The sequence below is a fragment of the Pseudochaenichthys georgianus genome, chromosome 17 (assembly GCF_902827115.2).
Source record: "Pseudochaenichthys georgianus chromosome 17, fPseGeo1.2, whole genome shotgun sequence".
NCBI classification, from domain to species: Eukaryota; Metazoa; Chordata; class Actinopteri; order Perciformes; family Channichthyidae; genus Pseudochaenichthys; species Pseudochaenichthys georgianus.
The window spans coordinates 9,188,391-9,256,436 of record NC_047519.1 but is presented as its reverse complement, the minus strand read 5'-3'; the positions used below and the strand labels follow the sequence as shown (position 1 = coordinate 9,256,436).

Here is a 68,046-nt window from a genome sequence, read left to right as displayed (position 1 = left end):
CTCCGCTCTGCATCAACCAAACGGGGGGACTCAAGTTCCCATCAGCAAAAACATGTGGGTTTGCTATCCTGGCTCCAAGATGGTGGAATGAGCTCCCCATTGACATCAGGACAGCAGATAGCTTACACACCTTCCGGCGCAGACTGAAAACTCATCTCTTTCGACTCCACTTCGAGCGATAGAACTATTAACAAAGCACTTATATACTAATAAAGGGCTGGCTTATCTAAAGCCAGTTGAGTAGCACTTGAAATATTTTTGCTCTATGAAGCCTGATGTACTTATATGATTCTGTTTTCTTCAAGTTTGTATTGTGTTGGTTGAACGCACTTATTGTAAGTCGCTTTGGATAAAAGCGTCAGCTAAATACAATGTAATGTAATGTAAAAGATGCCATGAGTCTGGCAGCAGCTGTGACCAAATGTAAACACAGAGAGAGGGATGGACACACCAGGACCTGCTCAGGCTCTCACACACTAAACCAGCTGAGTTTAAACAGAACCACGTGACCACAGCAAATAATCATCCAGCTCCTATTGCAATATCTATAAATAATTTATTCCGATAATAAGTTTAGCTGTTAAATTATCGGCCTATAATATGAGGCCAAATTGCTTTTGTTAGCTTAACAAGTGCTACATCTACACTAGGGATGAGATTTTGGATTTTAAGGCAGATCACTGATCTGATGTATCATGTTAAATCCTTATCAGAATAATCGTGAATATATATTAAAAAAAAGCTATATAGCTTGAAGAATTAAGCTTAAATAAAAAATAGATACAGGAAAGATCATGTAAGAAAGAACAGACTCACAACACTGTTGCCACTGCATCTGCCACAGTTATTCACCCTTTATATGCATTAAAACTAAGGGATCAAGTATGTTTTTGTACCATATTTAAGCAAGTTTGTAAATGATCGCCTTGATAATGAGGTGAATCGCAATGACTTTGGTCAAGATAAAGTGATAGTAATAGTGATGCCAGTTAGATTTGGTTAGGTCAGAGATAGTAATAAACAATAAAAATACAAAAATGTTGTCTCCGTATCGGCCATGATAAGCAGCTGAATATCAGTTATCTATAATGGCTTTAAAAAATGTTTTATATATAGTCTATATTTAACACAGACTATAGATTCCTTCAACTGTCAATTATCTTATAACATAAAGATTACATTACGCTGTGTAAATAGCACATATTTGTTATATAGTATGTCTATTTTATTTATATGTATAGTAAGTCTTTATATTTTAAACGCACACTTTATCTTTAATGTTATCAACACCACGTCACTATTATTTATTTATATGTACAATTTTAGCAAGTTTTTATATTGTCCTGTTCCTGTAAGCCAGTACAACAAAATGTCGTTTTAATAGTACACTCTGTGTCTTGTTGAAATGACAATAAAGTATGTCTATGTCTATGTCATGTCTATCTTGGTCCCTCTGGGAGTTATTAGCTGAAAGACATGCCATCACAATGATGTTTGTTGTATCTGCAGTAGTGACGTCATGCTTTTCCTTCTGATGTTTGTGGCTCAGGTTTTTGCGAGGACAGAGGCAGACACATGTGCTGGCCTACTCTGAAGGCGTTCCTGTTCCCTGCTCCATCTCTGCTGATATGACTATCGCACAAGCAACATTTGAACTGGTTAAGGAAGGGCACTGCATCAAAGAAAAGACATGAGAACAGGTCCTCTAAACCAGTATTTCATTTAGGCGGTATTTACCGACTGGGAAAATCTGCTGAAGTCTGGAAAATTAAAATCTATCCAGTCATTATGTTTGTTAAAAAACAATTTCCTAGTAACACAAGCGATTATGGAGGTTTGCATTTCTCAACTATCTGTCTCATAAGTGATTACAGTGAAATCTTTGCATAATATTTTTTAATTTATTTGCACTATGCACAAGTCTGATGAGGGGACCACTTTTCAATTAAATATACATCTTCATGATGTCATTCTTCATATAGCCTTCCTAAAATGAGCTTTTAAGCTTAATGTTGGGAAAATGCTGAATGAACTCTTTCAATATCACGTACACGTGATAACAAAGGCCCAAATGTAGCTGTGTACATCATGACAGGATGTATGATTACCTAGAAGAGCATCAGGACTGTTTTAGGCATATGATAGCTATTAACATGATGATTCAGCCTCTATGGAGATAGACATGTGACAAGCATGATCATTTCTGACGTTGGTCTTAGCCAATCTAAAACTAAACATTATATACTGCTTTGAACCGGTATTCTGCATCTTGTGACTGTAACACCCTATAAGCATGTGAAGGGCACTGTTCAGGAACTAGTTGTACCAAATGTATGTGATGACTACTTCCATTCTTGCAAGGATAATAAATACATGTATCCTGATATTGAAGCTCAGCCCGGTGACGAGTGATATTTTTCTAACACTTAATAATAAAAACAGATAATAGTTGATCAGAATCTCTCCCATTTGTATGGGACATTGAATTATTCCGAAACACGTTGACCAGAACCGATTTTTTTCAGAAACGCTGTTCAGTATAATTGAGGAATAACGGCATTTTATAACCATCTGTAATTACTAGCTGCATTCTGTCACAAATGATCTTTCAGTCACTCTAGTAGGACACAAGAATAGTTTTATTATTGACTACACTGAACATTCCTTGTTATTGTGGTCTGTTTCTGACCTTTCTGCCTCTCTGTGTGTTGCAGATCCCGGGGGGGAGCACGGACTGCACCCTGCCCATCTCCTGGGCCACAGAGAGCGGGAAAGCTGCAGACGTGTTCATCATCCTGACCAACAACCCTGTGTGGACGTTCACTGCCAGCCCAGTGCCGTCTCTGAAGAAGCACAGACACGTACATGTACTCATTTATATTTGGGGGCAAGCTAGCATTTAATTGAATAAATTCCTCTTTGATAACAATTGTTTTAGAAAACTACAATAACAGCAGGACAATTTATATTCATATTCACTTCATATTGAGGGGCCCAGACTCAATCAGGCTGATGGGATCAGGTTTATTTTGTTATCAATTTCCAGAATAACTTGACATTGAACAGTTTATGTCACTCCTCCCTGCCTGAAACACCTCATTTGGACTACTTTGTTTACTTCCGTAACATAGTGACATCTCATAATGTAACACTTGCGCTTCTATTGGATAGCGCTCCAACACACATTGGGTGTTTCTCAATCGCGAGTATGCTTGCTTGGTAGCACATGTCTTCCGAGTCACTTGCTTCAGAAGCGAGGCAAGAATCCTTCCTGGCATTCGGAAAACAAAGAGTGGAACAGGTTAGCAAGTGTGCAGGTGTGCGTCATATGAGAGGCCCCGCCTTACATTTTCCGCCACAGATTTGCAATATGGTCTAGCTGCGGCCGCGGCCAGTACACGGCGGTACCAGGGCGGTACACGATGGTACACGACACGCCCACCTGACACGACACTACGGTGGCTGAGAGGCACCACCGTTAAAAGCGAATTGACGAGATTTACATCATAGTAGTATAAACATTGATTTTAATTTCTTACAGTAGGAGAGGTTTTGGGGTTTAGGTTTAGGAGGGAGGAAGGAAGATTAGGATTAGGTAAAAAGGTAGGGAGTGGTTAGGGTTAGGATGGGGGGAAGGGGAGGGTTAGATTTAAGGGAGGGAAGAGAACTGCTACCCGGGAACGTTCATACTGGGTAGTTTATTTAGTTTAAAAAAAATTATCCAACGAGTTAGAGACCACAACGGAAGTGTAGTACCGCCGTTTGGCCACAAGACTCCGGCGCACTCCTGGGGGCTTGGTTCAACCTCCACTGTCCTCGGCCGCAGCTAGTGTCGTGTCAGGTGGGCGTGTCGTGTACCATCGTGTACCGCCGTGTACTGGCCGCGGCCGCAGCTAGACCCTTCTCCAGATTTGGGGAAATTGGTCCGTGCGCAAAGCATTGTGGGGATTTTAAGACCGCGGAGCAGCCTCGAAATTTCTCCAAACGAAGTACACCGGGCTCGGTAGAATTCCAAGTATGCTGGACATTGGAACAGTCCTTCGGCGGCACTCGATGACATAGTATGCTTGAAATAGTGGCTCTGGAGCAGCTTTACTCAAGATTGAGAAACACCCATTGTGTGATAGCCCAAGGGGCGGGACATCTCTAATGCCCCTTTCACACCAGCGCCTTTTCAGCTCCGGCTCGGAGCTAGAGCCTGAAAAGCGCCGGGTTTTCCTGTTCACACCGCAGCGGCGCCGGCTCTTAGCTCCGGAATCCGCTTCATTTCCAGCTCCAAAAAATTGTCGGTCCAGAGGCAAGAGCTTTGGAGCTAAGAGGCGACGTCGCTTACGTCTCTCTCGTCGAGGCGTGCAGGAAACTAAACCCACCTCCCCTGAACATGGGTCGACTGTTATGCCTGCCTACAAGCAGTAGTGCCTATAAACACACTTTATAAAGTCAGGCAACACTAACCAGGCTTCGTGTGATTCTGTTTATTTGTGCCTTACTTTGACCATCCGTTCACTGTTATCGATCATTGTGGAGAGGCAGACGTGTTGTTTTGTATTATTGCAGCTATTGGATGCAAGTAGTCAGTTTAGCTTCGGTTGCTATGCCAACATCACCCGTTTTATACCAGAGAAACTTTCATAACAGCGTTGTGATGCCAAACAGTGTCAATTCAGACTGACACACATTCACTTAGGCTAAGGGGAACTGGGGATATGCATCAGCTGCTTGTGTGAGTCGGACAGTGAATACTTTAGAGCGGCCGCTGCAGTGTGAGCTAACCGGGAGCTAACGGGAGAATAAACTCAGTGGACGAGCAGCCAGCACTGCAGCGGTCGGTAAATGCTGCAGAAACACATTAATAAACAATGAACCACGGCACTCTGGAGCAAAGTATAAGGTTGGAGAAGTCGTTATTCAATTTATTCTGGCTTCGTGTGATTAAAAGCAACACGATCATCGACCCGACGCAGTTGTTGTTGTTGTTGTTGTTGTTGTTGTGAGCGCCGTAATGGCTGCCGTTGGGGGGCAAATCAGCGATGTAAACGGTGACGTCATGACGCAGCTCTGGGGCGCCAGTGGGCGGTGTGAACAGAGCGGGAGCTGAAAAGGGAAACCGGAGCTGAACCAGAAAAGCTCCCGCTTGGAGCTAGAAACTGAAAAGCGCTGGTGTGAAAGCCACATAAGCGGTTGAGCAATGGCAACAGAGCCGGCCAGCTAAGCAATCAGAGCAGACTGGGCGCTCTTTTGAGACAGACAGTGAAAAGAGGTGCTGAAGCGAAAATGAGCATGATGGGGCCCCTTTACCTGTATGACAGATACTGCAGCCCCCTTTATAGATATTGATTTTATAACATATAGATTTTACATTTTCAGCCTATATTGGCTTTAAAATAAGGGAAAACATAGCCATGCTTGTTGCAAAAAGGATGACTAAAAAACTCAACAGCAATCAGGAGCCAATTCCAAGATGGTGATGTGTGGGCTGACCTCCATCGGACACGCCATCACAGACACAGAGGACAGAGGTTTAGTGAGCATCTGTGGCTTCGACCTCGGAACTTTCAGCGTTATTCGTAACCTAGCCCAGGACCTGATCTAATAAAAGCAATGCAACAGTCATAAGAGCACTAAAAGAATCTCATGTCATGTCTGTATTTTACGTCAGAATCTTTGCTATGCAAAAACAAACAGATAACTGCTACCTTCCCAGAGTAAAATGAATTGAATGTACTTTTGTTGAACATTTGACTCAAGAACAGATTAAACTGTGTTATATCATTCTTGCAGCACCTGCTAAATGTCCTTTATCTAGGTCAAAGCACCGCCTATTTTATGTTTGACCTAAAAAAAACTCTTTTTGTTGGCAACATTAACTAAACTTGTCAATTGCCACTCGGAAATGTGTCAAATGACTCGTAAGCAATCATAATACAAATAGATACATTGGAATTGTTCAGGTCAATATCTTTTGGATTAGTGCTGATTTAGGGCACTCAACATGCTAAGTGAGCTAACTAGTGCCTTCTTTTAGTGCTCTTATGACTGTTGCATTGCTTTTATTAGATCAGGTCCTGGGCTAGTTACGAAAAACGCTGAAAGCTCCGAGGTCGAGGCCACAGATGCTCACTAAACCTCTGTCCTCTATAATTCAACTTTTTATGAAGAGTACGGAATTCCTGACAATGTTCCTGTGTAGGAATTTCTCCATACATGCTGTTATTTTGAAAACAGTGTACAGTGTCTGACCAAAGGTCAAAATGCTACAGAGCTAAAAAAGTGTATGAGTGTTGTAGTTAAAAGTCTGATAGTTCTTCTTTTTTTTTAAAGTGGACCTATCATGCTATATTTGAAACATATATTGTAGGGCCATACAGTACCTATATAAAACATGTATGTGAAGGTTTTTTTTCAAAATACCAAACAGATCATGCATTTTAGCCATGCCTCATTTCACTCTATTTGCTCTTTTCCAGCCCTGTTTTTGCAGGGGCTGATTCTGTGAAAAGTCTTCTTCGCTGTTTTTGTGGCAAACTACAGCGCCACTTACAGGCCTGGCATATGTACTACAGCGTCTCCAGCGCTTTCGAGTGGCAATGGCCATGGCCGTGGCCCAACCCCCCATTCCTCTGATAGGTGGAGAGTTGCCCATATAGGTGGAGCACCCCTTTTCTGACGTCAAACAAATTCAAATCTGTATCAGCTCCGTTGCAGCCTCGTTTTTAGAGATTTGGGTATGGAGGAAAAGAGAGAGGGTTGTGTTTTCTGCCACTTGGTGGGTTCCCTGACACACTGGAGACACATATTCATGTATAAAAGATCTACAAAAGTGCATTTTGCATGATAGGACCAATAACTGTCTTAACATCCTGGCAATTAACATTACTTTCTTGCAGTGGTACAAGAAGTAAAACTAGCATACTAAATTATAAAAACATTATCTTACAAGTAACAGTCTTGCATTTGACATCTTACTTAAGGAAAATAACAAAAGTAAAAGTAGCCTACTTGTTAAGCGTAATGGCCCATTTCAAAATAACATAGAATTCGGGGGAAATGATAATTGATGCATTCATTTGTTTCACAGCTGGTGATGATGAAGATACATTTAATTACTTTGTATACTGCTGCTAGTTATCTTTAATAACCTTTAATTATTTGTCAATGTTCATTTATTAGTTGTTTTATATTATTGTATTAATAATGTTCATCTGTAAAGTAACTATGACTAAAGCTCTCAGATACATTTTGTTTTAAAGGTACTATATTGGCTTTCAAAATGTAATGAAATCAAAGTAAAACGTAGCATAAAATGAGTACCACCAAATTGTACTTGTACAATACTTGACTAAATATAGCCTACCAAGTATAGCCTACATACTATGGGAGGAGTGTCCTTGGACTCTAAACCGTATTGTGGGAATTACCTTTATCTATATTGGATGTTTAATTAAACCTGGCAAAGGTGACGAAGATGTTTTTAATGGACGTTTATGTCTAAAAAGTTTGGTTCAGGCATCCTGCGAGGCCACATGATGTTGATAACCGGGGTCCTGGCAAACACACTACATCAAGACAAGTGAAGATGGCGGATGTGTTGAGTGTTCTCCGTCAGTATAACATCCAGAAAAAAGTAATCGTCGCTAAAGGAGATGAAGTTATTTTCGGGGAGTTCTCCTGGCCGAAAAATGTCAAGACCAACTACATAATCTGGGGGTATGTCACTGCTAAAACCTCTTTAAATCGCTTCTGTGGGCCCGCAGCTGGAGCTCATCGGTGCCTTGTGCTGCCACTAACGGCGGAGAGGCTCAATAGCTACATGCTAATATGCTAACCTAACTCCTCTCCTCGCTGTAACTTAATACTTTAAGCAGTCTTTTTTAACTTTAGCTTAACACTAAAATACTGTTCATACACTATGAAGCCATTATCCGAATCCTTATGCATTTTTATTTCTATTTTTAAATGTTTTTATGACATTGCTACAGCTAAACTTGCATCTGTGATGTGATGCTAACTAGTTAGCGACGTTAGCTAGCGTTGAGTTATGTTCCCATGGAGTCAGGGATACAGTGGATGAAGTGGAAACTTCATGTGTTTATTAGCCACAGTCATAAGCATATTTGTTTATCTTGTAGAAAAGCTCAATATAAGGCGGATAATTAGTTTGCTGAAGGCTTAGTAGATTAGCTAACCGGATAACTGTTGATAGTTCTGTAAATGTAGTGTAGATATTAGCTTAAACCTGCACTGTACATTTCAGTATTATGCTATGCCTCTCCAATGAACTCTCAGTAATGTTTCTCTTCGCTTGTTTTTCTACCTGCAGTACTGGTAAAGAGGGCCAGCCCAAAGAGTACTATACTTTGGACTCTATCTTGTTTTTGCTCAACAATGTGCATCTCCCGCATCCCTCCTATGTCCGAAGAGCTGCAGTAAGTGATCTAGAATAACTGTCAAAGTACCTGTCAGTGTCAGGTCGATCCTCTAATTCTGTTTCATTTGTTATCCTATATGCATCATATTATTATTCATAGAGTATTTGTGTGTGATTGCTTGTCGTTTATAGACAGAGAACATCCCTGTTGTCAGGCGACCTGATCGAAAAGGCTTGCTGTCATATCTCAATGGAGAGAGTTGTAAGTAACATTTGTGAAATCATGTTGATTGTACATTGATTTTCTCATTCGTACAGGATGTACATTTTTTCTCTCGTGTATATATAAACTCTTTCCTGGTTTAAATTGGATTAAGCATTATAAGTAAAAGACAGTTCTCATTGATAAAGCCCTAAGAAGAGGGGCGTAGCTATACTTGGTCCGATTGGTAACCTATTAACGCAGTTTCTGACTTTGTGTTTTCACAGCTACATCGACAAGTATTGACAGAAGTGCGCCTATAGAAATAGGTTTGCAAAGGCCTACGCAAGGTGAGTTCACACACTATGTACTCAGATGTGGTATTGATTCACTGGGATATGAGATATTTTCTATTGGGGTAGTGTCCATATACCTTATATGTGACCCTATGTGAACTCTATCGAAATCAGTCGGAAGTCGCAACGGCTCATTTCAAAATAAACGTGGATTTGCGTAAAAAAAAATGTTTTTCGGGGTTCGGGTGTTTTGTTTGATTTTAAACAAACAATGTCTTGGCTTTCAGAATATGAAACTGTTATTTCCAAAATCACACGATAAATACATTTTTGAAGCTTGTAAAGGGAAGAAGACAGCTCTCCCTCGCCACTCTGCTATTCCGCAGCGCCGCCCCCCCTCCCTCCGCTGACATTATGAATGTAAGGCGTATAGTAATCATAGATAACACGGCAGGGTCCGTTACAGTTTGTTTTCATCTGATTTCAAATAAACAAAGTCTTGGCTTTCAGAATATGAAACTTATTTCGGCAAATTCAGATGATAAATACAACTTTGAAGCTTGTAACGGCATAATTACAAGCGGAGAACGGAGTAACTTGACGTCACAACAGGCATAACAACAGCCGGTGTTTCTCGTGAGTGTTTTCCCCGGGAAACAAACATACATACACACACACACACACTCGCGAGCTTCCCCCAGACCAGTAATACAAACGAAATGATCTTCCCTCTGGAGTATTTTGATCATTTGCTAATAACCAATCAGATCGATGGATTCCAGAGAAGAGGAAACTTTAAAGGACTTTTTCTCAAAATGAGGACTCGGTGACAGTCATTAAATAATGTGACATATTTTGCTTAATGTTTGGAGAACAACAACAATCCTGATATCATTAGAAAGCTAGGAATCTCCTCTTTCCAGCAGTGTATACAACTCAAAATGGGTCTTCTGGTCAATGCGACTGATTTCGATAGGCCAGGTCACATATATGAGGTAGTGTCTCAGTCCGTTACAAGTTGGTAACTGAATTGACTCTGCAGCAAAATAATACAACTGTTCTACTTTTTTGTTAGTCAAACGAGCAGCTGATGAGGTATCTTCGGAAACCAAAAAACCAAGGATTGAGGTAAGCTGACATGAAATATCCTCCACTAACATTGGCTTTGAGTACTCAAATGATGGAGCTATCCCTCGAGTGGTTGCAGTACATAAATAATGTAATTCTAAAGGGGGTAACAATGTAATTGTTTATTGGTATCAGAAAAAATCTATAAGTTCCTGAATCTAAATAAATGTCAGGGAGCTTTTGTCCTTAAATGAGACCAAAATGTTTGCAACCATATAAAAGAACATGACTATTTTATCTAAAATGTCGGTTACATTTAGGATTTAAGAGAATTAATGAACATGACTCAAAATATTTAGCATTAGATGATTTTGCATATTAAATATTTAGTTCAGTCATTATACATTAAGCCAAAATAAATTGGTCAGTGTTTTTATGTTTTGTAGTGAATAAAATGCATTCTTGTTGAAGTTACAAAATAAATTGGTTCCTGGTAAACCATAGATATAACATTATTCATCCTGTTTTATTCTTTAGTTTGCTAACAGTGTGTACAACACTTTCTCTTCAGGATGAAGAGCGAGTGCGCCTGGATAAGGAGCGCCTGGCCGCCCGTCTGGAGGGCCACAAAGAGGGCATCGTGCAGACTGACCAGATCAGGTATTGTAGCGGATATATCTCCTCACAACAAAATCCAAATCAAACCAAATGCCGAATAAAGTCCATTGGCCGGGCACACGTTTAGTTTGTTCCGTTTATTTTCTTAGCTTTTAACCAAAACAGGAGCATTGGCTTAAACGTTTTCTCTTGCCTTTTGCCAGGAGCAAACTACTCCTCCACCTGTCTACCAATGAATACCTAGGCCTTCAGAACAAAAGCATCTACAACTTAACGACACTAAATGATGATCAAATTACTCTTTACAAAACAGAAATGTGATAGATATTTTTAACTATAAAAAAATACAAAACAATGAATATGTATTTGAAGTGTTTTGTGTTTTTGTTAAACATTGTCAGTGCTAACAGCTCAATTTGAATGTAGTTGGTGGATTTTGGGCTGCACAATGTTTTATTTATTATTTAATCATGGTTGCAAAGTCAACCTATAGAAAGCTACACTTTTAAATGTATGATTCTTTGTTTCGTGTTTGGTTCAGTGAAATAATGTTGGAAATAAGACATTTGGCATCTGAGGCTTAATGGGTGACTACCAATCACAGGGTCAGTTGTTCAATCCCAGCCCCTGTAAAGTGTCTCCCTGGTTAAAATACTTATCCCTAAATTGTTCCTGTAGGCACGTCTAATATATATTGAAGTGTATGTAAGTCGCTTTGGGTAAAGGCCTCAGTTAAATGTAATGTTAAAACAAAAACGAAATGCAGTAGAATGGCAGACCTGTGTACGGTTTAATATCTGTTTACTACCGTTACAGCAGAGATATTAAACAGCGTTATCGTTTATATATTCCTCATATCGTGCAGTCCTACTGATTGTCATGTTTTACAACACAGAGCAGTGATCTTTTATTAAAACAATATCTTAATTTCACACGTTATAATTGATACGTGTGGTTGTGAAATTTATTTATTTTTGGCTTAATGACGGTTGGAAGGAATATCATTTCAGTTCACACGTCCGTACTTGAGTCTTAGTTGCATGAGATGTTTTGTTAATATGACTGTAGTGGGTGGCTATGTCTGACGGTCTGTGTGTGGACCCCAGAAACCAGAGGTGTGGACTCGAGTCACATGACTTGGACTTGAGTCACCAATTTGATGACTTTGGACTCGACTTGACAAAATCACAAAACACTTGCGACTTGACTTGGACTTGAACAGCAATGACTCCGGACTTGACTTGGACTTGAGCCTTCTGACTTGATGATTTCATTCAGAGGTCTCCAACACGCCGATCGCGAGATGCCGCTAGAAGAGCAGACTCCCGTTGGGGAGAGCAGAATCTTCAGCCGCTCCTACTCTTGCTGAGAATCCTTGCAGGCAGGGGCGGGACTTTATTTTGCTGAGCCACCATGCGGCCAATAATATGCGAGGACACACTAGGATCATACCATTATGTGAAAGAAGGGTGGGGGGCAGACGATCCAAAGACAGCAGGTGTCGTGGTACAGGCCAGCGACAGGGAGACGGGGAGCCGGATTTAAATGCAAGCGCGTTGGAAAAAGTCAAGAAATGACTGAAAAAAGAAGCTGCATTTCAATGATACTGGAGAAAGTAAAGCTGAGTGCAGGATTTGTAAAATGAAAATAACCTTCAGAGCGGTTGTTGTTTTTGGTAACCACTCAGGATTTATTGTCAGAGGTGGGAGAAGTTCAGAGCTTGTACTTGAGTAAAAGTACCAGAGTGTAGGAATACTCGGTTACAATCAAAAGTCCTGCATTCAAAATGTTACAAGTAAAAGTAGAAAAGTATTACCATCAAAATATAGTTAAAAGATAGAGATAGATTGTGGGTCCCTTACAACATGTTGTACACAGTGATAAACATTCTGTCACCTCAACATCAGGGATCTTATCCATTAAACTCCTTCTGAATCAAACCGTCACGGTAGCCTTGCCTTACTGATCCCTCTTCAAATAGAAGGCAACATGTTAATTTACCAGCAGAGAGAAAATGGATTATTAAATTATTAATGTGACTAATAAAGAGCAGTTTAATTATTAAGTATTATTCTGTTGAGCGATGTCATTACATTTGGTGAAAAGCACAAAAGGACTCAAAGTTTAGGACTTGGACTTGAACTTGCCCATCCTGACTTGAGACTTGACTCGGACTTGCAAAACAATGACTTGGTCCCACCTCTGCCAGAAACACTAGCTAAAGCTCATGATGGTGCCTATTGGGATCCTAATAAAGATAAATATCCATTTAAATTAGGGATGGTCCGATCGATATCGGCCGATATTCACTCTCTGCCGATCGATCGGTGCTCTCTATAAAAGCATGACGTAAAATACATGACACTTTTCTCTGTGCGCGGCAGAACAAGCTCGCCAAAATCGCTTCACCGGTCTGGCATTATTTTAAGGTGTCCGAAAAAGACAATAAAATAGCGGTATGCAACGTGTGTGTAGCAGAAATCCTGCAGCTCCACCCGCTGTGACGGACCGGTGAGCGGAGCGAAACACTCAAGTGTTAGACCTAACACACTTAGCTATTGTATCTACCTCTGGAACTAACTACACTAGTATGTATTCTTCCCTGTCGGGTCACTCATTACTGGATCAGTGAGCTGCATGAGATACTGACAGACTGTCAGGAGGGGGAGAGAGCGCTTCCGCTCATTGCTCCCGTGTTATTCTCCAAAGTGAATGTAAACTTGAATAATGTACTTCATTTGAATGTAATAATTATGTTGGTTGTTGTTTGTGGAAGCGCCAGTGAATGAGTTTTAAACATCACTTTAAATGGAAGACCCCCATAGGCCCCGCCCACTCGATCGGACCGGCGATCGGCCCCAAAATTGGCGATCGGAGCATCCCTAATTTAAATGACCTTCACTATCATCCTCTTCCTCCAGATCACTGTCTGAGGCCATGTCTGTGGAGAAAATCGCCGCCATCAAAGCCAAGATCATGGCCAAGAAACGTTCCACCATCAAAACGGATCTGGACGATGACATCACCCTGAAGCAGAGGAGCTTCGTGGACGCAGAAGTGGATGTGACCAGAGACATTGTCAGCAGGGAGAGGGTGTGGAGGACCAGGACCACCATCCTGCAGAGCACCGGGAAGGTCAGAGTCCGATCACTGTGACGATTCACCCAACCACTGGAATAATTAACAAAGTATATTCCATAAAACAATTGATAGGAATGCTATATAAAGTAGAGAAATCAACAAATGATGTACATTTTAGGGATCCAACGATACATTGGCCTAACATCAGAATCACCCTGTGTTAACTGTACCATTTAAATATGGTAACATGCTCTCATGGCAGTAACCGATGTGTATCCGTTTCACTCGGCAATGTGACCACGTAGTTATCAAAGGTTACATTGGCTGTAAAAAAATGTTGGAAAATATCTGAAGACTAACACATGCATGCTCTGTTATTTTATTACATACCATTTGATTAAATATAATTGTTTTGCTATTTAAAAAAATGACGGGTTACAGATTGAGGACAGCGAAGAAGTCAAACACTTGGTGCTTCACATCTTCTCATTGAGGTGCTAATTGTAGCAGGAAAGGGGCTGCTGTATACAACACATGTAGAAATGTGTGCTCATTCAAAGTAACTGTGAAAAAGAACTGAGAGAAAGTTTGACCTTCTTTTTTTTATAAAAACAATTAGTTTCCTAGGTGAAATGAGTAATAAGTAACAAAACAAGAAACAGAAAATCTTGGGGGGAAATTTTCAATCTCTGCATATCTTAGTAAATATATAATATTTGTACGCATTACCAGATATTGAATTTGCCATTATTGTGACCATTTAGCAGTGCCTTCAAACGGCGCATGTATGAGAGACTTTGTACTAAAATGTGCATACCTGATCCAAGAATGCCCCGACCCTATTTATCAAACGTGCTGAACTCTCTGTGACATTTGTGTCAGAATAAGACAGCCCAACTGGTTCCACACCCTGAGTGTAGCTAAATAGAAAGCCCAACCACTAGATGGCAGCAGCAGAATGTTTTTCACCCCCAGTGTTAGCTGGGAAATTATGAGTTTTTATCACTGAAGGACATTAGGCGCATTCACACTGCAGTACTTTTCCCAAAAAGGTTCATGAGAACTCTTTAGTTCTCATGAACTAAGTACAGATCGCGTTCACACCGGAAAAAGTTCCTGGGGGAGGATTAGCCAAATGAAGCCGCTGACCTCACTTCTTCTTCTTCTCCTTTGGGTTTACTGGCAGGCCGCAACCCACTTCACGGCGTATACTGCCGCCCAAAGTCCCCGGCCGGAAGTCCCCGGAGTTGGGGAAGGCTTCAGTAGAAGCTGCTGGGAGTCCCAGCAGCTTCTACTGAAGCCTTCCGAGTAAATCGCCAGAACGCCGACACCTCCTCATCTCCACCGCTCCCATGTTTTATTTTGTGTTGCCATAAGTTAGTCTCTCTGCGTGTCTGCGCTGGGCTAATGCTAATAATGCTAATGCGAGGATAATAAAATGGCGACTTCACAAAACTTTTTGGGAGTTTTACGGGGGGTGGTTTGCAATCCGCCCAGCCAATCAGAAATAGGAACCTTTTTCTCCCACGAAAGTCCCTGCTCTCTAGCAGGGACGGAAAAGGGGGTGAAAAGGTTCTCATGAACTCATTTTAGTTCCGGCTCTTTTTGGTGTGAACGCAACAAAAGCGTTCTCATGAACCTTTGTGGGAAAAGTACTGCGGTGTGAATGCGCCTTTTGGCATGCTCATCTCAAATCCATTATATTGTCGAGTGGCCATATGTTTACAGTAATAATTCCGGCAGCCTTTAAACCACTTTCCATATCTAATCTGTACACAGATGGCCAAATCTAGAACGTATCCCTTGCGCCACATCATTTTAAGAAGAGCATTTTGCAGTTTGCTTTTAATACCAGGGCTCTCGACTAACTTTTTTCACCATCCTCCCGGAACCGTCCCGAAATACAATCTAAGCCGTCCCGAAATTAATGTGGACCGTCCCGAAGTTAAAATGTTAGTTTTTCTACATTATCATTAGTTAAAATCATTCAAAGTGACCTTTAAGATAAATAAAACATCATACAAATCATTAGATGATAATCCATCAACCTTTTTATTTGAGTAAATCATTCAATCACATAAACAAAGGTCAAATATATTTAAACAAACGAGAAAATTACTCTAATATTGAATCCAATCAAGTCCCATCCAATAAACAAAACAATCCAACACTGTCCTGAAGACAGAACCCAGAGTGACCACTAACCAGGATGACAGTCTGTAACACAGTCAGGAGGCCCCGCCCCCTCGCACACAGACGGGGGAGAGAGAGATCTCGTCTGGATTGGAAAGCTCGAAAATACATCATAGACGCCTGTTGTAGTCTTATTGCATATTAGAAACGGAGTTGGTGAAACTAAAACTGCGATATAATGTGTATGTAGCAATAATACATATGACATATATTTTTTAAATGTCTCCAGTACCGATAAAAAGTCCACTAACGTCGGAGCTTAACGTTACCACTGTCTTTAATAATTCCGGCCCGGGGCCCGTTTAACACCGGGGCTCGGTACCCATCCCTACATGGGGAGAGGCGCAGCATATTGCTAAGGACTAAATACGGGGGAGGGTTCTCTTCTCAGCCTTATTACCCATAGGGGATGAAGAGGAGTAAGTAAATAAAGAGGCCGGCGCTCCAGGGTCTGGTTCTGCTGTGCGTTTTTGTGATGTAACGGTAAAACATTTCAGAATTCCTCCACGGGATGCCATTGGACATCACTCAGCCCGCGAAATACACACTCAGTACAGCTAGACCATAGAGAGCTAGACCCGCGAATTTGCGGGCCAGGAATTCGCGGGCACAGCTGTAGCTACGTGTGTGTATTTCGCGGGTTGCTAAATGTTTTGTGTGTGTGTTTATGTTGACAATGTTGTCCTTAAGCTCGAGCCCTGTAATACAATTTCATATTTATTTTACACAATTGTGTCTTTGTTGCATTAGGTTCTTTTATTGGTAGAGTTTTGGGGTTATTCATTTAGGGGTCTTTTAATGACTGAATAATTAAATCACAGTGTATTCACAATATTTTCCTTATTTGTAATGGACAACTTGAAAGCACATCCTTCTATCCAGATGTGTTGCAAATGGTTCTAATGAAGGACAGTTTCACGTGTAAGCCTTATGTCTGGTCCCAAAAGCCTTGACGTAACTCACTTACTGTTGTTCACCAGATTATGAAAAAATCATTTATTTTGTGCAAGGTGGTTGAATTCGGCACATCCTTCTCTCTCCTGTTCCTCTGCAGAACTTCTCCAAGAACATCTTCGCCATCCTTCAGTCGGTGAAAGCCAGAGAAGAAGGGCGCGCCCCCGAGCAGAGGCCCGCACCAAACACTACTCAAGTGGTAAGAAGGACATACCGTGTGCAGTAAATATGCGTTGGAGGCGGGGTACCATTCATTCCTATGAAAGTTGCTCAGTGGCGCTTAAAGCCTAAATGGCCAGACATGTGTCCATATATAGCTGAAAGCAGCACTAAGCCACTCCTTAAAGACAGTATAGCCCCGCCCCCTTTTCAGTCAAAATAAAGAATTGGCGCTAAGCGGGAAAGAATGCTTGGACGGCCTCAGAAATTGTATTTACTGCCAGTCAAATGACAGCAGATATTCAGACCCGAAAGGGGTAGACGGAGATGTAAAGTACTCTGATGCATTTCAATAGCAAGTATTCCTTTATTTATTTTAGAAAAAGATGGTGTAATTTATTTCCTAACAAATCTCAAAATGAACTGAAAGGTTGTTATTTAACTTATTAAAGCAGTGGCAAGTCTATGAATTATTGCTTCGGTTGTGACCCTGTAGTGTCCGACTGACGGGCACATACAGTAACACTTTATTTGTGTTTGATACATCCAGGACCCGTCCCTAAGGAACAAGCAGCCTGTGCCTGCCGCCTACAACAGATACGATCAGGAGCGATTCAAAGGAAAAGAGGGTGAGTTTGATTTCTGCTTTTGTAGCTCATTTTAATCTTCTACAAATGTGTGTGTGCAGTACTCGCTACATGCTTTGCCCGTCTTAATTTACACACGAATGACGACGCAAATGGAATGAAAAAAAAAGATTGAACAAAGATTACCAGGTGTAACGGCAATCCTGTTCACAGAAGTCGACTTCCTCTCGTTTCACGTCCTTCACATAAATGAGGTGACATTTGATTTGACAATAAAATATTATCATATTGAAAATCACTAAATTATTTTCTGCAAATTCCATTTTTCCCTCACGTTTTATATTGCATTTTAATCTGATATTTGTCAAATGTTCCTCATGTATGGTTCCTCAGTGTCATCATTGTATGTTATGCTTTAAATGTCCCGTGTTATTCTGTCTGTAATCTACATATTCTGTGTTGTTTTTATAGAAACGGAGGGTTTCAAAATTGATACCATGGGCACCTACCACGGCATGACCCTGAAGTCAGTGACGGTAAGTGCTGACGGTGTTGTGACTCATCCCATAGATACACTGCATGTGAACGCCACTCCATTTATAATCAAGGCTATCTGCTAGAGCATCTGCTAGTGTTATCATATTTTCGATTACTGCCATGTAATGACTTAAAGCATCGGACTTCCCATCCACTTAATCTGTCTTTTGTAGCTACATGAAGTTAAACAAACATGTTTTAAAAGGTAATGAGTTGGTGACTGTAACTCTGTGACATGAGTCAAGTTTACTTTCTCAAATGTTATTTCCAGGAATACATATTATTGCATTACATTTTGGTCGCTAGCTGAAGCTTTAACAAAATAAAGAGTACCTCAGTTACCTCTAATCATTAACCCATGTTTGTATAATTGAGTTAACTCCGTGTGTTGCTGACGTGGAAAAGTTACTCGTGGATGGGGCTACAGAGCTACTAGCAGGCATGAGAATCACTCACCTTTCGGCGAAATTCGCCGTTTTGAATCCAAAATAGGTCGTTTGTGTGATTCATGTAGATCTGCAATAATTACCTACGGGTGCGTTCGTTAATATTAACTGTGCGGTCCGGAGTCACTGTGGTACAGACTGGACCGCAGAAATACTCAGATCTTGTACTTGATTAAAAGTAGAAGTACTCAGGTCTTGTACTTGAGTAAAAGTAGAAGTTACAGAGTGTAGGAATACTCTGTTAGTAAAAGTACTGCATTCAAAATGTTCCTCAAGTAAAAGTAGAAAAGTATTCTCATCAAAATATAGTGAAAGTGGCGGCAGTAAAAGTAGTCATTGTGCAGATTGGTCCATTTCAGAATAATATATATGATATGTTTTATAATGATTGATCATGAAAGTCTTCTCAAAGCTGGTAAAGGTGCAGCTAGTTTGAATGACTTTGTAGACTGCAGGGTAGCTGGTGGATTTACTCCAGGTGGAACTAAAGTCTGATTCAACACTTGATTAGATTTCACATCATTCATCCTGATCTGTGAAGTAACTAAAGGTATTAAATACATGTAGTGGAGGAAAAGTACACCATTTACCTCTGAACTGTAGAGGAGAAGAAGAACAAAGTAGCAAAACAGTATCTCAAAATTGTACCCAAGTATAGTACTTGAGTTTATGAATTTAGTTACTTTACACCAGATGCCATAAAGATAGAAAGACTAAGCCTTGCAAAGAGGCATGACAATAGATTTTCAAAATGCTCAACAGTGCTGCCAAAATTATAAACTGACTGCTACACAATTAAAATAAATGCTTTTATATATTTCTATTAGATGTGACTCTGTAGCGTTTCTGTTATTATTAACACTGCTGCTTTAGTTGTTCTGACTGCTAAAATCCTGTTATTCCTCATTTTAAAGCCGATATTCCGTGGGGTCAGGGGGCTCGGGTCCTTGTCACCTTTTCCATACCTGATGAGTTTGCATCCCTGATAATACTTAGTAAGGAGGTCATAATATTTTTGACTCATGGCTGAAGTTAAGTTTCTCCAGCTCTCCCCAGGTTGGCAAAAAAACCTGCATCTCAAAATGCATCAGATTGATGCTTTAAAATATGGAATATTCAAAATGTTCTTCCGGGGGAGCATGCCCCCGGACCCCCCTAGAGGGATAATATCCTTCTCACCTTTTTCACCCCTGACCCGTTTTCATGCCTGTACTAGAAAGACAGTCGAACCCGGTGCATTTCTCCGTCTGGATGTGGTGCACTTTTGCTAAATGTTTAGACAAATTGCTCGTGTTACCGCCCTTACATGCTAAACACTTATTGCACTATTGGCAGGGCAGGGGTAGACATTAAGGGTAAAATGCCACTGGCCCTCCGGGCCGGTGGAATTGTATTATCACTGGCCCCACCATTGTAACCACTGGCCCGGAGCATTCGTCCAAAAAAAAATCGAATAATAATGAAGAAAATTAACACGCAATAGTAATTGATGCACTAACTACATTACTACTTGTTCTACAACATTTGAATAATCAGTTCTTCCTCATTTTCCTCAATTGTTCATATTTGGTTTATTAAAATAATTATATTGTGGTCATTGTTAAAAAATGCTATTATTATTTGTATAATGCACTTTCTGCCTTCCTGTCATCAGGAGTTAGAAATGTAATGGCTATAGATTAGATTAGAACCTTCATTATCCTAAACTGCTGGGACATTTCCCTAAAGCCAATACCTTTTATATTTTCTACTCTTCACTTACTTGTCAGCATAGGTCGGCATTGATGTACAGAGCCGACAGAAGACCTTGTTTATATTGGCATCATATTGAGTGGTGCAGTGACGCCTCCTGAAACCAGGAAGTAAGCTGCTGGTTCCCTCCACAAAAAGCAATGGGATTTCTCCACAGGGTTTTGGAAAATAGCTGGAAATAAGGTCTGTGGAAAACAAACCTGTTTGATAAATGCACGTTTTGTTCAGCCGGATAATCTCCACATGCCTACCCTACTTTTATAATGTTCGAATCATAAATCTAATCGATAGATTATAAAAGGGTTTTAGGACGCGTCACTGCACCACTAGAAGCCAACTCCATCGATCAAGCTGGCTGAAACATTCTCTCCCTCTTCTTCTCATACTCCCTGTCACTCTCCTTTAACTCTTCCAGTGACTTTCTTTCATTTGAAGATGGTTTTTGCCCAGCGCTTGGCCGGTTACCGCTGGTATTAAAAACATGTTGGGGAATGGTTAGGTGGCGCGATAGTCTGTAGTGAAGGAGCGCGCTCCCGCTCACGGGAGCCTGCTCGCGCTGCGCAGCAAACAGCTGTTTGCTTTTCACCCAACAACGACAAGCGGCTCACGAAACGCTATGTTGTAGCGTTGATAAACGAAACAATTTAACAAAATTGCTAGTCAAAATACCAATACCACAGGAACCATTTTTTTTTTAAAACAATATTTTTAGTGGCCCGAGCGGGCAAGTGGAAAGTACGTTATGCTGGCCCGGGGTGTCTAAATAGTGCTTCCGGGCCAGCGGGCCATTTATAATGTCGAGCCCTGACGAGCATTGTCCACCTAGAGACGGGTAACATTTAACCACACCTTGGAGCGCTTCTCTCCGCCATCCCCGCCGTGTGTTGCAGCCGCGTGTGTGTAAACTGCCCCGCCCCCTCGCACACAGACGGGGGAGAGAGATCTCGTCTGGATTGGAAAGATCGAAAATACACCGACCATAGACGCATTTTTTTGTGTCTTTTTGCATATTAGAAACGAGTTGTCGACACTAAGACTGCGAGATAATGTTTATGTAGCAATAATACATATGTATGTATATGTATTTTTTAAATGTCTCCAGTACCGATAAAAAGACTGATAACGTTGGAGTTTAACGGCGCGTAAAACACAGGTGATGGCGTTACCAATGAATCGACGACTGAATTAGTTGGAAACTCATTTGGTCATCGATTTTAATCGAGTAAGTCGATTAGTTGTTGCACCCAAACACACACATTATTGAAAAACAGTAGCCTTTGCACCACAGTGACGCATCTTATCCCATTGTAAAATATACCGCTGTACATTAACCCTCCAGTGGTTTGACATATAAACATTTCCCATCTTTAGTACAAAATTGGTGATTTTTTTTTTTGTTGAGAATTTGAGTTCTTACACAACATGAATGCAGAATTTGGAGTCACCATATGGTTCATGTGTGGATTCATCCCTTGATCTCAAGGTAAGAAAAGCATAAGCTGAGATGACATTGTATCCAAACAAAGAGTGTTTAATGATATTATCTTAAGTTATTGAGCTGGTCTCTCTCTGTTCAGTCTATTGGAGCGTGTCCTCCCTGCTCTCGATATGTTGATGCAAGCGTTGTGTTTGTTGATCTGCAAGTGATGCCAGTATTTCAGCAATTCATTGGGATGGAACCCATGTGACGTTATAAGATGGCTGTACTTGCAGCTTGAGTAAGAAACACGCCAGTGGTTGAACAGGAACTCATTGGGTGGAGGAGTGGGCTCGATCCGGAGCTTGGCCAGACATACTCCGACATACACATCCTCCAGATGCAGGTGGCGAATTCTTAGCGAAGCGCGATAGATTTTCATGGCCAAGTCTCCGGAAAAGACATAACCAGTACCAGAGCAGAAGGTGGGATACTTGTCGCCCGGGTACAACTCAGGGGGCATGTACCACTTGCTGTCTTTGTTCCGGTTGGGTGCAAAGTTTCTCATGTTATTTCCCGTGAAGTAGTTCTTCCGTAGCTGCTGTTCTGGCCTGAGCAGCTTGTAAACGAGGTTCTCCGTGTTGACGAACATGTCGCTGTCCGTCTTCATGACGTATCCGGCTTCTGGGCAGTGAATAGCAACCCAGTTCATTCCCATCAATGTCTTATAGGTCAGGTTTTTGTAGGAATCCAGAAAGTCCTGCTGAATGATATCATGATACCTCCGGCTTTCTGCCTCCAGCATCTTTTGCTGTAAAAGTCCCAGCTCTCCGTCGTTTTTCCCCAGCAGAAAGAGCCGGATGAAACCCACATCCGGGGCCACGCTCTCGTTCCCCCATGTCTGTCGTATGGCATTTCTTGCCTCCACCTGCCGAGCCTCTGTGGCTATCAGCAAAACCAGAAATGGCGCGGGTCTGCTGTCTGCGCATTTGTCTGGCTCGTTGATGATATAAGTGAACGGTCCTTGGGTTATAGTGGCACTAAGATCTTCTTCTACACTTTGGCTAGTGTTGGCTGCCAGAGTGTTGTGAACACTTGGGTCCCCTTGAGGAGAGTAGACGGCATCCTTCTCAAGGGAGCTCATGTTGGCATTGGGTTTGAAAGTTGGCTGAGGAACAATGACGAACCTCCACGCTGAATGCGGGGCGCTCATGTTCCATTTGGCTTTAGTGGTATGAAGTTCACCACCCCCGAACACCACAGGGTGACCCTTCCACCACTGCATACCCGTGATTTTAGGCAGGTGGACCAGAAACACCAGAAGACCCAACAGTGAGAGGAGATAGAGGAAGTTAGTGACGTGCGTACAGCAGTGCCGCCGTCTCCACTGCATGGTTTCAACAGGACCGATTCACTCACACAGTCACGTTTGGAAGGCTGATTGTCTTCTGACAAGTCCTCATTCCCTGGAGGCTGATTTATTCGCAGGATTGCTTAAAGGGCAGAAGTTGGTCTCATTTCCCATGTATGTTCATCACATGACAATCCCATACGATGTTGTTGTCTGACGAGCCGTAAGCTGCTATTCTGCTCTACTGTTGCATGTCATGTGATCGCCTAGGAGACAGAAGAAGACATATATGAGCAACAAGATACAGCATGTCACATTTAAATGGCTAGACTTTAATTATATGGACAACAAATAAGGTATGTACAACAAAGCCATGACATAAATATTCAGGGTACATTTCTAAGGTCAGTTAATTGTCATCAATTTGTAGTCTTCAGTCAATCAACCTCCGTGTTCATGAAGTTGATTTAGCAAAAGCCAGAATTGGTCCCTTTCACTCTTTCGGCTAACACCCACAGCTCTAATCAGGCAGCTGCTACAAAGCTCTTAACTGTATTGCTGCCCTGTACCAAACAACAGATGAACAATGTTAGTGACCAGCTGGTGAAAATATTGGAGCATTTAGCAGCCAGATATTTCCCTCAGGAGTTGGACACTGATACTAAAGCTAATTTGTGGACTTACATTTATCAAGCAACCAAATGCACTCTAAATGATGTATTATGTTGCTCTGTTACTTCTCAAAAGAGTAACTGTATGCTAACACATTTGACGTATAAACCCAAGAGATTATATCTTCCTCTGCCCCAAGATAGTATGCAATACATTTATTGTCGGTTGAGGTTTCCATGATCATTTTATAATCCTAGTCTTTAGTTTTAAATCAAAGTCCGTTACCTCCTCTGCTGTCAGGATTCCTTTTTTACAAAACCAATTGCTTGCATTTAAAAAAAATGTCGTCTATTTTTCCGTGTGTCTGAAAAACATGTATTTTTTTCATGCAAGTATCATAAAGTGAAAAGACATGAAATCTATTTCCCTTCTTGCCTTGACTCTTTCCTGCCTCAGTCTCTCGTGGCCTCACAGATGAGGAACATCCAAATGCTAAATACTCTTCTAGGAACTTCCCATGCACATTTATAACGATAAACATAGTTCTGTATTCTGTGGGGTTAGTTCCCCAGCAGGCCGGAACAACAACATGCCGTTCACTGTAGACTTTCCTAGAAGTCACTCGCTTTTTGCTTTCTTAATATTTAACTGGACTTTCTTCCAGGCGAAGTAACGTTTGTTAATAGTTAAACGACATACTTTGCCTCTTGAACAGCATCGAGATGAGTAATGGTTACAGAATGAAGAGCCTGTGTCTGCGTGCTGCGAGCACCCAGAAGTCGAGTGTGGTCTCACAGTGTGTTACTTAGTTACACACTACCCTCTTAAAGGACCCCGACGAGACAAAGAGTGGTTTGTGAGATCGCACAGAAGCCCTGAAAAGACTTCTGTCGGCTCTCTTGCATGAATCAACCAAAATAGAACTAGTGTTTCCTTTTCATAAAGACACACCCATCACGTCCTCTACGGCACATAACTGAAACATTTGTCAGCTTAGCATTGAGGTCATTTGCATCTCCACAGCATAAACTCACCCGTTAGAATCTAGAAACTCATCTCGTTCTGGCAGCGATCGTTCTTGAATGTGATGCATTGCCCTTTTGGTCACTGCCTATAGCCACATCACAATCACAAGCAGTGTGTGCTTCCTCCATTTATTTCCCCTCAATGTGCGTCAAATCTTCTTTGACCCAGCCCACATGTGGCTGCCCAAAATGAAGGGAGAATGTGGTCCTCTTACGGACACTCGTCGATGTCTACCACAGGCATGTGTCTAGGTGTGCGTGAGAAGGACATGTGCCGAAGCTCCAGTGTTGCAGTCTCTCCATCTTCCTTGGCGCATTGTCCCCCGAGGCTTCACGCTGCCGCCGCTGCCTTTGGCCAGCGAGTAGAGAGCCAGTGGTTGGACAGCTAGCTGGGTGCTTTAACTGCCCCTGCTTATCCTGTTTTGTAGATCAAACCAGCAGTGGTTAGATAATCTCTGCATGATTAACATGTCTTACATCTCTCCGTTGGTGATGCTTTTCTTCTATTTTTGTGCTGATGCTCGTTTCCTTTCGCTCGTTCTTTATGATTCACATGCTCCGGTGTTGACATCCTTCCCCCTGTTCGCCTCTTGCTCCTTTTTCTCTGTTTCCATGTTCTTCTTTTTCACCCACCTCATTCACTGCGCTCTCTGCTGTGTTGTCTGCGAGACGGGTGAAAGCAGCAGCAGCAGCAGCAGCGGGGGAGGAGGAGGAAAACGAGTAGGCGGTAGTGCTTTGCTGTGCTCTGAAAGGCAGTTCGAGGCTCGGTGGCGATACGCTCTCCCACCACGTCACGCCGTCTCTGCTGCTGTTGCTGCCTGCTCTGTTAAAGAGGGGGGGGGGGGGGGGGGGGTTGGGGCCGCTGACCTATTTGTATTGACGCCCATTCTCCAGTAAGAGGAATAAAGCACATCTCAATTTGGCATGTAAGACCAGAGGAAAGAGCTCTTCCTGTCGGGATTTACACATATCTTGTGGATTTCCTAATCTGATTGAAAGATGTTACTGAGCAATGACGGACAAGCACAACTCAAAAGCCCATTTACTCGCAGTCTTAAATGCTTCCAATGCCAGTCTATTGTATCGGATGTGAATTGGAACAATGTTTCCGCTTTTTTTTTTTGCTGATCGGTGTTTCTACAGGTGCAAGTGAACCCTTTGGATTCTCCACACATAGCGTTGTGTGTTCCTTCCAAACAACTCAACTTTGGTTTCATCTGTCCACAGGATATGTTGCCAGTAGTGCTGTGGAACATCCAGGTGCTCTTTTGCAAATGTTTTTTCTGGACAGCAGTGGCTTCCTCCGTGGTGTCCTCCCATGAACTCCATTCTTGTTCAGTGTTGTACGTATCGTAGATTCGTCAACAGAGATGTTAGCATGTGCCAGAGATTTCTTTAAGTCTCTAGCTGACACTCTAGGACTCTTCTTCACCTCATTGAGCATTCTGCGCTGTGCTCTTGCAGTCATCTTTACAGGACGGCCACTCCTAGGGAGAGTAGCAACAGTGCTGAGCTTTCTCCATGTATAGACGACTTGTCTTACCGTGGACTGATGAACATCAAGGCTTTCAGAGATACTTCTGGAACCCTTTCCAGCTTTATGCAAGTCAGCCATTCTTAATCATAGGTCTTCTGAGAGCTCTTCTGAGCGAGGCATGGTTCACATCTGGCAATGCTTCTTAAGAATAGAAAATACAAAACTGGTGTGTATTTTCTATAGGGCAGGGCAGCTTTAACCAACACCTCCAATCTCGTCTCATTGATGGACTCCAGGTGGGCTGACTCCTGACTCCTATTAGCTCTTGAAGAAGTCTTTAGCCTAGGGGTTCACATACTTGTTCCACCCTGCACTGTGAATGTGTACATGGTGTGTTCAATAAAAACATGAACACATATCATTGTGTGGTATTAGTTTAAGCAGACTGTGTTTGTCTGTTGTTGTGACTTAGATGAAGATCAGAACACATTTTATGACCAGCTTATGCAGAAATCCAGGTCATTCCAAAGGGTTCACATACTTTTTCTTGCAACAGTAGACACCTTTTCAAACCAGGCTTAAATTGTATCTTTTTTGAGAGATAAAATGTTTCTTCAATTCACATAAGATTCAAAGTATCTCTCTCAGCAGACATATTTGTGGGTATTCGCTGGCAGCTACTATCTTTAAGAGGCCAATAAATAAATGTAATATGGCTCATACATTGAAAAATGCCTAGAGACACAGAACAATGAAGAGTTATCCAGCAAGCTGTCAATCAAATGACCAAGCGACCATTCCTGGTACATATCTATAGCCGCTTTCACACCAAGTACTTTGCCGTACTTAGTTCCCAGTACTTAGTCCCGCCGAACTCTTTAGTCCCGTAACTGTCCTAGTAAATCGAGTTCACACCGGAATAAGTCCCTGAGGGAGGATGAGGCAAATGAAGCCGCTGATGTCACTTCTTCTTCTTCTGCTTTAGGTTTACTGGCAGGCCGCAAACAACTTCACGGCGTATACTGCCACCCGAAGTCTAGTCTGGACTCCGGGACTTCGGGTGGCAGTAAATCGCCACCCGAAGCCCCGGGTAAATCGCCGGAAGCGCTGACACCTAGGCCTGTCACGATAATTAATTTTATTGGACGATACATTTTCCCGGAAATTATTGCGATAAACGATAATATTGTCGGCACTGTTGTAAGACCATTTTAGACCACTGACATAATGATAATATATAATAATAATAATAATAATAATTCAAGTACATCCTTTCAAACATAACTTTGTATTGAACATTCAACTTTGCAAATGAAATGTGAAATAATATTCAAATATATAAATTATATATAATAAATAAAATAAATACATTTAATTCTAACAAATTAATTAAAATCACACACAACCAAAACAATCAATTAAATAGACTCGGGCTGGAAAACAGAGCTCTGTCTTTATTTATATATATATATATTGGGGCTGCACGGTATTGAAAAAAAACTGACATCGCGATTCCCCCCCCCCCCCCCCTGCGGTATATATTGCGCTTTTTTTTTAACCTGTTAAACCCCAAAGTCCCAGCGGGCACTTTACTTTTTTTTCACGACAGTGTCTCAGGGGATCGTAATATTTAAAAACCTATTAATGTGTTATACCAGATTAACGGAAATAATCTCAGCTAACTGACGATACAAACCATTTTTACCAAAACACAAGTCTCATAAGAAGCATCTAAATGACCCCTGAGCAAAAAATGCTAACGCACTTTGGCACAGAACTCAAGATAAAAGTACCCTTATTATTACTTATCGTAGCTGCACTTACAAGATATCCGATTAAAGCTGAGGTTCCGCAAAATCCCAGGAACTATCGGAACTATTCCTGGGAAAAGTAATCCGGTGTGAAAGCGCTTTATGTAATGCATCCAAAAATATACCATCTACCTGGGAAGACACTGATGGATGGTTCTTATTATATTGCAATAATGTTAATACTGTATTATAAAGCTGTGATTTAGAGCAGAGCATCTCTTGGTGCAAAATGGACTATCACTGATGGAGAGGAAGTACAAGCACCCAAGCTGCTGTGCTTCAGAAGAGCATTTTAGGTGTAATTGACAGTGATCCTGCAGCTATGGGGATCCTGATAGGGGGAGATGCATTGAATTTCAAATGGACCTCGGAGCCCACTCATAGTTTTTTTATATTATTAAAGAATTGCTGACAATGCGCAAATGTTATCCTGAAAACCACAGCTTTGGCACAAAGGTTTTTGCTTTCCTAATGCTCACTTTAACATCAGCTGCTTTGATTGGCAGGCAGGAAGTGTCAGTTGACAGGATGGGGATGGGGCCTTGTAGCGACACATATTCAACTGCCTGCGTCATCAATCTGTTCCCTTTGCCAAGGACAAGCAACAAGAGGATGCAAAACAAGAGAAAGACACAACACATCGCTCAGAAAACCTTGAAGATGTATCGCTGCACCCGCCTGAGGAATGTCTTGATTATGGGAAACCAAATGGAGGAGTTTCCACCGCCCTTCACCCCCCCTATCACCTTTGAGGATACTCTTCCTTCACCCCACAGCTCTCTCTACTCACCCTCGCCCACCCTCCTTGAGATCGCTGAACACATGAAAGAGATACAGGATGGCACCAATTCCTTCCTGGAGTTCAATGACCGCATTAAGGCGATACGCAGGGTTGGCAGCATGTCCTTTACCCCCGCCCCTCAACAACGCCCACCATCTCCCCCGTCTTCATCTCCATGCATATGTCAAACACCTCCCCACCTTCAAGACACCATCTGCGGTCACCGAAGCCTGATAAGAATGTGTGTGTACCAGGCTTGGATTTTCGTCATTTTAGGGGCAAGGCCATTTGGCCTTTGGTGTCACACATTTTTTCAGGGTGGAAAGGCCATTGAGGGAAAAATTAGGATTTGGAGCTTACAAATAAATAACTTCACTTTCTAATGACAAAAAACAAATCACTTTTTTAATATCAATAATCGTATCATCATATAGGCCTATGCCTCCTTAGTATTACCGTATATAAAATGAAATACTTTACTTTGAATAATTTGTGTTTGGTATGTTTTCCATCCACTACTTCTCCCATTCACAAATCCGAAATGAAATCTGAAAATCAAAAATGCTATTAATAACAAATATATTCAATTTCAGAGCAGAAGAAACAGCCTTCAAGGGTCAAACTCTGCACATCATTCAGCAGTGCACAGTGAAGCTCCTGTGTGTGTGTGTGTGTGTGTGTGTGTGTGTGTGTGTGTGTGTGTGTGTGTGTGTGTGTGTGTGTGTGTGTGTGTGTGTGTGTGTGTGTGTGTGTGTGTGTGTGTGTGGTCATGGCCGCCGCAGGAAAAAAGTTTTTAATCAATGATTTTATCACTGAGCACAATCTTGATTTTATGTTTTTAACAGAAACTTGGATTGAACAAAATAACAGTGCATCTGTTCTTATCAAATCAACCCCCCCCAACTTTAGTTTTATGAGTCAGGAAAGAATGCATAAGAAAGGGGGTGGAGTTGCTATTCTGTTCAATGATTCCCTTCAATGCAGGAAGACATCTTATGGGAACTTTGCTTCTTTTGAATATGTGGCCCTTCAGTTGAAATGCTCCTCTCGAGCTCTGAACAAAATGAACACATTTTACCGTGATTAATTGTAGTTCACGTTTCAAAATGATGCCGAAGTTAGTAAAAACCATGAATTAATGCTTTTACAAGTCGGCAGGCGAAAAACCTTTTTTTAAATGTGTGTTTTCTGAATGGAGATCGGACCGATCAGGCTAAGCTAACGTTATATATGCTCCGACCGTCCACACTCACAACAACGGCCTATACAGACATAAATGAACGAGCGACTGTATTCGCCATGACACAGGCAGTCTTTATTTTGTACATGTTTAACTTTTGTCTAGTTTCTGAACAGATATGAGGAGCTGTGAGCTCTGAGTGCTAACAGCTAACGGCTGATGTTTTGGTTTTGTGGTTCGCATTGGAGATGACGTCACGGCAGTTTTACGCAGCATTGCTCCGCCTACACTGCGTTACTATAGTTACTGCCCCAGCTACTAAACTTGAATGGGAACGCAGCATAAAGTGAGCCTGGCCTACCAAGGCTTAACCATACCGTACTAAGCCGTGCTAGGTCCTGCAGTGGAAAAGAACCATAATAGCCAGCTTTTTTTGTCTCCTCTGTCATGGAGAAAGATTGAATAAAGCTCCCGAAACAATTTGACAAAAGCCTGAAGATGAATCACCAACCTATTTTGTAGTTGATTACGTATGTGACTAATTTAGGAAACTAAAATGTATTCTAGCTTCTTAAATGTTCGGATTTTATCTTTTTAGACTTGTGCATCAGACAACAAAAATAATGTGGAGGCCTCACAAAGCCCTGGGATATTTTGATGGGTAGTATTCGCCATCTTAACACGGTCTGCATGTTCTTCAGGCTCCTCTGTCAGTGTGAGCTTCGGTCTGCAGAAATGTCACTGGATGATGGATTACTGCTTGTCTGTGACCCTTAGTGTGCCCCCCCCCCTTTAGAGCCCTGGCTTCCCATTCAACCAATCACGCACATGCATACAAACTCGCACGCACAACTACTTCTCTATGGTGAATCAATAGTGACATGGAGGGAGTCCAGCAATGTGCAAAGAACCATGTTTTCCGAAGATAATTCTATTAACATGGAAAAAAGCTCAACGTTTCTTAATAGAGCTTCTTTATTTTCCCCTCACACAACTTTTTTTCTTAATCAAAATGTTCTGCTTAGACTGTCCATGACGGTATTTAACACATTCTTACTTGTAGTGCCTGTCTGGAAGTCTAAATGAGTGTTGTGAAGCAGTCTTAAGAAATCATTACCATTCATGGGGTTAGGCCTTTGAATAGAGTGGAGCAGTGATGACGTATTTCTGTAAGCCGACCCAAAAGATAGCATCGCTCGGGGCTCTCTTGGCAGAAAGCAATGTTTTTTTTTCATAGGGTTTGGGAATATCGCTGAAAATAAGATCGGTGGCTAACACATGTTTATGATGGTAGTCATGTTTTGTGGCAATTATTGTACATTTGGTTTTGCGTACCATGAGTGGGACAAATAAAAATGAAATGCCTACCTACATGTTTTGTTCAACTGGAAAATCAAAAACACTACACCAGTTGAATTGCAAATGCAATCGCCAGATTAAATTGCTCACGTTTGAGCTAAGGTTATAAACAGTAGCTCAGTCTGTCGGGACTTTGGTTCGTAAATGAGAGATCGCTGGTTCAAGTCCCAATCATACCAAATAAATACGGAGTGTGGACTGGTAGCTGGAGAGACTCTTGGGATCAATGAAGGTTAATCTTAATTAACTAACTACTTTACGCTCACATGACTTCACGTCAATATGCTAAGCTAAAGGCGGCTAATGCTAGGCAAGTTGATGTTTCGTAATCTATTTGAGTCACTTGTTAGCAACCGACACTTGTATGCCACATAAAAGCTTCAGACGTTCTCCAGTGGGGTATTTACTGACATTTTTGTTGTGGAACAAAATGTGAAAATCTATTAAGCTTGTGTCAACCATAGACCATATTTCTGGAATTTAACTGAAAACCATTTCTTTGTGTCGAAGGAGTAAAGAAGCATTAATATGCTAACTAATTTCCTGGTTTAGGACTGATTCCTAGACCACTCTATTTCTGTGCGCAGCAACACAAATGGACATTTACTTGGTTTGAGGCTAGCTATATTTAATATATTCTATATTTAATAATGTGACCCTTTGGTGTTGTGTTTTGCAGGAAGGAGCATCCGCCCGAAAGGCCCAGACTCCAGCGCTTCAGCCGGTCCCGCGTCCAGGTCGGTGTTTCTCTCTGAGATTTGTGCAGAAATACTTAAAACATTAATGGAACATCCATTTTTTTAAGATTTGATGTCCATGACACGTACTAGATTTGGACCAGAAATCTGTCTTTGTTAAATGGATACTTTTTATATTCAGAATAATATGTATATATTTTTTATCCTTGGGGTTAGTAATAGTTGCTAAATTAATAAATAAAGAAAAAAAATCTATAACACATATTTAAGTTGAAATAAAATAAACTGTAACAAATCAAATCTACATATATTTAGATAGATAATAATAAGTACAATTGAATGAAATGTCCACTTCCAGCATCTTATCTATTCTTGCTGTCATTTTCAATCCGGAGGAGCAGGAAAAAACTACTAGATTAAGAAAATACTCGGTAAAAAATAAAACCACTTTCCTTCCATTATGCAGTAAGTTCCTTTTTTTCTAAAAGGTCAAATATCCAGCTGTTTAGTCTCCCTTTCTATCCTTATCCTCTGTAGCCTTGACCTGAATGACATGTGGCTGATTGTGATTTCCAACATTTCCTGTCTGTCTTGCCTGTCAGTAAATGTCAGGAAGCTGTCCTCATGTGTCAGTCAGTTTAAACCAAAGTTTCCTCAGGGACTCTGCAAGGCGAATACACCATATTATCCGACCAACCAACCAATCAATCACACTCAACACTAGCAGCTGTTGCGTTTGAGTTGTTGTAGCTCCAGAGATTTTCTCACATGTACCTGAAATTGTAAAAAAAAAAAAAAAATGTGTCTGTGACCAGGTTTCATTTTAAGGTCACAATGTCAGAAATAAATTATTCAATACCAGTACCAGTGAAATTCTAGGATTGTCATTAACCAATTTGATGCATCGATACAAATAAATGTCTGTGAATACATTCCCTTTCAACAAAATATTTTATAGATGTTTTACATTTGAACACATCATCATAACTTTATAATTTACCTTTGCCCAATAACATTATTGTTTCTGAATGTGTGCTGCCCACTTGCTGCTAACAGCTAACATAACTAGCTATCCTCGTGTCAATTTCAAAACTAATCGTTGTTCACTACGTAGCATACAAAGGGCAAAAGAATATGCCTCATCCTCTCGAGGCCTGGAGAAGATCTATGTTTGTCCGAAACACATATTTCTGTTGTCCCTGGGATTAGAGGGTCCCATCATTCTTGAGCCTCCTGGTACATGCTGTACTGTAGAGAAACAAGTTCCATCACAATTTTGAAATGTTGGCATCAAAATTAACATCCCTACTCTTAGATATTTTAGCATTTGACCTTCCCCTGCTTACCACATAAAATGATACGGAACTTATCTCGGCCTTGAGCATAAAAACTGCTTGGTCCAAATTGCTGGGATATCTACTTCTGCTCGATATAAACATACCGTGGAAAAAAAATTCTGGGTGAAACTGCCTCCATGAAAGGGACTTTTGTTTGAGGAGAAGAATCAAATGTGTGTTTGACTCCTCAGCAAATATGTGCCCAAAGATTGGAGTTGAGGATATGTGAGAACACAACGAAGCAACATCAGTCTGCATCTTGTTCCATGATGACTGGACTGAAGTGACATGCATAAAGAAGGGTTAAAGGAAGGAGTCACCTCTTGCAGGTTTAATACTGTATTTGCTGACACAGGATCTTTTATTTATTTTAGTTTTTTATTTGAGCTATTGCCAGTCAATTATTTCACAGAATAATTTGGTTATATTTCTAAAAAATTAATATTCTTAGTGGAATTGTTGTACTTGTTGTTTTAGTTTGTTGAAAAAAAGTTGTTTACCTAAAATTGTTTTTTTTTTCCTAGTTTCACAAGCCAGACCTCCACCGAATCAAAAGAAAGGTACGTATTTCACTTAATTGGACTATGTTTTTGGTATTCATATAAAAAGCAATATACTGAATATGATGTAACATAACAGAATTTTTTTTCTTTATTTGCATAAAACTGCATTTTATTTGACTGTCTATTTGACACTACCAATATTTTTAAAGACCTTTTTATCATCATTTTCTCAACAGGGTCCCGGACCCCCATTGTCATCATCCCTGCCGCCACCACCTCACTCATCACAATGCTCAATGCTAAGGAGCTCCTGCAGGATCTGAAGTAAGTGTATCTACCTGTTGACCTTTTTGCTGCCCCCAATCAGTCAACTAAACATTAGTCGGCTAAAAAAGTATTTTACTCGAAGGAGGAAAAGAAGTATATTTTATATGAAGCACAACGTGCCATGCTGTTATAATAACGTTCTTTATGAGCCTTTGAAACTGAAAATAATTTGGGAAAATATATACATAAATAATATTAATAATCATAACTTATCATAAACATCCAACGATTAGTGGACTAATCGCCTGAATTGACAACTATTGTTCGACTAGACAAATCTTTAGTCAAAAGCAGCCCTAGATGTGTTTTTTTTTTTTTTTTTAATGGGTACCAAAAGCTGTTTTTATAAGTTATGAGGTTGCTGCACTGTCGAGTAAAATGCATATTTAAAAAATGGTGAAAATGTTTGAGCCCAGAATTTATCCCTGTGGCACGCCCATCCTATTTTTTATGGCTCAGTGCCGCCAATAGCCTCGACTGGAGGCATTATGTTTAAGGGATTTTTCGTCAATCCCATTTCATCAGAAACACCTGGAGGAAATGTCTTCTAATTGGGCACAGATATCCACTATATGGACAAAAGTTTCTTCGACCTTAAACACTTTTTTTCCCATAAGTCGTACGTCAGTCATGACAATCTCTCGTGAATGACTAATAGGATAACTTGTGGATAATAGTGATAACTTGTTTCTAACCACTTAATATCTATTAGTCATTTTAACAGAGTTCTTCCTGATTTTCTACCTGATCTTTATTTACAACTTCCTTCTCCTCCTGTCTGCCAAGATCACTTTACCTTGCTGAGGATCACAAGACCAGGCCCGGGGAAATGTTACTTGGCAGAACTTTTTACCACAGCACTGAACATAGCGTCATAAAACCAAACAGAAAATGAAGAAACTGGCAATTTCCACAGTGCAACGACATGTCCGTTTTATCTAACTGGCTAATGCAGTATCCCAATCCCATCCATTATTCTCATTCAATCAGAAAAGAGGAAGACTAGAGCATTATATTACACAAACAAAGCGGAAAAAAGCTCCTGAAGATTTGGTTTCATACCTTTGTTTGTTTTTCTTTAGCATTAATTATATATTAACAGTCACATCTCAAGTTGTGGGAAAAGAAAGCCTACGTTGATACCAAAGCATTTTTTAGGAATATAGTATTGGTGTTTAGCAAGTGTGTTTAGCGTCTATAAAGTATTATAAATGAGATAAAGTAACACTATTCATTTTGTTTGTGCCCATTCAGGTTTGTCACGCCGGAAGAGAAGAAGAAGCAGGGCATCCACCGTGATAATGAGGTTCTGCTGCAGAGACGCAAAGACCAGATCCAGCCGGGGGGGGCGACTGTGAGCGTCACCGTGCCGTACCGAATCATCGACCAGCCGCTCAAACTGGCTCCACAGGACTGGTAAGGATTATATTAATAGTGATGTAAAATGTTTTTCTATATTTGTATATATATATTTGTAATCATCAAGTTCATTGTAAAATTGTGAAACAAAAAGCTAAAATATTTACGCATGAAACGGCCACCTGTCATTTATCCGGGTGAGATTGAGTCTTTCACAAATCATTTCAGAATTAGTATTATCTATCTGGGACCAAATGCTCACGACTTTGTATTCTCATGTTTTACCTTTTTAGAGAGCTCAGGGTCCTACTTTTTATTTGGTTCACAAGAAAGGAACGCCTCACATCCTGTCGTCATGGAGGCAGTTGCTGTGGGGTTCACTGGGCGGTTTCACTCCTGTTTCTAGTACACAAACCAAACAGTAAAACATTAATTTAATCTAACGGCACTGTTCAAGTAAGAGATATTATGCAGTCTACGACCTTGCTTATTACAAGGAAACTAAATAAATCAACAATTGGACACAACAAACTGATTTTAGCATTAATTTATTGATTGAAAATAGTCCCTTCTGCGAGGCAATTGCTGAACTGCAGTTACAGCAAAGTCACTTTAAATGGCGGCAACACTGTTTTAGGTTTTCTGCCACTTTACTGTTTAAGTCCTGTTAGGGATAACTTCCTGTCCGTCTTTCGCTGATTCATGTCCTCTCTCTTTTCATCGGTTTCCTTCCCTTGTGCTTTTTTTCTTATTATTCTTCTCTTATTTTCATTTACTGGGGACAGTTGAGCCACCATGAATCAAGTGTCATGCTCTCAACAAATATATATATATATATATATATATATATATAAACATTCAAGAAATATTCCATGGTGTTTTCTAATGAGGGAAAACAAATGTGTGTTTTTTTATCCATCTCTGACGTTAAATTCACAAAATGTCTCTCTACGGATTGATAGTCCCTGGATCAGAGTGTCCTAAGCAACGGACTGCTATCAAGAAAGAGCAGACTGTCCACATTGACAAATCAGAATGGAGTATTCATCTTCGCTGTGTCCCATTGATGATGATAAAGTGGTATAATATTAAGCACCATTAAGATGTGTGTGTGTGTGTGTGTGTGTGTGTGTGTGTGTGTGTGTGTGTGTGTGTGTGTGTGTGTGTGTGTGTGTGTGTGTGTGTGTGTGTGTGTGTGTGTGTGTGTGTGTGTGTGTGTGTGTGTGTGTGTGTGTGTGTGTGTGTGTGTGTGTGTGTGTGTGTGTGTGTGTGTGTGTGTGTGTGTGTGTGTGTGTGTGTGTGTGTGTGTGTGTGTGTGTGTGTGTGTGTGTGTCAGGGATCGAGTGGTGGCCGTGTTTGTGCAGGGTCCTGCCTGGCAGTTCAAAGGCTGGCCGTGGCTGCTGCCTGATGGATCTCCTGTTGACATTTTTGCCAAAAGTGAGTAAGGTCCTTGAGACATTGTTGCCACACTTTACTGGTGGTAGGTTTGAGCAGTATAATAATTTTACGAAGCACCAGTACATTAAAAAATCCAGACAGTGTGATGTTCATTATTACAGATGAGCGGCTTTCTATGATGCATGCATGTGGTGCACATTGTAGTTAGGAAACCAGTTTCTAAACTGTAGGCTATATTTATTATCAATATAAGTATGATTCTTTTTCATCAGCCAGCGCATTTCTGTAAAGCATATATTTCTCTCTTATTTATAATAATATTTTGTGAATATCTAATTATTGATTAATGTTCTGTTGTTGCGCTTCTGGTTAGCACAATGATATAAATCGTCCAAATGTTCAGGCAAAAGGCTGTGTTATATAAACATTTTAAAATAAGTAACATTAGTAAGTTCAGTCTGTAAGCTTTTTTGGTTATCTGAAGTAATATTAATGGTCCAAAATTATGTAAAAGTTGCAACATTTTCTCAAATGTCCTTGGAGCATGATGACTAAACCTGTACCGCAAAAGAACGGTGAAATCTTTGTAGATCAAACAACTCTTATATTAATTAGGAAAAATAGTTCTAAAGTTGGGTATTGGTGGAAACAGTGGCCTTCAGCGAACATAAAGACACGGCCCCTAGGTGAGCGTTTTGTTTGTCCACTCTGGGTTACTGTGGCGGCTATGCAGTTTGAAGCTATTGAGAATGCAACGATTCATACTGTCATGTGATAACACAATAAAATATTCATTTTCTGCTAATAGTTCCCTTCTACACACTGGTCCTTTCTCTAAGCAAATCGTCAATGCATAAAACTGTGAAAGTGCTTTTATTGCCAGGAAATATATGCAGTCCACCCGAGCTAGCAGGATATTAGCGGCCGCCTGCAGCAGACACAGATCTTTAGAGCTTAAGTCACTCTGGTTCTCCATTTCTGAAAGTATTTGGCACACCATACGAAATGCAAATATTAATGTGAAGATGATATAGTTTATATACTGAGGGTGGCTCGTTTTATCCTGCCCTTGACCCGGAATCCTCTATATAAACGAATGCTTTACGTTTCCCCTCCAGTTCGAGCTTTTCATCTGAAGTACGACGAGGCGAAGATCGACCCCAACGTGCAGAAGTGGGATGTGTCCGTGCTGGAGCTGAGCCGCCACCGGCGCCATCTGGACCGACCCGTGTTCCTGCACTTCTGGGAAACCGTCGACAGGTGTGCAATGCTATAATTATTTGGGCCTCATCATGATGTATTTAAAGTCATGAAAACAATGACATTGCACAAACTGACCTTTTTTATTTTCTACTTTTTCCCCAGATACTTGGTCAAACACAAAGCTCACCTCCGGTTCTGAGCCCAGATCACTGCGTCCATCCCCGGGAAAAATACTATGACCCCCTCCAACCCTCCTCGGTCCAACTTTGCCATCCCATTATCCATTTTGATTCTCATCTCGTGGACTTCCTCCTTTACTTCCTCGAGGACTACTTGTCTCTGGACACCTGCGGGGAGATTTAGGGAATTTTCTGTTTTTGGTTGTAATTATTTCCTAATATTTTCATGTAGAAAAATACCAAAATATGTTTTATATGAAAAAAATACTGTGGAAATGATTAAGATGCAATATCTAGCAACATAATGGGGTCGGAGGGAGAGGTTTCATTTTGTCAACAGTAAAGAGGACTGTTAAGGTCAAAATGACTCTTGGTACAAACAAAGCAGCCACTGAGTTTGAGGAAAGTGACTTCCTTTACACTTTTTCCTTTTGGGTTTCTTTGGTCTGAATGTACATATATGATATGATGATAGCTGTCAGATCACAGCTCTGAGCGGAGAGAAGGTTTGCCAGTGATTTGTTAATACGACTGTTATCACGTCAGTCTGTTCCTAGCTCAGTTATTGACTGATCAGCATTTCTCTGGGTCATGCAATGGCCTTGTTAAAGTCTTCGTTTTCTTCTTTGTTGGTGTTGTGCTAGAAGAGAAATATGATGGAAAGTATTGCTTTAAGTCGTCACATGAAAATAGACAATAAAGCCTCAGAAAAACAAAAGTCTGCGTGCTGCTTTTTGTAGACGATTTGTGTTTGTTAAAGGTCCCATGTCATGGCCATTTCTACTGATCATAATTCCATTGTTGAGGTCTACTAGAATAGATTTATATTGTGCAATTTTCCAAACTCACATTGGTTTCTCATACAGCATCTCTGTATAGTATGTGTATTCACTCTCTGTCCTAAATGGCTTGTTGGAGCTCCTGCCACCCCCCCCCCCCCCCCCCCCCCCCCCCCCCCCCCTCTGTGAGCCCACTCTGTTCTGATGAGTCCACCACCGTTACAGCGGAACATCAGTGATTATGTGTTACAATGGCGTTTGTTAGCAACCAGAACATGACACCAGTAATGACAAACCGATGATAATGCTGCGTGGGGTCTGGGTGCAGTGTTGGCGGGGCGTTGCGGGGCTCGCTGCTGCGCCCTTTGAGGCTCGAGGAGTGGACAGTGTGAGCTGGATTGCTGCGTGGGGTCTGCGAGACACTGCAGAACTCAGCCTGAGCACTCACAGCCAGGCGGAGGTGTGTGTGTGTGTGTGTGTGTGTGTGTGTGTGTGTGTGTGTGTGTGTGTGTGTGTGTGTGTGTGTGTGTGTGTGTGTGTGTGTGTGTGTGTGTGTGTGTGTGTGTGTGTGTGTGTGTGTGTGTCACGTTCTCACTCCCATCCCGTCACATATTGACGGACGGTCAGGGCCCCTCCCTGTCGCTATATTACTACAGGGTACCCCTTGCCCGTCAGGCTTCCACGGGCAGGGCGTCCCATAGACCTTCATAGACCACGTGATCAACAACGATGGCCGACCTTCGTGTTATTCTCGGTGGAGAATGCCTATTTTAAGGTTCATTTGGCCATTAAAATGTGTTTTGATGTCATTTTATGCGAGTAATGAGTTTTTATTTCTGATTATTTGTGCAGTACATGTACATGATGTTTAGTTTGCTAGTTATGACGAAGATTACTTCATGAATGTGTACACATTCATGGTTGCTCAGGTGGTTTCTATGGACGCTGCAACAGCTCCCAGACCACGTGATCAACAATGGCTGGCCTTCGTGTTATTCTCGGTGGAAAATGCCTATTTTAAGGTTCATTTGGCCATTAAAATGCGTGTTGATGTCATTTTATGAGAGTAATGAGTTTTTATTTCTGATTATTTGTGCAGTACATGTACATGATGTTTAGTTTGCTAGTTATGACGAAGATTACTTCATGAATGCTAACGGTTTTTAGGTGGAAATGTGTTTTCACAGCAAAGTCACCCTCTGTACTTGGACTTATTGGGAGAATCTAAAGGCAAGAACATCCCAAATATTAATTTAGGTCTTTATTGTAGACCTTTAGTGTTGCCGTCTGTGAGGAAAATACATGGGGCTCAGAGCCTCGTATTTCGAGCGATTACCCAAGATTCTCAGCTACGCTGATTGGATGTTTTAGCCGCAATGCATGCTGGGATTCGGTGTTTATATTATATGAAATCCGGAAAACATTTGAAAAGAATAAAATAATACTTAATTCCGAGTGCTCTTGCTTTTCTCTTTGAAAGTCATCACATAACGGCATTGTAATACACGGTTCGGCTGCATTAAATATTACAGATCTGCCGTAGTTCTTTATTTATAGAGCCCTGATGAGAAGACCTTTGGAAAAACTGAAGAAATGCCGCCGAAACTGAATACTTGATGTGGATCATAAATATATCAACAATTAAAAAACTTCTCAATTTCTCTTCACACAATACGTCTCCTTGCAGTATCAACACTAATTCGGCTGACTTTTACATTTGATATCATTCATAGATAGGTTATATTTTCACCATAACGGTGCACAGCTGATATAAAAGGACTTGTAGTTTTTAAAGATATTACTGATTTGAATTTGATTGAATTTTGAATATAAGAATGTAAATACTGAGTCTGAAATAGTATAGCAATATGCTGTAAAATTATGTGAAAGCATGAATAAAACTACACATCTTCAGATGTTGTACATACAAGTACCTTGTGTGCCTAGTGGTTAAAGCACATTATTGAATTATTGTTTTTATGTGTTATATTACTTCCCCCTACTTTCATAGGGGGAAAGTAGAAGGTCTGTGATAGAAATATAGAATATAAAAAATCAAGAAGATACTAGGGGTGTAACGGTATCCGTATTCGTCCCGTACCGTCACGGTTTGGCACATGCAGTCACACGGCGAATACGCCTTTTTTTACGAGTGGGAAACAAGTCTGTCATTCAGGGCAGTATCCACTACACTATATATAATCCAGGGGGCGGTATTGCGCCTAAAAGCTGTTTGCCAGCCGCCCTTAAACAACAAATGAAGAACAAGAACAAAACACAACAAAACGAACAAAATACAAGAAGAAGAAAAGTTAGTATGGCGATTTCAGATAACACACAGGAGCTAGGCAGGTGTGAACGCACCCTAAAAGTAAACATAGGCCTATCTATAACTAGTTTAGGTAGTTTGAGAGGTAATTAAAATAGCTACGTGTGTTATTCTAACCTGACGTGTGTGTGTGTTTTGTCCGCTCACCGCTGCATGTGATCATGCAGAGCTGCTTGTCCACTCGTCAGCAGCAGCTGATCTCTCTCTCTCCCGTCAGATTAGACTTCACTCGCGTTTATGTCCATATCGATCAGATGCAGATAGTTCTAGCTAATGATATGACTGCTTATTAAAAGACAACTACATAACACAATAAGTGTCGCTGTGTAACTGGGTGAGGCCACAAAGTATAGCGCAGCATTATGCATTTGTTTACATGCCCACCGGAACCCCGAGGCATTACCAACAGATCAACGCACAATCAACCCACACAGGACATCTCTTTCTCCACATTAAGTGTTAGACATTAGAATTGACTATTCTTGTCTGTCACATACTCTTCTTGTCTGTCACATAAGTGGCGCAACTGAAGCGGTATTGCGCTAAAGGGAAATTATTTTGACCGAAGAGATTTAGATTTGCCGGCTAACGGGAAATCTGTTTGTTATGTATTTTTGCACAGTTTCAATATGAAAAATAAAATAGATCTATTGCATTTTGGAGGGGAAATTATCAGTTTTTAAAATAAATATTTGAAAATCTAATTCTGGATTTTAATTTGTAATGTTATTATAACCTCAAGATGCTATGTGAAAGTTTGAAACAGAAAATAGTGGTTTTCACTTGCCACTTTTCTTGGTAAAGAAAATACATTTTTACTCAAATTAATCAACATGGATTTATAGCCTTTTGGAACCAAACTCTTCATTTGTACATCGTTGTTAATGTGATGTTTAATAGCTTTGATAGCTGTCCATACCTCCAGACAGCCTAAAAGTAAGACACAAGTTGTTTACTCACAGCCCGAATGCAGCATCGAGATCCGTGGCCAGCTGTGATCCTCTCCGATTAACTTGTGACAAGACTTCTTTAGCTATTCTCCTGTGTGTGTGTGTGTGTGTGTGTGTGTGTGTGTGTGTGTGTGTGTGTGTGTGTGTGTGTGTGTGTGTGTGTGTGTGTGTGTGTGTGTGTGTGTGTGTGTGTGTGTGTGTGTGTGTGTGTGTGTGTGTGTGTGTGTGTGTGTGTGTGTGTGTGTGTGTGTGTGTGTGTGTGCGCGTGCGCGCGTGTGCGTGTGTGTGTGAGAGAATAGCTGTAGGGCTAACCAAGAGGGAATGGATTCAGGAGTTGTTAAACAACTGATGGATTTTATGATCCACGATATTTATGCTGGTGGCTTGAAAAAAAGAAAATTGTTGACAATTATCCTTTATTATCTTGTATGAATATATCTGGTCTATTGCTCATTTTCCATAAAAGAAAAACATTTATTTGAGTTTGATGCATACAAATGTTGCAAATGTATTATCTTTTCAATGTACACACGGCATCTATTGCACGTCTGTCCGTCCTGGGAGAGGGATCCCTCCTCTGCTGCTCTCCCTGAGGTTTCTCCCATTTTTCCCTTTAAACTGGGTTTTCTTTGGAAGTGTTTCCTTGTACGATGTGAGGGTCTAAGGACAGAGGGTGTCGTATTGTCATACTGATATTCTGTACACACTGTGAAGACCACTGAGACAAATGTAACATTTGTGATATTGGGCTATATAAAAAAACATTGATTGATTGATTGACAAATACTGTAGATGATGATTGTTGAAAATGCACTTTTACCATAAAACGCCTGCACGACCAGTTGGTTGAGGCTCATAAAAACAAAACTGTGTAGACAGTAAAAAAAAAAGTAGTTTGTGTCCCATTTGATAAAAGAATGCAAACAAATACGTTTCCATAGATTTTTTCTTGGTCTGCCAATTAAAGGGTTAAGCCTATATGTTTAAGCAATTATGTCTGCCTTCCATTGCACCATTAGGACCCACTGATATAAAATGCTTAACTGCCAAAGTTGCAACTATGCACTTTTTGGTGGGCTAAGCGCCAGCTTCACATGTTTTTGGCTACATTTAAAGTGCCAAATGTAAGTTTAGATATTATGCGATGCAACGTTTTTCTTGGCCTACATCAGTGTTATAGAAGGAAAGACAACAGTGATAGTTATGTTTCAGAATAACATTTATTGGAAATTGTTGGGAAAATATCACTTTTCACCAGTTTGAGCTTCAACCTCAGGATCCATGTGTCTGTGATCCTCTCCTGAATGGAAGCAGTCATCATAGAGAACCGCAGTGACGCGTCCTAAAACCTGGAAGTAAACTTCTTCCGGTTCCTTCGTCAAAAACGCAATGCAATTTCTCCATAGGATTTCGGAAAATAGCTCGAAATAAGGTCTGTGGTTGACACACATTTAAGAGAGGGATCACGTTTTGTTCAGCCGGATAATCTCCACATGTCAACCCTACTTTTATCATTTTTGAATCATAAATCTAGTCGCCAGAAGCAAAATGCTAACGTTATGCTATAAACGAACTACAAGCCAGTCCAGCAGCAGGGTCGCACGACTTTAACGTCACGCCAACTTAAGATCGTTTCAACTGACTTGCACTGAAACTGCACTTTGAACACTTCAAATATATTATTACCATTTTAAACTGTATACCCCGGTTATCTAGGCCCTTTTTGTTTTGTTTTATGTATACATGTCACACTGTGGGTGTGAAGCTGACCGTTGAGCGGCTCAGACGAAGCAAGGAGGCAGAGGCAGAACGTCCAAAAATATAACCCGACGTGGGCATTTATTAAAAACATGGGCACACAGTTCACAGCCTCAATCCTGCTGTTCCCTTTGTCCACATCCTGCAGCCACAAGGATCTCACACACACACCCTCTGTCTCCACAGACAGAGAAACCGAGCCTAAATACACACACTCTAATCATCACAACAAGACACAGGTGAGGGGGAGGAGACAACACAGGACACCAGGTGCACACCGTCATCAGCCACAGACAACATATACTGTGCAATCACGCTAATAAAGTGCCCTATCACCCGGCCTGAAGCCGTCAGTCCATAGTGACCAAGTTCCCTTCTTCACAGTGGGATACGATATTTCTGGATGTATAATACATGTAGACTTTTTGACAATAAAGCTGACTTTGACTTCCGCGTGCTTGAATATTTTAACAAAGCTTTTCATTTTAGCCACACTGAATTTAACTAGAAGTCATGGCTGTGTCAATGACCAGTCTGATATCGTTTTACAAAGATGACAAGAAGAGTGTAGATAGAGGAGAGAACCGCTACAAGTCAGGACACGTACAGCAGTGCAGCCTAGATGAAGGTGTGCTTACCGGTGTTGTCAGGGCTAGCATGAGGGACAAGGTTTATAGTGTCGGTGAGTAGTGATAGCAAGAGCACCGTTAACCTAGAGTTAATTTATTCACATTAGTGACATTAATTCCCATCAACAAATCCATTTTATGTGTCACATGAAATCTTTATTACAAATATTACACACCAGAAAAAACAGAAATATCCATGAAATAAACATACAGTATAGGCTATAAACAATTAAAGGGATAATTGGGAAGGCATTACAAATGTAAATATATTTTAAATAATAAAACAAAGCTGGTTGATGTCGCCAGGGAAAAGAAAGTTTGGGGCTCTCTGCTGGAACTGCTACCCCCGCGACCCGACCACGGATAAGCGGGAGAAGATGGATGGATGGATGGATGGATGGATGGATAATAAAACAATCCCACCACCACAGGTATCTACAGGAGAAGAGGGAATTCTCTCCACAAAATGTGAATGCCCACGTGGAGAATGGAAATGCAGTCATGCGGCTGCATTAGCCATCTTTGCCATCCACACTTTCAGCTGCACTGACGTGACACCCCCCGTCAGTGGAAGAAGCCAAAGGCAGCTACACGTACGCATTCAGTGGAGGAGCTATTTCCTCCAACCAATAACTCATTCAACCCGCTGACAAGAGAGCCCACCTCCGAAGATCGTGACTGGCTGAGGGACAGACTCGGGGGCAGGTTCTCAGGAATTTCTTGGCTTCTCTCCCCCGAGCCAGAAGAGGAACACTACAGCTTGGAAACACTTACTGTTCCTGAAATTATCAAATCTGTTGGGCATCAGGGACCTGAGGCAATTGTGGCAAGCATGGCATTGTCTGAGGAGCAACAGAGGGCAATTCAGGTGGCTACCACTGGTCAGCGAACCAACCCAAACTGGCCTTTGTTCAGGAAAGGAAGGTTGACTGGCAGCGACTTTGGAGCTGTCCTGAGGTCAAAGTGTGTGACTGCTTCCCTTAGTGCCAGGGCGCTAGGGCAACAACAGGCCCTTGATGGTGTTTTGTCTGTACAGTGGGGGACTATGAATGAATGTGAGGGCGTCAGGGCATTCACCACTGCAACCCAGATGCAGGTCCATGAGTCAGGTTTGTGGCTCTCCCAATCAGGAGTGTTGGGGGCATCTCCAGATGGTCTGGTAGGGTCTTCCGCTGTGCTGGAGGTAAAGTGTCCCTACGGAGCCAGGGACATGACAATTAGTGAAGCATTGCAAATCAAGGGCTTCTGTGTCAGTAAGGAGGGAGAAACATTCAGCCTGCGTGAGGAGCATCCTTACTGGCACCAAGTGCAAGGTCAGCTTCACCTCACTGCAAGGAAGAAGAAGAAATTAAGAAATTGTGAATCGTTTTTAATTTACATTTACTCGCCTTTGCAATGTTGTGGTTGTTAGAGTGTTAGGCTTCCTGTCAGCTCGTCTGTTGGGAAGATATACAATATTAGTTTCATGGAAGTCACACCGTCACATATAAGAGCATTAAGACATACAGTACATAGGCTAAAACAAAACATCTAAAGATATAACCTTGCACTTTGTCTCGTGAACATTTTCACTATTTTGACATTTTTATAGATGAAAATTGAACTAAAGAAATAAAGGTAGATTAATCCATATTGAAAATAGGTGTCAGCTGCTACACTGATTATAATAGTTATATTTCTTAATTAATTAAGATATTACTGTATTGATCCCAATTGGGGAAATGTTTGTGTTGCAGCAGCATAACAAGAAAAACAAAATATAAGTTATTATATATACAAAAGTATGTGAGGGATGGAATATTAAATTGAATATAAATGTAAAATGTACATGTGATTTTACGTCCAACAGAAGCTATGGAGCAGAGAGTTCTCTGCCAGCCAGAGGTGATTTGTTATTAGTTCAATATGTCAAACTGATTTCCCTGACTACAATCTTTAGTTACATGGTGAAACGTTATGCTGCTTGTACTAATTAGACTTATCATATAAGCCACACAGGTTTTAATAGGATGTATTCATTATCTTTACTTATGTTGCGGTCTTTTCAGCAGCGCCATCTCTAAAACAGGGATACAGTCACACCTTTCACACTATCGCTGTGACCATGAGCTATGGGCTTTGTAGATACAGGGGCTTCTCTTTTGGACCACAGGGCGATGCACGGAGATGGTGGGTATAGCCTCTGCTCTCAGCCTAGTCTTGCCCTTTTTTGTCTTGACAAACGAGTGACTTGAGGTTACTTCACACACAGAACAACTCAGTTGTGTCTGCCCACATACATATTCCATAGTGGTTGAATACACAGTATTAGGAAACACTTTATACTTACTGGACATGTTATACTCATGACATACTGTATATAAAACATGACCAAGAATGTGAGACAACTTTATAGAAATTCATATCACATCTGTTACTGATGCCATTTGTCATACTTTGTTAAACTCACAAATAATAAAGTTCCATAACTTCAGTTGGGAACAGAGACCACACCTCATCTCCCCAAGGCCATTTCCCATCCAATAGGTGTGCTGTGTGTATAACCCTTTCTCCTGTCTGTTACTCCCTCTTTCAGCACAAGAACCAGAGGGGGTTCAATGGAGCCTGAATACCTGCACTGAGACCCTCACCCTGCACCCTGAGTCTCAACTCTGTGTTTTTCAAGCCTTTCCCTGTTTTTTTTTGTATTAAACAAAACATTAAGTTTTCCCAATGGTGTGGTTTTGGTTTGGTGAAAAAGTGCAAATGCAGTGTTTGTATATAAATCACATATTTGTTTGCTGTTGGTCGTGAAATTGCTCCTGCTTCCTCCGCTCTGTGTCAGTGGGGAAGCCGTACATTCGTACTCCTTTCTCGGAGCGATTGGAGCATCCCCAGGCAGCACAGCAAACCATGGTGGCGACTAGGAGGCAGCACAGCAAACCAGGACAACACGGAGGAAAAGGCACCGACAAACTGCATGATATGCTCTTCAATGTTTATTGATTTCCATGTATTTGCAATGGATGTTCCTAAAACAACACATTTAACATCATCATCATCATCATCATCATCATCATCATCATCATCATCATCATCATCATCATAATGGTTTTAAAGAATTCAAAGCTATAAATAAACAGCAACAGGCTCTTTAACCAAGGCACTGTTAGCCTAACATGTAAACACTGTCTGTCTGTCTGTCTGTCTGTCTGTCTCTCTTTCTCTCTCTCTCTCTCTCCCTCTCCGTGTCAATTCTATATGCCAACTTTTCTTGTTTCTGCCGCTGCGTAGCATGTTGTAACAACGTGGAATTAGCAGAATAGGCTATTGTATTGTTTAACTCACAACTGTTGCTCTCGATGTAATTTAGCTGATAAAAGGTGACTAATAAAAGCTAATAAAAGCCTCACGCGTGCGTTTCACTGTCAATGGGTGCGATATAGCGTGTATGTAATTACATTACAAATACTGACTTGAGCCCCACCACTGTATGGGTTAGCCCTACCATACTCTGGCGCCGCCACTGAGTGTGAAGATGGATATACTGCAGAGGGAGCAGACACCAAAACAATCTTTTGCATCTCAGGAAACTGGACTGAAGGCCCAACGTGCAGTAAGTTGGCAATTTACTGAGAAATGCGCCAATAAGAATACTTTTTATTATTTCTGTGTCATTATGGATTGGTGAATTATCAGATGTTACAAATGACCCTTGTCCAAAATTAAATGGCTCCCATGGTCTAAATTAAGCAAATATTGCAGAATTTAAGGTGAAGTCAACTACTGATTCAACAATAATTAGAAATAATAATAAAATAAACTTGATGCATGACCATTTCAAATAGTGAAAAGCATTAGAAAATGGCTCTATTAGACTATGAAACTACTATATAAATAGATTAAAAAAACACTTAAATTGTTAGAAGAAACATTCATTCAAACTTTCATTCAAATCTCACATCAGTAATATCACTCGGTCTGCCTATTTCCATCTACGCAACATCAACCGCCTCCGCCCGTCCCTTAACCCTAAGACCACCGCCATTCTTGTTCACACCCTGGTCACTTCCCGCATCGACTACTGCAACTCCCTTCTCTTTGGTCTCCCTCTCAAATCCATCCACAGACTTCAACTGGTTCAGAACTCTGCCGCCCGCATCATCACCAGAACCCCCTCCATTAACCACATCACTCCTGTTCTTCAGCAGCTTCCCTGGCTCCCCGTCAAATCCGTATCGTTTTTAAGATTCTGCTCTTCGCCTTTAAGGCCATCCATAACCTCACTCCTCTGTACCTCTCCGACCTCCTGCACATCAACACACCCATCCGCACACTCGGATCTTCTGCTTCCCTCAGCCTCATTGAACCCCCCTTCCGTTTAACCACCATGGGGTCTAGAGCCTTCAGCCGCTCTGCACCCCGCCTCTGGAACTCCCTCCCACCTGACATCCGTAACACTGACTCTCTCCCCATTTTCAAATCACGCCTCAAAACATATCTCTTCACACTCGCATATCCACCCTGATCAAGGCCGGATTAACCATATGGGCAACCTGGGCAAGTGCCCAGGGGCCCTTGAGCAAAGAGGGCCCTCAGTGACAACAATTTAAAATAATATTCTTTTTTTAACTTTTTTTTCCGGGCACTCATCATACATTGTTTTAAATTACACTCACTCTTCACCATAAATAACACAGCTTTTCTATAGGGTCAAATTAATATATTTTCTAAACCGTCTCTGTACTGTCGGTCTCACTATGTATGCGCTCAACGTTATTACTACGCGGCAGCGGTGTATAGCCGAATCACAGCCCCACCCTCACTCATGTCACATTTTGTCACGTGAGCTGAACAAATTGATGATGCTGGTAGCAGCCAAACGCCCAGCTGCGAAAAGAAAGAAAAAGAAGAGAGAGTGGCGGCTGCATTAAAAAATGTCCCAACAATAAATAGCTTTTTCAAAAAAGCAAAAAGTGACGAAATAGGCCAAAAACCACAAGGAACAATGGCGGCAGTCACGGAGGATGTTGTTGAGCTAGCGAGCAATGTTAGCCTCTAGCCTTGGATTTTGATGACCTAATTTTCAAAGAGAAAGGCAAGGAAGAAACACTTCTCTCACACACACTCATTCTCTCTCTCTCTCACACCCACACACTCTCTCTCCCTCTCACACACACACACACACACACACACACACACACACACACACACACACACACACACACACACACACACACACAATATCTTCCATCACATATTCTGATCACTTAGTTGAGCAACCACACAATTTCACTACATATTTTACTTTTGTAACTCTCAATGTTTGTGACTAATAGAACTCCTCGTGTACTTGAACAGCCAGGCAGTCATATTTTGGCATTAAGTGGGGTGCTGCTCTGAGGTTTTGAGTGATATTACCTAGGTCTTCTTGAGCCATACACTGTCTTGAGATCTTATCCATTGTATCTTTGCCTTGTGATTTTTTACTGAAAGGGCAAAAGGCTAGACCAGGGGTCTTCAACTACAATTCAACGAGGTCCAGTTAGAGAAAACTCCCCATGCAAAGGTCCGGAACATCAAAATGTCTAAGTTACTTTATGAATTAGTGTGATATATATTGAAGTGACCTGTAACTCTGAAAGGATGGAGACAAGCAGTGGCCGGAAGTGTTGCCGGATATAAATAGGGGTGGCCGTGGTTCGAGGCAGAGTTTTAGGCGTGGCCATGCTCCTGAACCTATGTTAACAATTTAACCTCATTTATTTTGTGATCCACTGATTCTGCTAGATTCCAGCTGCAAAGTAAATTCTGGCCGTGGCCGCTCCAGTTGGATTTCAAAGTGTGGAAGTGGTGTGCAGAATCCTTGCTACTTCTAGTGGAGCGCTTTGGTCCACAACATGAGAGATAAGAAAATCAAAGATTTCACTATTTAACTGATATGATTTGTAAATATTCATAACCATTCTTGATCAAACATTTGTACAAAGTGAGTCACTATTTCATGTTTAAAATTGCAAACATAATAAAAATACTTTATATAAACTTTATTTACTCTATCAAAATCATATTGGAGTTTTCTTACTGCAAAAAAACGTAAGAAAAAAGCCTTAAAACATGTTAATAAAGGTTTGAAAAAACGTCTTCAAATGTGTTTATAAAGGTTTGAAAAGAAACAGATATTACCAGGTGGCAGCGGTTGCCTAGCAACTGTTGCAAAGCTGCGGTCGTTGTGTGGGTGGGCGGGGCTTAGCGATCGCTCGCTGCTTCAATCTATGGCGTCACGTTCTAGATCACTTTGGCCCTTGAAGTTTAGAATGACGTAGACATATCTTCCTGCAGATAGAAGCAGCTTCTGCTGTCAGACAGTCACTTTGAGACCAGTTCCTTCAAAGTTAGTACAGTAGTCCACACAGCATTGCAAACAATCCTCATTATTCTTTGAATATCAGGATATCTAAAAATAATTCAGATTGTTTTTTAAATTGCTAAATATTTAAAAATAATCACCATAAATTGTTCAGTTGCTAGATATTTAAAAAGTAATCAATAACAGTGTTGTTTAAATTGCTGGTTAGTGGGTTAATACAGTTGTAATGGCCATGAACAGCCAACAGACAGAGGCAATGCCAGAGCTCAGAGTGACTCTGTTTCCTATTGTTGAGCCCTTTGTTCAAGGGGTGACAGGAGATCAGTGGCTTCTGTTAAGGTCAGGCAAACCTGATGATGCCACCTTAATCGTGGTGGCAGACCTTGTTGTCGAGGTTGTAACGTCCCTAACTAAGGCCATTTTGGCTGCTTGTACGGGCATGAAGACGTCTGTCTCTGAGGAGAGCATCAGGTCCAGCCTGGGGGACGCGCTCTCCCAGAGTATCGCCCAAGCTCTGGACCTTGCGAGCCAGGTGGAGGACGACAGCGTGGAGCTTTGTGCAGCTGTCATTAGCAAAGAGGTGGCAGAGAGCGTGAACTCTGCCCTCTCTACCCCGATGCACACTGCTGAGCGCGTCATTCGCCCCCGCAGGCTCAACATTATGGTGGGCCACATCTGCACAATGCTGAAGGCCTTTGCCGGAAAAATGAGAATTAGGAGAACCCAACGTAGAACACGTCAAAGAAAATTAAGTCCCGCCCCCCTGGAGAAACCATTGGTGGATAACGAGGAGCCCAGAGCTGAGTCGCCGGTCTCAGTGGTGTCCTTACTAATAGGAGTCCAGGAGCAGAGTTCCTCAGGGGACTCAGTGATTGACATCCGCAAACAAAAATCCGTGGAAGAACTCATTGACCAGGAGCTGAGAAAAATCACCGATCCTGTCCTGGACGATTTGCCTGACCAGGTTTATGCTCTGCTGCAAGAGGAGTGCTCTCTGGAGATCGCCAACACCGCGATGGGCATCACAGCCCTTCTGACCCAGCAGGAGGAGAATCAGGAGAGGACGCATGCTGGCAAGTCCACCAGTCAACACAAACAGGAGACCAAATGCAAGCAGGGCGTAAAGCTGAGGGTGAAGAAATGCTTGGCAAAGCGTTTTGCCAAAGCTTGGATTCATCGCATGGTGGTAAAGCTTAAAAAGAAATTCCACCCAGAGCCCAAAGCTGAAACTACGAAGTCCATGATGTCACTGATGAGCGGCGTAAGTGCTCTTCTCATGACTGAGGGAGGGGAAAAGGGAGGGAAAGAAATTAGTGTCTTTAAAAGGTTCAAGGACTTCTCCAGTGTCAAGCATTTAGTATTTATTGAGGCACTCAGCGACATGTTGTACAGACACATTGCTAGTGGTATGTCGCACAGTGACTTCCCAGAGCCTGTCAGGCACTCGTCCGTCAGGACGTTGCTCGTTCCTCAGGTGCATGCCAACATGTACGCGGAGATCCGCAAACAGGCGTGGCGTTTCGTGTCGCTGATGAGCTGGTTTGTGAACACTCAGGTCGCCACCCAGAGTCAAAGGGTCCAACAGGCCATAATGGGGCCTGAGGCTCCGTTCCAGTCAGAGGCCTTGGAGAGGGGCGAGGCTTTGGAGCGAGCCGCGCTTTGTGAGGAGAGAACTGCCAGTCCTTTGGAGGAGGACGCAAACAGGCAGTGGGATTTGAATAGAGTCTGCATTCAGATTTTTGTGGAGAAGCTGGTCACGCTGGCCTTCAAGAAATCTAAAGTGGGGCGCACTATGGTGGACGACAGGGACATCATTAAGAGCCTCTTTGATAGAGTGTGGGCTGAGGTGCAGCACAGGGACTTTTACACCACCCCAACAACCTTCAATGACCTTGACAAGATTGTTTACCAGCGCTTGTGCAAGATTGCGGGCTCTCAAGATATGGTCCTGGCCCGTTTGATTTTAAAGGACCCAGGACTTGGAGCTTATATAGTCGGGTCCGTCGATGATCGCCTGCTCAACCCACCTCAGAAACATAGAACCATCTGCAGATTCTTTAGGTCTGTTGGAAAAGCCTTCTCCAACATCTGGAGGGGCGGTCAGTAAGTGAACTGTGCCGCAGGGTTCCTCCAGGTTGTCCCGCATTTTAGCATTTAACTGCAAATGAAAAACCTGTAGCGTGCAATATTTAGGGGGATATTAAGGGTAGATCTCCACGGGTCTTTGTCCTTCGAAATCCACACGGGTTTCCTCCGAGTGAAAAATGTGCTTCGGTTTTCCCAACTGATTCCTGAAATCAAGTAAAAAAAACTCTAAGAGTGGACAGCACTTTGAAGGAACAAATGTCCAGGGGTATTTTTCCGTTCAAAATAGAGGCGGGGTTACTCCAATTTCCCCACATTGATTACATTAAAAAAAACTCTTAGATTTCTTAAAAAGTCAGTGGAACAGATATTTGTTTCTTACAGGAAGCAATGCACTCATCTTTAAGTCAATAAAATCATTTAAAATGTATACTTTGAGTCAAGTTTTCGTTTATTTAGCTTTCCTGCTGTCGTCGGGTCGTTGACCCGATCGCAGAAGCTTTGATGTGATACGAAGGGGGGATTATCTCATCGCCACACACATTACATGGATGGTTCCCTGTTATGTTCTTTGCAATACAAAAGTATGAGCGCTACTTTAATTGAATTATGGGTATTTTAAAGTCAAAGTATTTGTGCTATCCAGCTGATTTAAAACACACACACACACACACACACACTGATTTTACATCAACAGCTTCATGAAAATCGCAATTTCTTGTTCAATCCAAATGTGATGGTGGTTTGTAATTCCACTCGGACTCCTAAGATGCGTCTCAGTCCAAACAGTCTTTGTGCCAGATGGTTTGTGACAAACAAGCAACTTAGAACACATCAGTGGCAACTAGAAAAGATCAGACACGTTTGTAAAAATACCTGGCAGGTGATTGGACGATCCATCTGTCAGGCAAACTTACCAAAGCAGGTCGGTAAAAAGTCATATTTTCCTTTGAGAAACACATTCAGTTGACGAGAAATGGAAGATGCATTTCTCCCCCAACAACGGAAGGAGACTGGATTTGTTTCAAGTTAAATTTTTGTGACAAAATCAAAAATAACAGTATTCAAAGGAAGTAAAGTCTTCAACAACCCTGGATCTTTTTCAGTGTGTTAAAAACCTTACAGAGTGTTTTATTGTGAGTCAATATATTCTCTGTAACTACAACATTATTGGATTATCATTCTAAAAGAATATAAATAACAGTGAATGTAAATGTATGGATGACTACAATCCTCATCCTAAAACATTCAGTCATCATTCTATTGCAATGAGCTGGGAACTTGGAGCAGGAGGACTGAGCTGCTGTTCTCTGTATCTGTTGAATCTACTGGAGTGCACATGATGTAAGGTTACCATACAGCTGAGGAGTGCACTGTATCTACTCGTGACCTTTGACTATTTACCCAGGACATTACATGGAAGTGATCGCCTAATATGTATAGTCGCATTCTCACTTTGGTTTTCATTTGCACACAAATTAATGCAGATCACACCTACAATTTAAAAACAGTTGAATACACCTCAGATTGTAACTCGATTCATTCTCTATCAATGAGTGTAAACCAGAGAGACACAGTATTTCAGGTGATAGAGCCACAACAGGGACACTTGTAAACAAAATGCATCCTTCTAAACCAAAGCAAAGTGATGCTGCTGTGTGCTCGCTCACTCATTCTCCTCATCTAATCATTCACACTGATGTCTACATTCTACTCATTCAGGTTGCTGGTGCTGCACACTCATAACTACTTATAACAAATAAGGCAAAGCCAAAATGCTCCTCTTTATGTTTAAAGTACTGCGGCTCTGATCACAGATATCCCCACGTGTGGCCTACTAGGGGCACAGCCATGTCTTCCCCATCCTTCAGGCTTAAGAAAAGCACATCACTAAAAGTCTCTATTGCTTGCACCACTCCAGCACACAGCGACATGTAACAGTTTAGCAGTCCATCTGTGCATCATGTCTCTGTGGCCTTCCCTCGGTACATCAGAAGTCCATGGATTTGGTTCGAGATCTAGAACCGGTTCTTAGCCATGGCAGTGACATTGAGCAGAAGACTAAATATCTCTTTCTCCCCCCCCTAAAGTCTCTCGCTCTAGTTATGGCAGTATTTAACATACGTCCATATGTTGTTAAACAGTCGGGCCTGTTTCTTGAGATCATTTTTCTTCCACAGAGCCAGCCGGTCCAAATCCTCCACAGTCATGCCGAACACTTGGAGGAACTCCTCTGGGGACAGGTGACGCTGAAACAAAAATAAAAAAGAGATGACAGTTAGCATATGATATTAGTTTGTTCTTGTTTGACAGTACCTACATACATTTGACATGAAGGTTCAAGGCTTTTATTGGTCATACGAACATAGCTACAGTCAGGGGCGGCGGGGTGCTGTAGGCTAGGGAAGGCTAAGCCTTCCCCAATATTTGTGTCACTGCATCCTGGTAAAATAAAATATAATGTTTGTGTCTTTGACATTAGCGCTGCTATGCAGCCACCTGTGCCCTGTACTACGAAGCCAGATCAAACCCTGGATATGTTTGAGTTATCTAAACTAACCCTAACAAACGAGATCTCGACGCTGGTTAATATCAAGTCGGTAAATCAAGCCAGGGCTTCTCTCACCAGCTGAGAGCGCGTTCATGTGAAAGGGGCGGGGTTAGCAACATTTAACCAATCACAAACAGGGACAAGTGTACTGACAGCGAAGCGTCATACTTCATTAATGAAAAGTAAACTAATATTAGACAAATATGAACTTTAAACATCAATGATTTAAACATATGATCCAGGATACAAGCCACCTGCAAGGTGAATACAGAACAACTGGGTTAAATAATAAATAAACTACGAGTGTTTGAAAGCGTAACAGTTTTATGATATCACTGCCCCATCTAAGACACGAGTGGATCTGACTTTCATTACATTTGAGTTGAGTGTTTCGTCAACTTAATGTGTTGCTTAAAATAATGCTTCTGCATACAGTCTGTGACGCTGTGAGTGTTGCACAGCCAGATACGGCTCAGCTGACTCAGGTCAGGAGATAATAGGCTATATTATGATATTATATGATCGATGATCTGATTGAATGTGATATGAATGATAAGTGTGACACGTCGGCGTCTTCTCTGCATACAGCAGTTTAAACTGTATTTCCTTTATCCTGTAATATGACTTGATAGATTTAAACTCCGCACACTGAGCTCTGATTGGTCAGCAGGCGGTGCTTTCACTGAGTTGATCTCTTTTCTATAGACGCCGGAGGCGGGCAGCGTCAGGTAAAAAAAAGTGATGTAGCCTTCCCAAACCTGAGCCTCACGCGCCGCCTATGGCTACAGTGTAGTTATGACGATGGAAATCTTAGGTCCCAGGCGCCTCAAACAGTGCAACACAATAAAACAGATACACAGAAGAAAATAGTGCAAGTAAATACAAAAACTAAAATAGTAAAAGTGAAATAGTTCAATAAGATTCTATATACAAGTTATTGGAATATGATTAGATAAATCATTTCTAAGTAGCAGCCAGATTAATGTTATGGATGTTGTTTCAAAGTGCAGGTGTTTAACAGTCTTATGGCCAATAATACATTCCTCTAACACAGAGTTCTTCATTGTTTTTCATCGGTAACCTTACTTAAAAAATAATATATATTTTTGCTTTGTTGAACTGTGTTCACACAAAGTCTTAATTTTTAAATGTATTAAAAGATATTAGACATTTGTGTTAAACATTCATTATGTTTACCATCCCAACACAGAGACAGTGTTTTTATTCTTAACCCTAGATGCACGAGTGACTGGACCCTACACTCTTCCATAAGTGGGTCCAAAAGGACCCGTATACACTGAACACAAATATAAATGCAACACTTTTGTTTTTGCTCCCATTTTTCATGAGATGAACTCAAAGATCTAAAAAAAATTTCTATATACACAAATAACCATTTCTCTCAAATATTGTTCACAAATCTGAAAAAATCTGTGATAGTGAGCACTTCTCCTTTGCCGAGATAATCCATCCCACCTCACAGGTGTGGCATATCAAGATGCTGATTAGACAGCATGATTATTGCACAGGTGTGCCTTAGGCTAGCCACAATAAAAGGCCACTCTGAAATTAAAGCAAAAGACACTGTGTAGCGGAGGTTAATGTAACGTCAGTTTAATATGCTCGTGAAATGCAACACGTTTTCGGTTTCACCGGTAGGATTTCTACGCTCTTGGTGATGCTGACTCATATGACTGACTCAAATGACTCGTATGATCCGGATCTCTTCAATGACTGACTCAGAAGACCCTGAGTCCGTCAAAGGATCCGGATTTGCCATCTCTATTCTACTCTGCCGCGCTCTCGTCTCTTCTTCTGTGTTTCTCTCCCTGTATCGCTCACTCATCTCTTTCGCCCCCTGTCGCGGCGGTTAAAATAGAATCGTCCCGTTAAAATTGCTATTAATGTATTGATTATAGGTCCGGGTCAGTATAGATCGGCATCTGGGTCCGGATCCGGACCGCGGTCCGCCTGTTGCCGACCCCCTGGGCTAGACCTATACTTGGTTGAACTATGTGGCTGCGTCCCTGCTTTTGACAAATAGGTGTGCGATTAGACATGCCAGATTGACTGCAAATTCAAAATATTGGTCATGTTGGTAGGATTAGGCGCGTTCACACCGCAGTACTTTTCCCACTTAGTTCTGATATAATTCCGAAATGTTGCGTTCACACCAAAAAGAGCCGGAACTAAATGAGTTCATGAGAACTTTTTCACCCCCTTTTCCGTCCCTGCTAGAGAGCAGGGACTTTCGTGGAGAAAAAGGTTCCTATGTCTGATTGGCTGGGCGGATTGCAAACCCACGCCCCGTAAAACTCCCAAAAGTTTTGTCAAACAGCCATTTTATTATCCTCGCATTAGCATTATTAGCATTAGCATTAGCCCAGTGCAGAAACGCAGAGAGACTAACTTATGGCAACACAAAATAAAACATTGGAGCGGGTGGAGATGAGGATTGGGTGTCGGCGTTCTGGCGATTTACTCGAAGCTGCTGGGACTCCCAGCAGCTTCTACTGAAGCCTTCCCAACTCCGGGGGACTTCCGGCTGGGGACTTTGCGGCCTGCCAGTAAACCCAAAGCAGAAGAAGAAGAAGTGACGTCAGCGGCTTCATTGGCTAATCCACCCCCAGGGACTTATTCCGGTGTGAACGCGATCTGTACTTAGTTCATGAGAACTAAAGAGTTCTCATGAACTAAGTTCTCATGAACCTTTGTGGGAAAAGTTCTGCGTGTGTGAATGCGCCTATGTTGGTAGGATTGGGTAGGCGTGGTGGTTACTTGTTGGTACGTGGGTTGGGGGGGCCATGAGCACTCCAGTGCCCAGGGGCCCCTGGAGGTACTAATCCGGCCTTGGCAGTGATACCTCTGAGGCAGGGTTTCGATAGCCGGTAATTACCGGTAATTACCTTCTAACGGAAACTCTGCTACACAATTCTTATTATTATTGAAACATGACCGGTAAGTTTCAAATTTGTCCGGTAAAATAAATTCTGTCCGGACATTTGACCGGCGAGAAAAAATCTAGCGGAAACCCTGAGGGTCTCACGGTGCAGGGTGGGGCATAGGGTTTATACAAGGTCACAAACATATCTTAACATACCAGCAATACAATTTAAGAATATTCTTAAAATAACATAATCTTATTTTCTTCTTACATCTAAAGTGTACACCCTGAACAGTGTGCTTCTTGTTTACATTTTCCTCTGCACACTCAGATGCAGGACATAAAAACACTCTTTTGCTATTTATTTTCATTTTGCAGCACATTTATACTACCAGAATTTTGCTTTACATCTTTATATTATGTATTTGTCTTAAAGGTGGGGTAGGTAAGTTTGAGAAACCGGCTCGAGATACACTTTTTGTTATATTCCATGGAATGGTCTTAACATCCCGATAGAAATGAATATCTTAAGTGCTTTGACAAAAAATCTGTGGAAGCCGTAGCGCTATAAAAAGCACGACCAATCATCTGAGCCGGCCCGGCTAAAATAACTGGATGGCCTACCTGCCTGTCAGCCTTCCATCTGTGCACAAACTTATCTCGTGCCCTCATTGGTCATGTGCACGTTCGTGTGTGTTGGAGGAGGGGCTCTGTGAGGAAGTGGCAGATTTTCTCCGGCTGTGTATTTTCAAATTCTAGCGCACTCGAGCTGGTTTCTCCAAAATTACCTACCCCACATTTAAGTCATTTACTTTTGGTGAGTTAACTAAAGCTTAGTTTATTTTACCCTGGCTGTGTACTGATTCATTATTAGTTGTTACAAAACATACACAAGACGGTGGTTAGACAAACCAATATAGACCCCCGATACAAACAATCAGACAAACAAATATGAACTCGTAATAAACGCCAGTGCGCCAGCAAAGCTCATCCAGCTCAATTTGGTCCAAATTAAGAGGTTTCAGAGGGGGTAGGGAATTATCTCTAGTGGGGCGCCTTGACTCACGCTTCCACCCTTGTATACAAGTCCTTAGATCGGTGCCTGATGACCGTACAAGAGCGATAACTAGCTCATCCTCTTGCGACAACCACTAGTCTATTCTAGTGGCGCTATAGCCCCCCGATCAAGAGCGCATAGACCTTTTCCCGCTACCCTTTCTCTCCAACAACAGCACAGTTAATTGTAGTCCTGTTCGGACCAGTCTATACACTCGCTATCGAGATCATTACAACGATGAAAACAGTCTTGTTCTACACTCGCATGCCACTGCCCACCCGTGATCAATTAGCCTATAATTTTATGTATGCTCCCCGGACCGGCACCAGTTCCTCCAGCAATGTAGGGAACTGTGTCGCATCAGGTATTGCACGCACCTCGCACTGCCCCGTTTTACCAGCACGTAGTAAACGGTCACAAACAACGAGAGTGCCATCTCTAATAGAGACGGTGGTGGTGTGAGTTAAAGCTATTGACAAAGGCTGTGACTTTCTCCCTCTCAGTTCGCACTTCACCAGAAAAACAGATACGAGGAGGTATTTACACACACACCCCGCGCTGCAGCTGGAGCCGTGTATAAAGAGGCGATATGGTGATATCTCTGGCTGCTTCTTCCTAACTGCTAGTGTTGGCCGCTGAAACCCCTAAAATTCGGCGATTTGTCCAATACAAATCTTTAAATTGCTTTCATACAGAAGTTCCACTTTACTGATGCTGCCTTTCTTTAAGGTTTCTCCGAACATGAGCTGTGCATGCTTGTATGGCACATACGTCCCGAGCATTGACCGCAGTGCAGAATCGCTGTATAGTTTAAATCTCCTAACATTAACAATGTTGTCCATTTTAGACATAGGCTTATAAAATATTTACAGCCCTTCATACGATCCACTTTCTGGGCTCAATATGTGTCTTGGCCGTTTTCGTTGTGATCGCTAAATTCCCCTTGTTTATAATAATCACCGTTCCTTCAGCAGGATACTGTAGTGATTCAAAAACCGCTTTCACACCAAGTACTTTGCCGTACTTAGTTCCCAGCACTTAGTTCCCAGCACTTATGGCGCATTTCCACTACAGCGCGGTTTAAGCGTGCCGTGCCTGGCCCGTTTTTGGTTGCGTTTCCACTTGGCGTAGTACCGGCTAGCGGGTACTATTTCACAGTTTTTCTGGCTCCATAAAATTGAGGTTCTTAGCGGGCCAACAACCAGGCTGAGTCGGGCTGAGTATGCTAAACTAAAGAGAGAGAATCGCTGGCAAGGGGGCTACAACTACAACAAAATGAACATATTTGACCGTGATTTAATTGTAATACACTTTCAAAATGATGCCGAAGTAACAACATACTGATACCGGTTAGTAACAACCATGAATTAATGCTTTTAGACGGCAGGCGAAAAAACTTTTTAAATGCGTGTTTTCTGAATGGAGATCGGCTAAGCTAACGCAGTATATGCTCCGACCGTCCACATTCAAAACAATGGCCTATACAGACATAAATAAAGCAGCGACTGTATTTGCCATGACACAGACAGTCTGTGGTTTGTACTTGTTTAACTTTTGTCTAGTTTCTGAACAGATATGAGGAGCTGTGAGCTCTGAGGGCTAACAGCTACGGCTGATGTTGTTTTTCTGTGGTTCTCATCGAAGATGACGTCACGGCTCTGCCTACACTGCGTTACTATAGTTACTGCCCCAGCTACTAAACTGTAATGGAAATGCAGCATAAAGTGAGCCAGTCCTAACTATACCGTACTAAGCCGAGCGAGGCCCTGCAATGGAAATGCGCCATTAGTACCCCCATGGAACTAAGAGCTGATCGCGTTCAGAGGGAAGATTACGCAAATGAAGCCGCTGACCTCACTTATTCTTCTTCTGCTTTGGGTTTACTGGCAGGCCGCAAACAACTTCACGGCGCGTATACTGCCATCCGAAGTCCCCGGCCGGTGTAGATACCATATCTGCACGGCCTACCAGATCAGCCCGGGGTCCGTTGTTTCCATAGCAACAACAACTTCCTGTCAACAGCGTAAACTCCCACAGACAGCCTACTGTCTGTTCAAAAAACTGCAGGAACCCTAAACACAGACAAAAACATAACCCCCTTCACATTTCAACTATTGTAAATGTTACGGGTCCCCAATATGACCACAGTAGCAGTGACGACCAGGAGCATGAGGACACGGTGTGCTATGTTTCCTTGCAGATCGTCTCTGGTTGTTTTATTGCACAACAAAATCATGTAAACATATTATGTAAATAACCTAATTTGTGTTCTGTGAAACTGAAAAGGATATGACATTGTTTTTGTTACTTTTGTTGCAGTTGTATGTCTTAAATGTAATTTAGGTTAACTTCCTGTTTTATTTAGATGCTTTTATTTAAATGCTTTTATTTTGAAGGCGAGTTTACGCTGTTGACAGGAAGTTGTTGTTGCTATGGAAACAACATGACGGTATCTGATATCTTCTACATATAAAGACGGAGAAAGCAGGGTTCGAGTTATAAACTGAGCTAAATGGGGGTCACACAAACACACACACACACACTCAAACACACACACACACACACACACACACAGCAGCAGCAGCCCTCTACTTGCTACAAACTTAAATATGAAAAGGTTCAACTACGCACACACATCATCTCGGCTCGTGCAGCACGCTCACAGGCATAAATTGTGCAATATGTATTGCGCACCTTGGAGGTGCAGCGCAGGCATATTGTCATTCAAAAGATGCGTAGTTCTTTTGGGAAACATGTTTTTCTTTTAGCCTATTTACCTCGTTAACGTAAATAATACTCATTACATTGACACTTGCATTATTTGTGATTAAAATAATGGTTGTTGGTAATGTATTAGCGACCCCCACAGATGAACTTGAACAACTTTATTAACTTCCAGGGTAGTGAATTGAACATGCAATTGTAATTGGGTGTGTGTAGTGCTGCTTACCTGGACTCACATTCAGGTTCAGGTCCGGACTCAAGTCCAGAGGTTCAGGTTTAGGTCCGGACTTATAAGTCCCATGGCTTGTGTCAAGTTGTGTGAGTAACTAAAGTGAACTTAATATCCAATATGGCGACCAGCAGCCCACGCTGTCCACTATGTCTAAGCCAATCACATCGCTAGCTTCCCTTGACGTCACACAGATCTCGCGAGCAGTTGCAATATTTTGCGAGACTTTGTGAGTTCAGTAATGGCCGCCATATCAGAAGCCGACACGATGTTTATCGTCTTTTCTCAGCGCAAATTTCTCGATCTATGGAAGGTTTTAGATGGTTTAGAACAAAAAGGAGAATATACGTAAGTGCTAGTTTTTTTGCGAGTCCAAGTACCAGTTCCCGACGTTCCGGGTTTAACCGGACTTGAACCGAAAGTTTTTACAAGTCCAATACCGGTTCGGCGTACCGGTACGCATCACTAGGTGTGTGGTATATTTTCATGCACGCACACGTATGTTCCGACCACAACACTCAATTGTCCGATCGCAACCAGTGTCCTTGCGATCTTGTTATAACAACAAGTCCACGTTACTGATGCAATATGGTTGAGACCATTCAGGCTTATTCTAGAGGGGTGCAAGGAATATTCCAAGTAGTGGAGGAGTTGTATACAATATGTGTAAAACATAAAGATAAAAAGGTTTAAAAAAGTTATTGTTTAATGTTTTAAGGAGATGACGCTACTCAGCCAATGAAATCGGTGAGTAAGCACAATAGATTCAAACACACACACAGAGACGAGACAAGAGGAAGGTAGACCGCAAAAACAGAGCATTTAATGACATTTTCTCTTACTGGACCTCTTTGAAATGCAACTGAATACCCAACCCAGTCTCACAAAAAAACGTGTAATAACTACGTTGGTCCACAACGTAGGACGTAGTATTTCTACAAAAACATCTCTGAAATTGTAAGATCCCTACGTTTTTTTTCACCATTCATTCCAATGGCTGGCGTCTATGTCACGTGATCTTCACATTTCTCCCTGCAGAAAAAAAAAAACATGGCCGAACTTCGTTTTATTCTCGGTGTAAAATGCCTATTTAAAGTTACTCTGGCCATTAAAATGCGTTTTGATGTCATTTGATGCGAGAAATATGAGTTGTTATTTCAGATTATGTGTGCAGTGGATGTACATGATCTTTAGTTTGCTAGTTATTACGAAGATTACTTCAGGAAATGGTGTCTATACAACGTTTTCATTGTTACCAAGGTGGTTGCGGGACGCTGCTATCGATATATTTTTGTTATGTTGTGTAACTGTTTAATGGTGTTATCTTTATTGCTACCCCCTTCCCCGTCAAAGTATAGTGTTGGTCCACAGCGCAAACGTATTAGTTTAACAAAATCCGCATCTAAAATGGTGCAGAAACGTTATTTTCCCCTGTACAATCCCAGTCTCACATCTCACACCACATCGTCATTAACAAATACCAGAAACAGACCGAAAACACTTTATTCCGAGTGTACTTGCTTTTCTCTTTGAAAGTCATCACATAACGGCATTGTAATACACGGTTCGGCTGCATTAAATGTTACATATCTGCCGTAGTTCTGTATTTATAGAGCCCTGATGAGAAGACTATAGACAAACATGAGGAACTGCCGCCAACACTGGAAACGTGACGTGGATCATAAATATATCAACAATTAAACAACATCTTACATTTCTTTTCACACAATGCGTCTCCTTGCAGTATCAACACTAATTCGGCGGACTTTTATATTTGATCCAATTGGTAGATAGGCTGTATTTACACCATAAAGGTGCACAGCTGATATAAAGGGACACCTAGTGGTTAAAGCATGTTATTGAATTTCATTATTTTTATTATTAGATATTAATAGAATCCCTATAAAGTATGTTCATTACTCGTTATTCTCTACTAATAGTTAAGTAAAAACTGTATATAATGACTATTTTGCACATCCCTTTCAAGATTTCAAGATTTTCTAAGGTTTATTGACATATCATATACACACACGGTGTAGTTATGCAATGCATGAAAAACTTGGGTCGCAGGTTCCTCAATAGTGCATTACAAGACATCTATCAATATTTGTGCATACCTCCAGCAATGTTAACTATGTTGAAGCACTTATTTTAACTGATATTATACATATGTATTATACTCTTATAAGATGTATGTAGATAGTATAAGAAATGTGCAGAATATGACAATTTAATGGTGGAGGTACACATATTGAAAGATGTCTTGTGATGCACTGTTGAGGAACCTGTGACCAAAGTTTTTCATCTCCGACCTTGTCAGGTATTGAACAATCAATAAATAAAGAACACATAATTATTAAATATAAAACACAGAATTTGTGTGATTATACTAAATGATTTACAAATAAACACCACTGCATATTTACAACTATACACATGCTGATGTAACGCAAATGTTTCCAACTTGGGATCAATAAAGTATATCTTATCTTAAGATGATCGATGGCTACTGCCATATTTGCACAATGTGCCTCTGAACCTTGACAAGTGCATGTTTCAGGCTCATCAATGGACAACAGGAGGGGTCACAGACATAAGACCAGCTGTTAAATAAAGCTCTTCTGACCTTAGCTGGCATGTGGGTATATATTAATGCTGCCCATTATGGGCACAAGCAATTTTCACCCATTTATTAATTATATGTTTTAAATGTGAGTGTTTCCTATCCTAAACCTCCAGGGATGTACACAGTTTAATACTGGCAACTTCTTATTATGGGAAATATGAAAACGTCTTTTAAAACTACAACTCCCAGTAGAGATGTGCCATAGATAGAGAACATGTTGCGAAACACACAATAGCCAGCATGTGTAGTTCTGGGGACGGGGTGGGGGAGGGGGGGACGCGGTGGACCCGTTCAAACCCAGTTTTGGACAGTCTGCCGTGGTTCCATCCCATTTCAAGTGCTGTTCGAGGCTCTGCACACTCTCCAATCACAGAGCTTGAGGACTATCACGGGGTATCAAGCGAAGCAGAGAGAATACTTACTTCCGGGTGTACTATTCTGTAAAGCAAATGAGCTGCTCCGACCCTCGGTCCTGACGGACTCCAACTTGTGTTTATTTATCAAACAAATAAATAAACACAAGGATAATTATGTGTTATTGTTGAGTAAATGGAGAATTGCACAGGGGAAAATAACGTATCTATTGTGGTGATTGACATTATTCACCCACGGATCTATGGGTTAGGGTATTGTTCTGCACGGACATTTTAGTGAGCCGGACTTCCTGTTTCCGCCGGTCTTCGCTGCTCGGGCATGAAGCTGTTTACATGTGTTTTGAGATGCTAAATAAAAGTCTAGCTTGTACCTTTGATACCCCGCCTCCGACTCCCATCTCTCGGCACCACACTATGCCACAATTTTAGATGCGGATTTTGTTAAACTAATACGTTTGCACTGTGGACCAACACTATACATTGACGGGGTAGCAATAAAGATAACACAATTTTACCCAACATAACAGAAATAATATCGATAGCAGTGTCCCTAGCAACCACCTTGGTAACAATGAAAACGTTGTATAGACACAATTTCTTGAAGTAATCTTCGTAATAACTAGCAAACTAAAGATCATGTACATCCACTGCACACATAATCTGAAATAACAACTCATATTTCTCGCATCAAATGACATCAAAGGGCATTTTAATTGCCAAACTAACTTTAAAATAGGCATTTTACACCGAGAATAAAACGAATGTTGGCCATGGTTTTTTTTTCTGCAGGGAGAAATGTGAAGATCACGTGACATAAGCCGCGTTCACACTGCGGTACTTTTCCCACAAAGGTTCATGCGAACTTAGTTCATGCGAACTCTTTAGTTCTCATGAACTAAGTACAGATCACGTTCACACCAGAAAAAGTCCCTGGGGTGGATTAGGCAAATGAAGCCGCTGACGTCACTTCTTCTGCTTTGGGTTTACTGGCAGGCCGCAAACCACTTCACGGCGTATACTGCCGCCCAAAGTCCCCGGCCGGAAGTCCCCGGAGTTGGGGAAGGCTTCAGTAGAAGCTGCTGGGAGTCCCAGCAGCTTCTACTGAAGCCTTCGAGTAAATCGCCAGAACGCCGACACCTCCTCATCTCCACCGCTCCCATGTTTATTGTTGTTGCCAGTCTCTGCGTTTCTGCGCTGGGCTAATGCTAATGTTAATAATGCTAATGCGAGGATAATAAAATGGCGGCTTCACAAAACTTTTTGGGAGTTTTACGGGGCGTGGTTTGCAATCCGCCCAGCCAATCAGGAATATAGCTCTTTTCTCAAAAAAGAGCCGCTCGAAAGTCCCTGCTTTCTAGCAGGGACTTTCGAGGGGGTAAAAAGGTTCGCATGAACTACTTTTAGTACCGGCTCTTTTTGGTGTGAACGCGATCATGAACTAAGTTCGCATGAACCTTTGTGGGAAAAGTACCGCAGTGTGAACGCGGCTATAGACGCCAGCCATTGGAATGAATGGTGAAAAAAACGTAGGCATTTTACAATTTCAGAGGCGTTTTTGTAGAAATACTACGTCCTACGTTGTGGACCAACGTAGTTATTTCACATTTTTTTATGAGACTGGGTTGGAATACCCCTGCCTTATAGCAACAACAACAACACAACAACAACAACAACAATAATAGGCTAATGATAATAATAATAATAGCAATAATAATTGGGAGGGGGGGGCGCGGCTGTTCTTATGTTCTCTGAGGGGAGGCTCACCTTCCCACACTTTGAAAACCACTGCTCTAAAGGTTAAGTGACTCCAACCATAATACTCATATGAGGTTCTATGAGCAGTTATCTCCACGAGGTGCAGTCCAATGGATTAATTTCAGACCCCCTCCTCTCTTTCTCTTTGTTAGTGTTATTTATGACCATACTGTAGAGAGAAATACAGAATACTTAAGAGAGGCAATTAGGCCAGATTTTCATACTGTGCTTCTATGGCGGTACCCAGGGGAAACAGGAAGTGGTGTCCTGACTGATTTCAACCAGACCATGTGGATTAATGTTGTTCCACTGAAGATCTCACTGATGCTTTTTAATGGACAGAGACTTGATTCTGTGATGTTATCTATTGATGTGGAATGTTAATATTCTATGCTGTACATTTATCAGACTTTTTCGCCCATGAATGCCGCCCGCACTTGTAAAATGCAGTACTGTAAAGTTGAGCTTACACACTCTCTATCGTACCTATTCGCAGTGACAATTGGGTGCCGTTTGACAGGAAACACAGTAATTAGCTAATTAGTGACATTTGTTGATGCAAGCCGTTAACGGGCTGCAATTGTTGGTGTCACATATTGAATGAACATGCTAGTTCATAGGCTCCAGCTTTGACAGAACATCTTTCTGTTTCTGTTCTTCACAAGGAAGTAGGAACAACAAATTGAAAA

At 41.5% G+C, this 68,046-nt stretch overlaps 3 protein-coding genes across 4 annotated transcripts in view; 2 read left to right on the top strand and 1 right to left on the bottom strand.

The window, feature by feature from the left end:
- The window catches only part of ro60 (Ro60, Y RNA binding protein), a 6,911-nt gene extending 1,318 nt beyond the window's left edge, over nucleotides 1–5,593 (top strand). Inside the window, 5 exon segments of the mRNA XM_034104258.2 lie at nucleotides 391–428; nucleotides 431–489; nucleotides 1,550–1,662; nucleotides 2,713–2,861; nucleotides 5,441–5,593. Of these exon segments, the coding sequence (XP_033960149.1) occupies nucleotides 391–428; nucleotides 431–489; nucleotides 1,550–1,662; nucleotides 2,713–2,861; nucleotides 5,441–5,593 (512 nt within the window).
- Nucleotides 5,594–7,543: 1,950 nt separating this feature from the next.
- cdc73 (cell division cycle 73, Paf1/RNA polymerase II complex component, homolog (S. cerevisiae)) lies at nucleotides 7,544–38,996 on the top strand. Its single transcript, XM_034104355.1, has 17 exons — nucleotides 7,544–7,707; nucleotides 8,321–8,426; nucleotides 8,561–8,630; nucleotides 8,858–8,920; nucleotides 9,942–9,994; nucleotides 10,506–10,594; nucleotides 13,474–13,687; nucleotides 16,881–16,979; nucleotides 17,490–17,568; nucleotides 17,998–18,062; nucleotides 31,954–32,011; nucleotides 33,834–33,869; nucleotides 34,049–34,136; nucleotides 35,394–35,555; nucleotides 36,835–36,935; nucleotides 38,015–38,156; nucleotides 38,262–38,996. The coding sequence occupies exons 1-17, from the start codon at nucleotides 7,577–7,579 to the stop codon at nucleotides 38,296–38,298; spliced, it is 1,593 nt and encodes a 530-aa protein (XP_033960246.1). The 5' UTR covers nucleotides 7,544–7,576; the 3' UTR covers nucleotides 38,299–38,996.
- On the bottom strand, nucleotides 21,384–25,413 carry LOC117462228 (beta-1,3-galactosyltransferase 2-like). Of its 2 annotated transcripts, none has more exons than XM_034104356.2 (2): nucleotides 24,676–25,413; nucleotides 21,384–23,295 (listed from the first exon to the last, which is right to left on the bottom strand). In XM_034104356.2, the coding sequence occupies exon 2, from the start codon at nucleotides 23,069–23,071 to the stop codon at nucleotides 21,812–21,814; it is 1,260 nt and encodes a 419-aa protein (XP_033960247.1). In that variant the 5' UTR covers nucleotides 23,072–23,295; nucleotides 24,676–25,413; the 3' UTR covers nucleotides 21,384–21,811. The 2 variants fall into 2 exon arrangements, with proteins under 2 accessions (XP_033960247.1, XP_033960248.1); XM_034104357.2 differs by lacking the exon at nucleotides 24,676–25,413 and adding an exon at nucleotides 24,341–24,417.
- Nucleotides 38,997–68,046: the final 29,050 nt, after the last annotated feature.

Coding starts and splice junctions, on each gene's coding strand:
- LOC117462228 (XM_034104356.2), bottom strand. CDS start 23,071: ATGCAGTGGAGACGGCGGCACTGCTGTACGCACGTCACTAACTTCCTC.
- cdc73 (XM_034104355.1), top strand. CDS start 7,577: ATGGCGGATGTGTTGAGTGTTCTCCGTCAGTATAACATCCAGAAAAAA. Junction 17,569..17,997: donor GCGATTCAAAGGAAAAGAGG/GTGAGTTTGATT, acceptor TTGTTTTTATAG/AAACGGAGGGTTTCAAAATT. Junction 32,012..33,833: donor TCAGCCGGTCCCGCGTCCAG/GTCGGTGTTTCT, acceptor TTTTTTTCCTAG/TTTCACAAGCCAGACCTCCA.